Raw genomic sequence first — 72,089 nt, forward strand, 5'->3', positions numbered from 1 at the left:
TGCCTTTAAAATTATGTATTTAGACTTCTATTTTTAGAATTCTATGCATAATATTTGCCTTAGAATTACATTAGAATTTCTTGTATTGGAATGATGTCGTTAGAATTTCTAACTATATAAGACTAAGTCTGTCTATGTGAATCTAATTTAAAAATTATGCTTGTGGAATTCTACAAACATCGAACTAAACAAACTCTGTTTTTAAAATTTTTGTTGTAGAGCTAATAACCAAAATAGAGGCAGGGAGGATGTATGGCAACCACAATTCATTTAATAAACTAAATAACAAGAACAGAAATATTAAGTGCTTTCATTCCATTTAAATTACGCGACTTCATCAAAACAAATCAAATTAAATTAAACAAAACTTCCCATTTAATACCTTCTATCAAATCACATTATCACAAATAACTTTTGATTGGTTAAAACATCTAACAAATGACCTTTAAAAACATGCTAAAAACAGTAACATTCTAAAAACAAAAACTATCATGATCCATACCATCACTGATTTGATTTTAATATATTGGTAAGTGAAATGGAATCAGTTAGCCATGGAAGAAAATTTGCATTACACAACAGTTGCCATCATAAATCTTATAGTTCAATCCTTTCTTCTCAAGGACTTCCTCTAAGATTTTTGACACCTTTTCAATTATAGTAAGCAAAAATGTTTGGCTTGGAAATTCAATAATCTTTGTATAATGTATCGTCTGTGTAAACTTTTCTGATATCCAAAGTGTGTTCATAAATTCTCTTATGGAAACATCTCTTCATTTTGCCAATACAAAATGCTGTACATTTGGTTCAAAGTGTGACATAAATAACTTGCTTTGTGTTACAATAAGAATATCCCTTACTAAAAAATTATTTTGAAGTGTTTATGAAGAACTTGCAACCCTCCTTAATAAAGGGCACTGGTTAAATATATTACATTTGCAAGTATCTTTCTTTTCCCTTGTTGTCCATTCAAATCTTGCAAAGAATTAATTTTTTTAAAGGTTTTTATACCTGCTGTATGATATTTTTGGGTTCTGGCATGTAGCTTGCAAGACACTTCCCCACGAGCTACATCACTGAAACCAGAAGGCTGCAACACCACTTCACTGTAGAGCTGTACTGCTGAAAAGCACAATCACTGCTGTACTCTATGAAAAGAAACCAAGCACATCATGGCGATCTCTAATGGCAGCTACCCTGCTGTATTCTAACAGAGACAGCCACACTAGAAGGGTTATTGTGACATTTTTAATGCAGCTGTCTCTGTTAGGATACAGCCAGGTAGCTGTCATTAAGGTTAGCCGTGATGTGCCTGGTTTCTTTTCATAAAGTGCAGCTTTAGAGATTGTGCTTTTCAGCTGTACAGCTCTAGCGTGAAGCGGTGATGCAGCCTTTTGGTTTTGGCGAAGTAGCTCACGGGAAAAAGTGTGATGAGCTACATGCTGGAATCTGATATTTTTTTTCTGAAAATATGGATGGCAACAAGAACAGTGAACAACAGAAGTAGAATAAGTAGGTTACAAGCTACAATGGTTGATGGAACTTGCATTTAAGATTTTTGGATGATATTTGTATTTTTGAAGTGGATTCTATAGCTAGGCTTGATGAGTTTATCCAATATGTTAAATCAGCTACAGAACTATTTCATTTTACCTATGAATATTCATTGCAGAAGCTTGTTATCTTGATGTAGAAATAACTGAGGACAGTTTAGAACATAAGTATATTTCTAATATTTACAGGAAGCCCATTTAATTTAATTCACTTCTTCACTATACTAGTTGCCATCCATATTTTCAGAAAAAGTCCTTAGTTAAAGGACAGATGGTTAGACTAGCTCATATGGTATCAGATGATACCACCTTCCTACATGAAATTCATATTTTAAGATCTATGTTGAATAGGAAGGGTTACCCAGACCATTTATTCAGTATGGAAAGTGAGGAAGTTATCTCTAAGAGCAGATAAGGGCTATATCTTCCCCTGTTGAGACGTGGTGATGGTCAAATAACTAACAATAAAAATAAGAGTAACTTGGCAAAAGATCTGGTTTCACAAAGGGTGATTATTACAACCTACAGTTTCAATTCATACAATGTTAGAAACATCCTTAACAAGAACTGGGGCATATTTCTATGTAGTAATGAATTAAATAAAAAGCAAGGTGATGCCCCTAAAATAACATATGGGAGAGACAAAAACTCCACTTTTATTAGTTTGCTATTACATTTACTGTGTAGTTCTGTATCTAGAAATCTGTTCACTGAAGTCTGTATTTACAATGGGTCCACTAAGAATAATCACATCTTATTTAATTAACACCAGATTATTTAATTCTAAGGCATTTAAAACCTTTGGAACTTGGCAGGGACACAGCAAAGGGTGAAAACCCTTTGCATATGGGAGCAAACCCCCACAACTCAGAATTTTATACGTGTCTATATGCGTGTGTGTTTGTGTGTGTGTGTGTGTGTGTGTGTGTGTGTGTGTGTGTGTGTGTGTGTGTGTGTGTGTGTGTGTGTGTGTGTGTATGTGTGTGTGTGTGTATGTGTGTTATTTCTTCAGCATTTGCTACAGAGTGAACTACTACAAGTTTTGTTTGTACGCCTTTATGAACAATACGCACTGAAAAAGCCCTCAAGAATGAGGCTGTACATTCTGTGGACCCACTGGTGTTACATAAAGATGGATTTGGCAAATGTTACAATCTGGTGTTGGCTGGAATTGTTTTTGCTGTTTTATGTGCAACTGTAGGCCTATACCCTTCTGAATTGTGCAGCAGATTTTCTGTTTTTATATATATGTATATACACACACACACACACACCCACACACACACACACACACACACACACACACACACACACACACACACACACACACACACACACACATATGTCAGGTGATCGAGTTTTAAGAAACTCGAAATTCATACAGAAAAGACCATATGACAGAGTTTCTGAAAACTCGAACATCAAAATTAAAAACAAAAAACACAGAAATCTACTTTTTTTTACATTTTTGCAGGCAGTAAGCCCCTCTGCACTCTCCACACCCCCTGCAAATTATATATACCAACTCCGAGACTGCACTACATGGAAGAAAAGGCTAAGTTTCCCAAGCCTTGTTGTACTCCATTCAAAAGCATCAAATTTTCAAAAACTTGATCATACGGTCTTGATCATATGAATTTCAAGTTTCTGAAAAGTCACTCAACTGATAGGGATCCCACACACACATATATTTGTATGTATTGTATATGTGTGTGTGTGTATATGTATGTATGTATGTGTGTGTGTGTGTGTGTGTGTGTGTGTGTGTGTGTGTGTGTGTGTGTGTGTGTGTGTATATATATATATATATATATATATATACACACACACACACACACACACACACACACACACACACACACATATATGTATATGGTTTCATTTTCAAACCTCAAAATACTGAAAAAGTCAAATTTTGGTATCTCGAGACGGAAATATCGAAAGTGAAAATCACAAACCACAGAAATTATCTCAGGGCAAGTAAACACTTGCCCAAAACCAAAAACTACATACCATGCCATTGTAAAACCACCTAGGTTGGGGGCAATGCCCCCCCCACCCCCCTTACTATATATATATATATATATATATATATATATATATATATATATATATATATAATCAATTCCGGGATTGCACTACAGTGGAAAAAAGAGCATATCTCCCTAGTGTTTACTTGTCCTCGGATAATTCCCGTGGTTCGTGATTTTCACTTTCGATATTTCCATCTCAAGATACTGAAATTCGACATTGTCAGTATTTTGAGGTTTGAAAGTGAAACTGAATGTCTGCATTTATGTATATATATATATATATATATATTACTCCTAGTTTTAACATTTTGTATATCTTTTTGACCTACCTGTTTCTGGACTACTGGCACTTTATAAGGTCTTAGATTAGATTTTTCCCCTGTGATTGTTTCTGTGTGGTGTTTGATAAGTTATCCTTCCAAGAAACTCAGAAAACATGTCTTTGTTCCTCAAAAGGAACTTTTGGACTTCTTTCTGATGTTTAAGAGGGTGCCACTCACTACCATCTTAGCTGTGGATAACTCTTGCTTTTCTGGTCTGCATTTTCTGACCTCAGACACTGCGCTTACCTCACTTATTTCTGTCTTCCTTTGGGGTTTTAAGTAATTTATGTGGTAACTTTGTTTTGTATATCTCTTCTACATTGATTAAAAATGGTCAAAACACATTACATAAAAAAAGCTTTTCCTTGGGGTGAAGCAGGGATGTTTGGGGGGAGTTACCTTATAGTCCACTTTGTTGAATCATACTGCTACTTGGCCAGGAACTTGTTTTCAGTCATAGGGACCAAGGCCAGAACTTGGTCTCCTGTGTGAAATTCCTTATTCCCTATTCCACCTATTCCAATGGGCTAGCTTATGCTCTCTCCATGCATTCATGTAAAATTAGCATTGCCAGTTTTATCTCTCCTGTACATCAGTATAATGCCTTAAAACATTCTTAAAAGGTGTCCCTTCTTCCTACTACATTTCTTTAATTATATTTAATAGCCCAGTGGAGCATATTAATAGCCCAATGGAGCATCAGTCATACAAAGCTTGAAGGAAATAAATCTTGTGGGTGATTGGGACATTTCTGAAACTAAAAACATCAAATAAAGCAATAGCTAGTCTCAATGATTCCATCTTTTTGTGTTCCTTTTTTTCAACATTGATTTCAGGGTTTTTTTAAAACATGGCACTAGATCATCCATTTGGTTGTGATAAACTGATATTCTCAAATGTTTTACCTGAAAACTTTGGTAGAGGTGCTACATGATTTTGGACATTAATGGCTTACCTTGATTCATTATGGGATACCTATATGGAAAAATAGCAATAACAGTTCCTTAGCTATGGCTTTGGAGGAGGGATAATCTCAGGAAACCTAATACTGCTGCCTAACACTACCAAAATATATTGCTCCATGGCAGAAGGGATTGCTTCCTGACTGCATGCCAGGCAAGCAGGGTTTGACCAATGGCCCCCATCACTGAAGAAGACAGATAGAGAGAGGATGGAGTGAAGGAGTGTGGCTCATCTGCCTCCCTCAGGGGAGGGAGGGCCTGTATATGCACTCAGGGCACACTGAAAAGTGCTATCTTCCTGGAGGAGACCAGGAAGGTCACTGTTCATTCCTTAGGGTGAAGCAGGGATGTTTGGGGGGAGTGAGGGGACATCCTCTATTGTTATCCCAGTGCACGCCCCTCCTCTTTACTTCACCAGGTGAGTGCATTAGGGATGGGGGAAGCTAACGGAGAAAACCCTTGAACCGCCTCTGATGGCAGTTTTTATAATGGCCCATCCTGGCCGATCATTGTCAAGTGATGGTGAATGAACTAACCGACTGTCATAAAGGAAAGAGATGATCAAACGACAGTGGCGGCAAACAGTGTAAACAAATTTAAAGGCCCCACAATATCCATAATAATTCTCTTGAAATGAACTTCAGTTATAAGCATCAGAATTAAGGGCTTCCTGATGCCAGAGTTAGGAGCTGTCCTTTGGTAACTGGCACAAAAGTTATCTCTTTCCATTAGGATGACTATCAAATGAAATCTATCCAGGACCCTAGCCTTAGTTTTATCCATGCCCAAATGGTCCCCTAACACAGGATGCCAGCATTTGATTTGGGGGATCGCTACAGAGTTAGGACTGGGATTTTGCCCTTTCACCACTGTTTATGATTTCAGAGTTAGTAGATGTGGGTGGTGCATGGGGGCTTGCCCCCCCCCACTGCATAAAGCTTTTTTTTTTATGTAACGTGTTTTGACCATTTTTAATCAATGTAGTTTATGTCGCTGAGGTGGGTTGGTAATGTAGTGAAAGATAACACTCAATGTAGGGATAGGCCTTGGACACTTTACAGAAAGATCTTCCCTCACTACCCTACATATGTTCTTTCTAGCATGACTTGGCATTTCATTCTCTAATTTGAGCAACATAACATTTAACAAACCTATTTGGAGATTAGACAGACATGGGTTGTATTCCTCCGGTGTGCCTCAGGAGGCAGAAAATGCTGTCTTCTCTCCTATAAGGGAAATATAGGAATCTCTGTGTCCCACTTCTTGCTGAGAAAGAGTAGCTAATTCCGGTGCTCAGAAAATAATTTTTTTGTGCCCCCTCCCATCTGAAGTCTCACTCTGTCTTTGGATTTCTCCATTATGTTGTAGTCCGTATTGTAGCCTCACCCCCTTGTTTCATCTTTAGGTGCTTCTGCTCACAACCTCTTCTGGTTGTCTCTGCAGCACAGGGCAGGAGTACTCCCCTTTTATAGATATATGTATTCACACTTTGATCCTTCTAGGATCCCCTAGATCCCACAGAATCCCCAGATCTGTATCTCTGTAGACTAGTGGGTATCTTACAAATTGGTACCCAGCTTGATAAATGTAGTCTTGATCAGCCTGGTCATAACTTGTTCACATTCTGTAGCCTCTTTACACTCTCCTGACTCTCTAGTTGCTTACATTACCTTCATCACCACAATGTTTAACAATAAGATTCTACTTACCACACTTGAAACAAGAAAATATGGTCCCCTTCATTCTACCCCCAGTTTTGTCTACTACATTAGCAGCTGATTCCTTAAATACATTGTTATAACATAATATTCTTTCTACCAGAGCAACAAAGCTTTCAGCATCTTATGGGTTTACTTCACACACTCACCTGTTAATGATTGCCAGCAAAGTTCCCTTGGACCTGTCTATAACAGTATATCTTTTCTATGAAGGCCCTCTAGGTCTAACCATAACTTTGCAATGTGCTTTTGTTCAAACCATTGAGCTCTTTCTGTATTTTTCTTAGAGAAAATCCATTGTTGAAACTTAAGGGCTTGAGTTTCAGAGGTGACTCCCATTCCTGTTAACAGACCTTTTCTCACTTTATCAAAATCACCAGAATCTGAACTAGGCATGTCCATGTAAGCGTGGAGGTGCTCCCCATGAGTTGAACTGAGTTGCCAATATTCGAGTCCAGGTAGAATGATACAATATTCTCTCACACATGACCAGATAGTCCTTGAAGTCCTCCTCACTTGTTAGAGGCTTAAGCAGAGTACTGGACCTTAGTTGTGCCATTGATTTGACTATTACTACCATTTTCTCAGAAGCAGTAGCTAAAGTCAGCAGCAGCTGTTCTACTGGAGTCATTCCGTATATTGTTGACTTCTCCACTAGGACCCTTTACCAGGGCCCTGACACACCTGTGGACGATAGACTGGCTCCAAGAATACCACACAGCAGTAATAACGCAGTTTGGCAGCACAAAAGCAGGAGTAGAAAAAAAAATGTCTTTTACTCACCACAGAGAATTTCCTTACTTTTTGACTTTGGCAGGTAGAACTGGAATGCCAGGATTGCATTTGAAGTTTCAGCTGCCCACTGTATGTGCCAAATATGATCTTTTTAAGCAGTAAATATACCTTTTTTTCTTAAAAAAAGTGATTTTATTGACAAAACATAAAAATAGGCCAACTTTACCACTCAGCAAATGAAAATAGTAATGAGAAATTAAGTAAAGCAGCCATTCAGTCTGGAAATAAAGCAAACAGCTCAGTCTATTAACCATTCTAGTGGCAACACTCATTTCAGGTGCAGATGAAACATATTCCAGTGGTGTCAATCACAAACAAAGAGACCAACCCTGGGCAAAATTCTAGAGAAACTAATACGCAAACAACTTACCTCTCACCTATAAAAATATCACTTGCTGTCCAGCAAGCAGCACAAGTTTTGGACTGCGAGGAGCACCTTGGCAGCATTTTGAACTCTATCAGATGACATTCTAACTAATTTGGATGAAAGGAATCTGACCATTGCTGTATTCATTGTTTTAACCAGTACCTTCAATATTGTAGACCAATCCATCCTGCTTCTCTGTCTTAAAGAAATTGGCCTCAACCTTGAATCACCAACTAATTAAATGTCTTCCTCTCCAACAGATCCTTCTAGTTAAAGACAGGTATTGCTTTCTCTGATACTGTCTGCACCCATTCAGGCGTCCCGTAAGGCACTGCACTTGTTCCTGAATTCTTTTTTAAATATATTTATTGAATTATCACTTATAACATAGGCAAACCTACATTTATAAGAAAGTAGTCAAACCAAAACATTATACATTACATATATTGTTTTATACCATATAATCAAAGCGACATTCCATAAATTGTCCATTTCATGCCTTCTGTTAAACGTCTTTCATTCTGCTAGATATGTTTCTGTATGTATAGTTCCTATTTCCATTTTTTCTACGTAATTTACTCCTCATCTTTTCTAAAGATCACATGCCCTGCTCATTTATCTCTGTTACAATATTCACTACTTCAAGTAAAGCTGGTTTAGACTTTGACTTCCATTTTCCAGCAATTGCTTTTTAGGCAGTCACAAGACTTAAACTTAACAAGGCCTTAGTATGTTTAGGCAATTCATATCCTGTATCTCAGCTCAAAAAATAATTTCTTTAGTTACACTCATATAAACACCAACTTCCAGTGCTTGATCTATATGCTGCTGATGATAAGGTCATTTATAGGTCTATTGTACAATGACTGGTCATTAATATTCCAAAGTGAGTATACTGATTAGTCTGCCCATTGTAGATCCCAGCATATACCAATGGAAAAAGGTCCGGTCACCTGGACTTTTTTCCATTGGTATACACTAACTTTTTTTTTTACAAAAATTAAATAAATAAAAACTGAAATCCAGACTCCGGACATAGCAGAGAGACAGGACAGAGAAAATACTAGGAAAATCAGGTACGTTATTAAAAACTAAAGACACATACCTGATTTTCCTTGCATTTCCTCCATTCTGATTCTCTTCTTCCCCTAAACTGTCCAAAACATTTATTTTATTTTATTGTTTATTTAAAAAGAAGAAAAGAAAAGAAAAATGGAGCAACGGAGACCTTTTTTTCTCTGTTGCTTCCTTTCAAAAGCACTGATGTACTGGGTATGCATGGAAATGCAAGTTCCATACACATGCACAGTACATCAGAAAAGGCAACAGTATATATACCAGCCACAGAAGGACAGCACGGCGCCGTTATACAAAGACATTATTTAAGAAAAGTAAGTATTTTTTCTTAAATAATGTCATTGTTTAATAGCAATAACTAACTCCATGGTGTGGTATATTAAGATTTACCTACAGTTGGCTTTATTTAATCACTCAGGCTTCACCTTCATGATTTAACCACACCAACCGTGAGTAAATCTTAATATACCACACTGACGTCATCAATTATTGCTTAAACCCATCATACCAACTCATAGAAAATCAACAAAAAGACTTCCTGATAATTCACATTTGGGTCAGATCCAAAAAAAAAAAAAAAAAAACTGCTACTTGAAACTGAAAAAAAAATGCTGTTTTTCACCCCAAAAAGACTGGCTGAAGCACCACAATCCCTACATATCACAGACTATGACAGTAACACAATTGAAATCACACAGACCTTTAGATGCCTTGATATTTTAATAGAACAATCCCTCAACTTCTACAAAAACATCCCAAAAAGTCAGAAATAAATTCAACCTCTTAATCTTTTGGGCACACAATATTTTCATTTCCTCTCCCACCTGCCAGAGCCACTATAGGCAACAGTATACATCTTCCACAACTTGAGTACAGTATCCTCTTATTTTCCTCCATCTCCAGCAGAGATCCAACCACCCTCTAGACTCTGTCTAATAAGAAAATATCTCCATCAAACATCACTGCTTCACTTCATCCAAAGCCAAGTGGCTACCAGTACAAGCCAGAGAAAATCTTCTTAGATACCAAACTTTCAAAATTCTCCACAAAGACACCCTCCTCCCCATCCACAGTAAAACTGAGCACAACAACCCCAACCCACAACCTCAGAAGCCAAGCAAGATGTGGATCCTCTCTACAACCCCCTTCCATCAAACTAAATTCCACTAACCACTGTTTCATAGTTCTTGCTCCAAAGTTATGGCTGTCGCTTCCACTGGACTTGGTCACAATTCACATTTTAGGCTTCAGTTCAAGACGTAACTGCAAAACCATCTGAATGCAAATGTCTGAATAATTGACATGTTACATAACTATCTCCATCAGTTACTTGACGCTACTGGTTTTATTTCTTCTCTCTCTTCATTGGCCTGATGTACTGCAGAACTGAGTGCTCTGTAAACTGAGTTGATGCTGTCTTACCTTCCCTGGCATACTTCTTTACTCAAATTCTACTCTTACCTCCCTGATTTCCTCTCCTTCTACCTCACTTCCTTTCTCTCTCTCTGTCTCTCTCAATACTTATACCTCCATCTCTTATTTGCTTATTATTTTATTCCCTTATAAATATGTGCATATGTACATATGAACTCTTGTGAATATTCAGAGTTTGGATGCTGGTATTTATTAAATAATCATCTTTTGCAAACATGAATTAAAATGCTGAAAGAATAAAAGTCTTTACCAACAGTCCTTAGGTTTGGCAGATCACAGCCTCTCTTTCCAGGACATCCTCAGGGGTGCCAGAAGCTCCTGGAAGCTGGAGAAGGTGGCTGGCGGAGGTCCAGTCAGATACACCAAATAGCATTTTTTTTGCCTTTTAACTATTTGCTATGATAAAAGAAGCAGGCCCATGCTATGAACTGCTTACAAATGGAGTTGCATTAAGAACAATTCCACAGTAATTTCCTATAAAATTACAACATGAAGCTACTATCTTTATTTACTCCATTTGAAGTCTGTGTGAGACACATAATTTCACCTGAATGCACGGTCTTTGAGTATACTGTTCACTGGCAACTTGTGTATGTGGAGCTTGGATGACTATAGGAAAGGGGGAGGGAGGGATTAACAGGCAACATTAGCAAAATACCTTGTGGTTCCTGCGTAGTATTTCAGTGTGTAAAAAATGTGTAAAAAATGTATTTCAGTATGTAAATCAATGTCTTGTATGCTTATTGTGGAGCTTTTCTCCCCGGGCCTCTGCTGAAAATGGATATGTATCCAGTTGGACTAGCCCGGTAAACAAATGTAAAATAAAATAAATAAAATAGTATTTGGGCATTCAATATTCAAATGACATAGTGATGAAGAACAGTTGTGATTGCTGAATAGCAGACACTCTATGGGTTTATTCCATTTCTGGCCATAGTCCAGGCTCTCACTGTGCAGGTTATATTGTGAATCTGGAAATAGCCAAGCTATATATTTTGGATATTTCCAGATTCAGAACATAAGGTGTACAGTGATCTGTCAACACTTTAGTGAGAAAAAGACAGCATCCATGCTTCTACTTTGTAGCATATCCTACCTTGCTGGGGAAAATAAACATGGGTTCTAAGTTTGATTTTAAGGACACACACACACACATACACACACGCACAAACACACACGCACACACACACACACACACACACACACACACACACACACACACACACACACACACACACACACACGCACACACACACACACACACACACACAGTAACATAACCATAGACTTTTGCTACATTTTTACCATAGAAGGTGATAATGAAATATAATGCAAACTTGCATGTAAACATTTCCAGTTACAGAAACAAGACAAACTTTGCATAATCAAACAATGCTAATCCAAAAAAGAAAAAGAAAACTGGAAACACTCTAAAACAACAAATGTTTAATCCAAGTTCAAGTGTTTACTTGCGAACTTGAACTTGGATTAAACATTTGTTGTTTTAGCGTGTTTCCAGTTTTTTTTCTTTTGGATTTGATTTTGTGACTGAGAACTGGTTAACTGCCTCACAGCTGTTTTTTTTTTTGGATAATCAAACAATACTGCTTCAGAAGCAATGCCATTATCACAGTTTCATTTGATGTCATTTTTAAAATATGTAATGACAGCTGACCCCAGCTAAACCAGAGCAGTACTTGGAAGGGCATATAACTTATCCAAATGCACACTCAGCTGTTGAGTAATTAACTTTTCAAAGAAACTACAATATGGTGACATAACAGCAATGCATTGATAAGCAGCAGGAGAACCTTTTCCAGAGTCTTAAGTTTACTTGTTATTATCATGGAATTGTTACTTGTTCTACAGTATAGTGGTTTAGGGCTCTGTTCAGTCAAGTATATATGGCTGTCTTGCAACTTGCAGAATATGGGTTTGGGTAAACTTTCTGGCATCTGTTATGCATATCATGGCGAAGCCATGGCATGGCTACATGCTTGTATTATTCACAAGATGACATAATTAGTAAATTTATTACAGGATGTTCACACATGGACATTTGGGAGGACCATCACTGTATGCTGTGTCTTCAGAATGCAGGAGTAAACTGAAGTACTTGGCAAAAACCTCATGGAGAGAGAGAGAACACGTGCAAGCTCACCAGAAAAAGCTTCCCATCTGAGGACTGAAATAGAAAACTAAGTACTGTGAGGCAAAAATCCTAACTGCTAAGTTACAATTAAATGATTTAAGAGAAACAACTGCAGCAAGTGTTCTCCCCTACTCCAAACTCATGTATTCTAGCTCCATACATAACTGCTTATATTGCCTGATTTAACTGTTCTTTGTGGCATAAACCCATATTAAGTAGACATGTTTTTTTTTTACAAAAATTCAATATGCAATACATGATACTTAACTGCTGATCATTTTTAGCCAGGCTGTCCATGGAACATAGTCTGTCTTAAGTTGTTTTTGCTCTTTGTATTTAAAAGCATATCTTCAAAGCAGTTCAGGATTTTACTCATTAAATTTTAGGAAATGTTCCTGTAATAGTTATATATAAAACACAACTGGATTGAGCTCCTAGACAAAGGAGAATCTGTATCTTGAATTTTAAAGGAAAAAAAATAATGCTGTTTCTTATACCTTAACATATTCACAAAATTAAAAATATATATAATGAAATCACTTTAATACAGGAAAATATATTCCTTGAACTCACACCAACATTATACTTATGTTTTTATAGCTTTTATTTATTTTACAATGAAGAGAACTGAGAATTACATATTTGTTTTTAGCTTTCTATTTTGTAGGAGTTTTGTTCTGTCAGTTTGCAAAGGACATTCTGACCTGAATTCTGCCTAATATCAAATGACAGTCTTTCTACTGTATGAAGATATTCTTATGAAATTTCTGTTCAAGATCTCTTAATAACCCAACTTTCACTTTGTTTTGAAAATTTAAATACCTTTTAGAGAAAGTAGACAAAAGAATTTTAAATATGGGTATGCCCCATCCAAATGGTTAAATAAGACAATTGTGGTACTTAGCAATACTGCACCATAAGTATTATAGCAAAGTTCTCACAATAATGACTATCAGATATAAACTGCCCTTAGTGGTTCTAGCTCTGAAGATACATACATAATTTTATCCTCATATGATGCAGTTTAGTACATGCAAGTCTAATTGGGGTGGGAGCTTCACAGGACTAGTGACAAAAAACTTGGAAATAAATAACTCAGTGTACTGAACAGAAGTTCTTCGCAGAACCTGTCAATGAAAACAAAGTATAATGCAAAATGTCAGATTGAAGCAGTAAATGGACATAAACTTAAGCCTTAAGGGCCTGCCTTTAAATTGATTATGAAACTTTGTAATAATAACATGGTGGTCAGACATTAAACATATCCAAGACTGCAAATATGAACTCAGAGATTCCAGTGCCCACACCTTTGAATTTTATTCCGTAGCTTTAGACACATAACAGCACAGTGTTGTATCCTCAACATGTTACAACTGAAAAAAATGTATTTCTTCTGGTGAAATATAAACAATCTTCATTTATTATGTATTTATAAATCAATAAAGTATTTTAGGCCATTACTGTACCCAACATACTAAGTAGAAGTATACCACAGCACCCAAAAGGAAAACCAAGCATAAAATGAAAACTTTGGCAGAAAAGGTTAGTCTAGGGGTTAAACTAGCAAGACATAATGTTCACAAGATTCAGTAGACTATGACTTGTTATGATTCCTACTGCAAAATGCCAGACAGTAGCAGTAAAAGCATATGAACTAAAGCCATTATTTCCTGTTTTTTAAAAGTTTGTATCTCTGTCTTCCCATGAGACTTCATTATGAACCTTTCAAGTAATTACAGGAGATTAAGTTGTAATATAAACCTAAGACTGACTGCAATTCTACCCTCAAAGCTTCCATTATGGAACACCTCTGAAGCTGACTCCACAACCTTGAAGACATAGCACTGTAATCAGGGCATGTTAGAACTATATATATTTTTTATTTCTGGTGAAATATATATATAGTTTTTTACTTCTGATGTATTAACAACTCAGTAAAGAGGTATGTATTACATGCAGTGTGCTAAGCAGAAGTTCACCACAGTGCATAAAGTAAACAACTATATTACAAAATGTCAGACTGAGTTACTAAAATTACATGAACAAAAACCACTGAGGCCATTTCTGAAAGGCTGTATCTCTGCATCTTTGACATCTCACTGCAAAAAGTTTCATATAATAAAATTGTTTATTCAGCTACAAAACACACCTAAAACTATGATTCTTTTCTTTAAAATTCCAGAGCAGCACTCCTCTGAATTTGACTCCATAGCTTTTACCTTTTAAAAGTCTGGCATTGTATCTGTATGTTACAACTGAAGGAAAATATTTTCTAGTGGTATGCAGAGGAATTTCATAAATGATATAATAATAATTCAATAGAAAAGTACTTTAAGCCATTAATCTACTCAGTGTCCTGAGCAGAAGTTCACAATTTCACCCACAAATGAAAAACTAGTATAATGGAAAATGCCATACTGTGGCAGTAAAAGCCCTTGAACAAAAACAAAGGCCATATGCTTCTCCACCTTTGCGATTTCATTACAAAGCATTCATTCAATAGCAACAAACTATTTTCCTTATCAAAACACACATAAGACTGTAATTCTAAACTCAGTGTTTGCACTTCAACAAACCTCTGAATTTGATCCCAACACTTTAGCTGCTTACAAGCATGGCATTGTAATAATTTCATGTTACTTTGAAAAATATATTTTTTCTTGTGAAATGTACAGGATGTTTAATTCTGATATAATAACAAGTTAGTACATATGTATTCTGTACATCGGTTTTACCCAGCCTTTTCTGCAGATCTCAAATAGCCCAAGGTAGAAACCAAGCATAATGCCATTATATTAAAATATTAGCCCTCAGCCTTTTGTACAAAGGGCAAATAGCCCCCATGTGGAAAATGAGTGTAATGCCAGACTGTAAAAAGAAAATACATCTGAAATGCTGGATTTTCTAGTTATGGAGTGCCATTGTTGAGGTGACACCCGACCCCATGTGAAAAAATGGGAAACAGGTTGTGGATGGATGGATATAAGATGGATATAAGATGTTGTATGTCAGTTCCTGAAGACAGTTCACAGTAAAAAAGTTTATCTGCTAGTAATAAGATATTTAGGTACATAACATAACTTTCTGCCCAGTGAAATTTGTTCCTTCTGAGTAGGTACACTACGTCTGACTTTGAAGGAATCAGACAAATACAATGACCACAGTTGCTCTATGACACACATACACATACCTCTCCCACCCCAGAACTAACTACATCTGTTAGTATTTTGCAGGAATCATGACAGGCCATTTCCTTTCTTCCACAGACTGTACCCCCTCAAAAAGACAGCCACTTCTGTCAATCACCTCTTATGTGAGACTGGTAAAAGTGGTGAAATAATAGCCACAGTTTTCTATAAATATTTGCTGCTACAGGGCATCCTACCCTACTTGAATGCCAAAAAATAAAAAATAAAAATAATTGCATTGTGCTGTGAGCAGTCTATATATAGTGTCAACTATCAGTGTTATTTAGTACTAGTGTTCCAGAGTGACTCCTTTGTGTATTTGGGGCTATGTGAATAAGACAGATGAGCTACACCTGGTTAGAGAAATTAATGCCAAAACAAAAAAATGTTAAGTGTTTCCATGTTATGCTCTCCCTACAAAACATAACCTTTGTAATTATGTTCCCCAAACTAAAAACTATGACCCTAACCTTAACACCTGATTCTAAGCCTAAAACTGTGACACTAACTCTAAAACTCTGACTCCAAATATAAAAGCCCAACCCTAAAATTCTGACTTTAACCTTAAAACTGACCCTAATCCTAAACCTATGACCTCAATCCTAACCCTAAACACTAACACTAACCTAACTACAACCATGATCATAATCCTAAAATCTGAAGCCACCTTTAATGTCTCTATATCAGTGGAATACCTCAAACAAAGTAACTAGCAATGTTGATACTTGCATGACATGCTCCTTGCTCACTACAAATGACCATTGCTCCATTGCTGACAGAACTGTTTGATTTCATGACAGAAAAATGTGAAAGAACAAACAATTATGGAAGTGTACTTTATCTTGTAGCTTTCAGATACTGTGTTCTGTTCCATCCCCCATCGAGCCACGATAGCCGCCATTTTATTGTGTACACCATAACTGTCCCCTGCTTTCTACCAGGGACTGTGCCCTCAAACAAATAGCCATGTGTGGCTTTCCAAAAATAGCTATAGTAATTTATATGAAGTTGCCTCTGTTGCAGTGCACCCATCCCCATGTTGATCACAGGAAACATGAATAAAAATGAAAACTGTGTAGTCTGCTGTGGGCAGTATCTACTATTATCACTGCCCACAATACACAGCAATCAACCTCTTAGTTCAAGACCCAGGGACAAAGCCAAAAAGTAATTAGGTATGAAGATCCAAAATCAGGAACACATTTTAAATATTAGAGTTGCTAAAACAACAGATTTATTAAGCATGCATTTTCTGAAGGATATTAAGTCTGAAACTGAAATATTTGTCATTATTTACTGACTGCAGGTCTCAGGGATTTGCCAGAAAACCACATATGTCACAAGGTGCAGACCAAAATATGACGTAAAAATCAGGGACTGTCGAGAGCTATATCATTACAACTCTTGACTTCTTACTGCAAGAATCATAGACAAATAATCTGGGTGAAAGATTTAAGCACTGCAAAAATCAGGGGCATATTTAAAGATTGCTTTATATATTTAGAAAGTTAGTGGAAGGAACAAGATGTTTTGCATTAGAATACATTTGCTGAAGGTGATGACTGCCATTATTTAGTGACTGCAGTATTCACAACCATTTACCAGAAATCACTTCTTCTGAGGAACAGACCAAACATATGAGGTGCTTGTGTTACTTACTGCTCAATATGTTTCTTTAGCATCTGTCCAACAAGGTCCTTTCAAACAAGAAACATCCATTCTCTGTCAGACAAGCACAGGCAGTACCTTCACACTCTACCATAGCCTGAGAACAAACACTAACACCATAAAAAGTCCACTTTACATTTTTATAGTCAAACAGCCAAGAAATATACTTATTACAGAGCTCCAGTTCTAGCACTGTTCCATTTCCAAATAAAATGGATGACATTTTACTACACAAAGGTCTGTGCACTCTGGCTTAAAGAGATGCAGCTAAGCCAGCTACACCCAAGTATTTTACCATCACAGCCACATCCTTACAATGCAGTCATTTTTGGTATTTGTAATATAGTATAGCACAAGAACCAAATGTTAATGTTGCAACTATAAGATAAGCCCTTAGCTCTTGGCATGACTACAGGCAGTTAGTACAAGATATTAAGGCTATGAACGGTTGACAGGCTGATTCCTATACCTTAGTGTTTGATTCTTTCAGTTTCTATTTGCCTACTGTGCATCTTTGAACACGCCATTTAATGACAGGGTGCTTTGGGGAAGCTGAGCTAGGCTTCTTAATGGTCTTATAGATTGTATGCCTAGTAACTACCTCTGAACCTATGAGTGCAAAAAATTATCAATTTTTTTTTTTTTGCATTTTTCCTCTCACTCTTCCTTCATTTTTACCAGCCTGGCCATCATCCCTGTCTGCAGTGGGTCAGCCAGCTACTCCATGCCCTCCTGGACTTATTCCCGTAATTGCTGGGGCCAGTCACTGATCACAGGAAATGGGGCTTGGCATGTCTGAGCTTCCATATGGATAGATCTTATTTGGCCTACCCTGTTACTTTCCCCTTCCCTCCCCTCCCCTCTGTGGCGGTGTGGTACAATCCTGAGGATGTGCATTGTGGGATCTACAATTTATCACTCCACCTGCACAGCAGCTCAGCCAAGTCTCCTCTGCCCTCGCTGGCCACACCTCCTCTGGTGATTTCCCCAGTCTCCACCAGAGATCATCATCTGGAGACACCCATGTACCACTTTTCTTCCTAGAATGGGCATGTCCATCCCTCGCTGCCACTCCATCAGTCACCCAGGATTCTAATTGGAACCAGGTTGCCTGGGTTGTAGTTAGGGTTTTATCCCTCAATGCCACTGGAGCAGCTAAAATGCCAATATTTAGAGTCCATAAATTAAGACTAATGCAGTAGTTCATTTTTAAAATTGGAGGTATCTATAACTGAGAAAATCTAAACATCATCTACAGCTACAGACAAAATTAGGGCCACAACTAAAATGGTCTCTGTCAGGTTATGGAAAAAAAATGTCAGATCATGTACATACTCAAGACAGCTTTTACAGGGGTAGAATAGGAATGTTTTATTTCTACATTACTTTTCACCCATGAAACATCTTACTGCAACTGTCTTCAGCTGTCCTTACTTAAGCTGATCATCATAAGGTGTTGACAAATGATGAAGTACTCACATTACTGTTTCTAGACATTGTCCACCTTGCTGTACTTTCTCCTGTTCAACATTTAGTTGATGCTTTGTACTGGATCACAGAATACATTTTTAGATTCCTAAGACAAACATGCATTCTCTGGAGGCTAAAGACAAGTGTAAACATGTATTCTTTGTATGCTACAGCACAGTCAGCCCATATCACATCAAAAAGTATCCCATTTTTGCTCATTCATTCATTTATTTATTTACCAGGGCACAGCACTAATCCACATGTATTTAACCCATGAACATTGTCACAGTAGACAATTGGGGGCTGAGGGAATCAAACCTTGGGAAACAGGAAGCACCTTGGTGACAACTCAAAGGAAACAAGAATGGCTAATACACTTACTCATAGGTTCATATGTGTGTACTAGGCTAACAACCACAAGGGCCTTTTTAAGCTTAGCCATGTATCCAAATCTCTGACAAGTTCTGATACCCTTGATAAGTGTAAGCATGGGCCTGGGAGATGAACCATTTACAGGTTGCCTGTGTCCATTAAAGACGTAGGTGACAAACCATGGATGAATTTCTGGTTTCCCATACAATTGTTCAAGTTGCACTTGAATTGGGTTAGGGAGGAACACTTCTTCACATGGATAGGGACCCCGTTCCATAGACAGAGTAGTCTCTGCAATACATAGCTATCTCTCCAGCAGGTCCTGTTTATAGCACAGGCAAGGTTTAAGTCTTTAGAACAGGTAATTCTGGTGCTGTTTGTTTTCTGGATATGCAGGAGGTCCATCAGAGTGGGGTCTGACAATACCCTGCATGCCAGGCATAGATCTCCCCCCAAAAGCCTGTAGGAGACAGAATACAGGTATAAGGCCTTGAGATGGTCTGTATAGGACATTTTACTTATGCCTTGTATTCTTTTAGTGAGGAACCTCTGTGGATGTTCCAATTGTTGGATATGCCTGTTTAGGTACATACCAAAGGGGGCATTGTACTCAAAGATAGGTCTGATGAATGTTGAAAACAGTGGAACAATGACTTCCTTGGACTTAGATGCCATACCTTTGTTATAAGTTGCACAACATAGAATGATATCCTGACATGTGATGGTCAAAGGCTAGATTACTATCTATGTGTGTCCCTAAGTCCCTGACTACTGGGTCAACACTAAGGGGTGTGTTGTCATTATGATAGCCACTAGGGATGGATTACTGCCCAAAGGATACTATTATTCATTTCTTGGCGTTTAGTTTTAGTCCATGACTCTGGCACCAGTTGTTTGTTTGTAGCAGCCCCTCCTGGAGAACATTTGTGTCAGTGTTAGATTCAGTAACAGCTCCTAATTTGCACTCATATTTCCAAAGGGCATGGAAGACCGACAAAGTAACTGGAAATCAAAAAAAGAATTAAAAAAAAGTGTTATACAGGAGCTGTCACATTTATGTCACCCATATGTTCCAGTTAAACTGCATGGTACTAAATGGCAAACAGCAATGAAAGCTCATTGAGAAAAAAGGCAAGAAACAAAGTGTAATTTTCCAACAAAGACCTTCACCCTGCTTTAAGCTGCTATTTACCACTTTAGGAGACAATGCCTACAATGTTTAGAAGTTTCTTTCCCTTATTTTTAGGAATGTGAGATTCTGCTTTCTTGCTATACTCTGTGTTACTCCCAGAGGTAACATACAAGCAAAACCATCTTGTAGAGCAGTGTCTTAAATCCTAGACCAAGAAGCTCAAACTACTGATAACTTGTACTCAAAGGACTTAAAATGAAAATGCCTTCCATTCAAACAGGTACAACATAGCAAAGGGCAGCCGGCCCATATATATAAATATATATATATGTGTGTGTGTGTGTGTGTGTGTGTGTATATATATATATATATATATATATATATATATATATATATATATATATTTATACACACACCACACACACACACACACTCATATATATGCATATAGTAGCATCAATATTATAATATTGCTATCAAATTCTGGTAAAAGAAAATTTCCATGTTTACATTATACTGTCTATTGTACATAATATTGTACTTTACTGTTTTTAAACAACATTACACGATGTTTCTAACTATTATAGAGTGAAGCCTTCTGATGCTTAAATGATTTAATGGAAATATGTGCTGCTGGTGGGATATTTTGCCTGCTAGCTCTCTCTCTCTCTCTCTCTCTCTTTCTCTTCCCATATCACATGACTTGACATCATTTTGTTGGTTTGACTTAACATTGTAGTCTGTGTAGTCATAGAGCCTCTAAATCTCCATCTAACTGCATTCATAAACTCAAATTACAGATAGGTTACTCTAGATAAGCGTGGAGAACAATCTCCATAGATTCTTGTCTTTCTAAAAATATCAATATTTATGTTTCACAAAAAAGGAAGAAAAGAATTCCAGTCTATTTGTATTGGAATCATGGCTGCCCACTGAAACAATATTAATGGCAAAGACACCACAACCCAACATTTTGTAAAACAAAGCAGAAACTGTTCAAACTGGCAAATCATTTAGCCCCACTCCCTTATTTCTCCTGTAACATTCTACTGCTCTGTTTAAAAAAAAGTTGCTTTTGCTGACAAGCCAGAGAGTGAAAACATATACCTGAAACGGAAAACTGTCCCTAAAGATCTGCATGTGTACAGTTTGTAAGTTAGAAGTCATACTAATAAATGCAATTAACTGCTCATTTTTTAACCAAGTTGGGAGTCTAAGGCACAGTTGATTATTCTGTTTGAATTGGAGGACACTCATACCCTCATCTTATCATTCTGGCACACTTGGACATCTGCTAGCTGTTCCAAGTCTTTTCAAGTATTCCCTATTACCAAAAATTCCATTGGTTTTACACTCTTCAAGACTGCAGAGACCTGAAGAGGGAGAAAGTATAGAAGATACAGTACTCACCTTCCTGATCTTTTCTACCGTTATAGGATACTGGTGATCTTCCAGGTTCAGTTTTCTAAGCATCAGTTAAGTGGCCAGTTACAACTAGTATGGCTCCCATTTAAAGTGAATTTCTGTTTTAGAATTTTAGTTGGCGAGTCATATTTGTTAAATGCTGTGTTTAGAATTCTGACTGTAGAATTATGTTGTAATTAAGCAATAGTCCACAATTGTGCATGGGTATATTAAGATTTACCCTCGGATGATGTGGTTTGATCACAAGGGTGAAGTCAGATTGATTAAACAAAGCCAACCTTGGGTAAATCCTGATATACCCACAAACAGGAGTGGATTATTGCATTATACAATTGCATTATTTAAGACAGAAATTGTTTACCTTTTTTAAATAATGTATTTGTATAAGGATATTTCAGTCTTATTCTGTTTTTTCTTCCCTAGACTGATGTACTACACACAAGTACATAACTTATGTTGCTATGCTTGCACAGTATATCAGTGCAGTGCAAGAGAAGGGATCTCCATTTTTGTTTATTTTTTACAGTTAAAAGAAAACAGTTTTTATGAGAGACAGGGCAAAAATATAAGAAAGGTAGATTTCTGATCATTTAGTTTTGCATAATGTACCCAATGCTCTGTTCCTCAGCATATACTAGTAAAAAGCATGGCTGCTCAATGGTACTACAGGGGTCGGACTTTTTTTTCTGTTACTATATGCTTAAATTACAGTGGGTGTTTTGGTTGGCTGTCCAATCAGTGTGCTCATTTATGAATATTAATTAGCCTTTATTGTATAATTCTATGTTAATCATTCAGTATGTAGAATCCTTTCTTTAGGTCTAACTATAATCTTCTGTCTGTGTAATTCTTTATGTAGAATTTGGTGTTTAGAATTCTTTCTGTGGATTGCTATGTTTAATATTCTTTCTGTAATAATCTGTGCTTAGAATTCTGTCTGTTGAATTCTATGCTTAGAAATTCTGTAAAATTCTGTATTTAGAATTGTAAAACTAGTTTCTTTTAGAAGACACTTTGTAATGACATTTTATTAACAGGAAAAAATAATTATTGTTGCAAAATGAGTGCATTATTTAAAAAAACTAGCACAATGTTTATTTGAAATTCAGCAAAACACTACTTCCTCCTAAAAGTAGATCTTTTTATTATGAAATGAAAGGTGCAGTTCTTATAGGAATATATGATTTTTAACTGTTAATACTATTATTGAATGTTTTCTTAGCTCATTATATGCAAAATAATAATGAACTAAGGGTTCACATTTGTAATGTTCTACAATTCTTATGAACCCTAGAGCTGTCCATTTTAATGTAAATAATACCATGCCTGAGTAGTATAGTTATCTTTTTTTCCATAGGTTACGTCAATCATCAAGACTACTGTATACCTTCTGAAAACAATCTTCATCTATCTGCTCTCAAAATCTATTTTGTCTGGTTACAGTGTCTAATGATACCTAATGCCACATGCAGACTTATGGAAAAGTACAGTTTCAGAATCACAAATGTCTGCTGTTATACTTTACAATAAAACACATAATGCATCTCGTTCAAGCTTAGAAATATAACTTTCAGTTAAAAAAATAGTCATGGATTAGATCCCTTATATAACTGTGTATACAGAACTTCATTTTCACTTAGCAGTTTAAGCAAATAGCTTTAATAATTAATTGTTCATGTGGCTATAATTTTATGCAAGTTGGATCCAGTACTATAGCAATGTCATTTGCATATAGTTATGTAGTCTTAATCAGGTTTCTACATTACAAAATGATCAGCCTGTTTCCATTTAGTTGTTTTCTTCTATATGCTATCCTTAGAAAATATGATATATCACAAAGCAGGATTAATATCCACAACTGGACTAAGATTTGAACCCTTATCCCTTTTTCCTCCCAAAGAGCTCTCTCTCTCTCTCTCTCTCTATCTCTATCTCTCTCTCTTTCTCTCTCTCTCTGAGGAATTCTACCTGTAGAATTCTATAGTTAGAATTCTAGCTGTTACATTTTGTATTTAAAATTCTATCTGGGCAATACTGTTTTGCAAATGCAAATCTATCTATAGTAGTCTGCCTATAAGAATCTCCACTTAGTATTATATGTTTAGAATTCTAGCTTTGGAATTTTGTCCTTGGAATTCTTTGTTTAGAATTTTGAGTTCTTGCTGTAGAATTCTGAGTTGATATATGCATCAATAGACTATTTTGTTGATCATTTTATCTGTAGAATTCTATATTTAGAATTCTTTCTGCAGAATTATGCATTTATAATTGTATACATTTATAATTGTATCTGTATCAACTTCTGATGCACAAATGTTTTCCATTTAGGATTTGTTCATACTACTTATGTCATATAAATAACTTCTGATGCACCAGTGTTTTCCATTTTAGAATTTTGTTTATACTACTTATGTCCTCACTTTGATTACTGTACTACTTAAAGGATTAGCGTATACATTTTTTGATTGTACTAAATGTGGAGCTTTTCTCCCCCGGTCTCTGCTGAAAAAGGGCTGTTCCTCAGTTGGACTAACCCAGTCAACAAATGTCAAATAAATAAATAATAATAATAAATTTAATCCATGAGTTTGCAAGTTTAAAATACTTTCTTATGTATTCTAAAGTCTGTCATAATCGATTTGTAAAATTATTTGTAAATAATTATATCTGTATAATTCTGGGATTACACATCTGCACATAGAATTAATGGCATTCCAACTTTGTGTTTCAGGACAGTAAGTATTGACTCACAACAGTACAAATGATTGTGTGATTATGAGGGAATATATACTAACACTGAAATTGTTACATTTCAGAATATTCCATCTTGTCTTCATTACAGAGATATAAACATAGTTGGGGTGTGGTGGGTGCAGCCCTTACATTGTTTAGGGCTTGCTCCTGCAATTTGTTTAGGTGTAACAGCGAGTGGTACAGTTTCTTATTACATTCCAAGGATTACACTTATTTTTGAAAAGTTTCAGGGCTTATATGTTTAAAAATGTATCTTCTGAATTTTTATGCAGTACTCTATAGAATTGTCACATAATTTTTTGTTTAGAGTTCTGTCTGTAGAATTCTGTGTTGAAGGCTGTGTGCTTAGAATTGCATCTGTAGAACTGTGTAGATAATGCTATTTGGGAAATGCAGTGTTGAGAATTCTAGAGACTTCAGTCTGTAGAATTCTATCACAACAATTCTGACTGTATAAGGCTGTATTTATAATTCCATTGTATTCTCTATTTAGGATTCTGCCTCCAGAATTATAATTCTGCCTGAATTAGTTTGTGGATAGATTTCTAACTGTACAATTCTGTGATTAGAATTTTATCTGTAAATTCTACAGGTGGAGTTCTGTATTTAGACATCAACCTGTTAAATATTGTGCTTAGGAGTCTTCCTATAGTATTCTGTATTTCAAATTCCATTTGTAGAATTTCATTGAATATTGATTATAGAATTCTAACCTTAGGCTTCTAACATCAGAGTTCTGTATTTAGAATTCTATTTGCAGATTTATTTTTAGAATTCTATAGAATTTGTTTTCTATAATGCAATATGTAGAACTCTACCTTTTGAAGTTTGTATTTACAATTTAGTAGGCTTCACTGTGCAGAATTCTGTGTATAGAATCCTTTCTTCAGAATTCTCTATTTTTTCAAATAACTTTTCTATTGGAAGGATTTTATAGTGCAAGTAAACACAAGAAACAAAAAATATGCATGAAAAAAGAAGCATGACACACAAAAATGTATATACAATATTTAAATAAAGGGCTATATAAAAACTATGAACTTTAGAAATTAACCTCTATCAGAGCATATTTTTCCTTCTTGAAATGTTCCATAAAGAATGAAATATGTTTACCACATATTAGAATATCATTATGATGTAAATTACTAATACATACTACTGGTATCCTACATAAATTACATAATGTACCATAAATAAGGAAAATATGAGAAATAATATCTTGTTATGGAAATCAAGTAACTAAAACAAATTTAAGGCATCTAAGTGGGATACTACATAAATTGCCTAATGTACCATAAATAAGAAACATATAGGAAAGCAAAACTTGTTATGGAAATCAAGTAACTAATATAAACAAATAATCTGAGTGGGACAGTAAATAATATTCTAAGTTCCAATTATTCAAATAAGAATTTGAAGTATTTTTTCCAAAATAAGATTGGACTTTTTGATATTGTTGTGTGGGATTAATTAACAAGATTTTACATTTCAGAACACTATTTTAAAAAGTTTCTAAGTCATTGCTTTTAAATCTAATTTATACTATTTTACTTTATAAACATGAACATAATTATTAGAATTCATAACTTCTCTGTACTGACACTTGGTGGGAATTACAAGCTTCCAAGAAATAATCAATTCTTCAATATCCATGATTTTATTTTTAAAATCATTTTCTAATTGATTTGAGTGTGAACAGTTCCAAAAATGTGCAGAATGTAAGCATTATCAACACTGCAGCTAGCCAGAAATGTACAATTATGTGTTGAGAATTATATTTGCAGGATTTTGTAGACTTTTGTGTTTAGAATTCTATAGACTTCTTTCTTTTGGATTTTATCTGTAAAATTATAACTGCAAAAATGTAGTATTCTAAATGATAATTCTGTGTTTAGAACTCCATTTGGAGAATTCTATGTTAGAATGGTTTCTGTAGAAATCAGTGACAGAATTCTCTCTCTGAAAGCTAGTCTGTATTTAATTGTCTCCAGATCTCTCTGTGAGGAATTGTAAAAATTCTGTATTTAGACATCGATATTTATATTTTTATCTTTAGACTTCTAACCATAGAATTGTTTTTGACATTTTGCCTAATTCTAATTGCAGAATTCTGTCTGGAGAATTCCATGCTTAGAATTATTTCTGTAGAATCCTAAAAACTATGAATAATATAATTCTATTCAATTCGTTGAAGCCTTTCTTTAGACTTCTATCTGCATGATTCTATGTTTAGAGCTCATTATGTAGACCTCTATCTGCAGAATTCTGTGTTAGGAATTCTATGGAAGTAATTTCAAATTTAGAATTCTATTCTACAATTGTCTATTTAGAATTCTATTTGGGGAATTATTGCTATACATTTCTAAATGTCAACCTCTGTGCTTTGAAGTCAAATGATAGAAATCGGAGTTTAGTATTCTATTTGTAGAATTCTGTAACTACAGTTCCTTATTTAGTTATCTACAGTTCCTTAATTAGCTACCTCTATGTTCTTTGCTCAGGGTTCTACCTATAGAATTTTCTGTGTTTAGAATTCTATATATTTCTTTAAGATTTCTGTGTATTACATTATATTTTCAGAATTGTGTTTGTACTGCTCTAGGTTTAAAAGTGTGTGTCTAAAATTTTACATGTAGACCTCTATGTGATATTCTATATGTAGAATTCCGTCCTTAGCTTTCTGTGATTATAATTCATCTGCAGAATGTTTACAATTCTATTTCTATTACCAGACTTCCTAACTTTGAGTTAAATCTCTTCTGAGCATATTGCACTTTATCATTTAGAAACAACTGAACATTCACTACAGCAACTGTCAAAGGCAACAACTGCATGAACATCGAGAGTGAAAACTTAAGACCACAAAGTGGTGCCATAGAGCTAATTTTAAAGTAAACTAAGACTTTTGTAAGGAGAGTTGGCAGTTTTTCATTGGTATAGTGGTTACAGCTGCAAACTCCTGAACACAGTGTTTAGGATTTGGATCCAGACAAAAGTTGTATTTTTTTATTTGGATTCATGTGAACACATTTGATAATATGACTACCAGAAACCTGTAGCCAGATTGTTTCCCAACTGCTGGTTGACATTATCCTGCACAAGTCCACTACTTACCAATACTTTATATCTATATTTATTTATTTATTTATTTACCTGATCAATGTTATTTTACTTATTTGCTTGTTGTTTAATGCCATTTAATATATTTGCTTGCTCAACGTTCCTTCATTATTTAACTACTTACCTAGAGTTCCTATTTCCTGCTGTACTTACTTATCTGTAGCTCAATGTTCCTAAAGTTGCCACCCTTAATAATTGCTGTAGTGAATTTTCAATTGTTTCTGTATGATAAACTTCCATTCACTGATGAATTAATTGTGCAGAATATTTTTTCTGTAAAATTGTACTGTTACAATGCTTTCTATAGAAGGCTGTTTTTAACAGTTCTGTTTGATGATTATATTTTAAAATTATGTCTGTATAATTCTATCTATATAATTCTGTTTGTAATTTTAATGTAGAATTCTAACTGTAAAATTCTGTTAGAAGTCTATATTCAGAACTGTATTTATACAATTCTTTGTTTAGAGCTGTATAATTAGAATTTTGTGTAACATACCACTTGTTTAGAATAATTTCTGTAGACTTCTGTTTCTTATTGTTTCTATATGTTTGTGTTTAGAATTCTATCTGTAGAATTTTGTGTATAGATTTGCATAACTACATAATTTGTTTTGCAGTATGCTGTGTTTTGTTTGAATGCTATGCCTAGGATTTTGTGTTGAGAATTCTATCTATAGCATTCTATGTTTAGACATGCTTATGTAGAATTCTGTCTGTAGAAATTTTCTGCTTAACATTTTGTCTGTTGAATTCTGTTGTGCAATATGCTTATAATTAGATCTGTCTAATTCAGTGTTAGAATTATGTCTGAAAAATTCTTATTGTAGAATTCTACTTGTAGAATTTAATGTTTAGAATTATTTTACATCTATGTAGAATTCTGTGTTTAGGACTGTATCTGTAGAACTATAAGTTTAGAGTTCTATTTACAGAATTCTAGCTGCAGAAGTGGACATGTGTAGTTCTATAGCTTTACTTGTTGAATTCTTTGAATAATTCTATGTCTAGAATTCTCTCATAGGTTCATAGGTTGGTACTAGGCTATCAGCCCTAGGGCCTATACAAGCCTAGCCATAACAATTCTCTGGCTATTTCTTCCCACACTATTTACTTCCCTGGACCCCTGTCTAGCAGGGTGACTGACGTGCTCCCCAGGGTGAATTTCCTTTCTCCCATCCAACCGTCAAGGTTCCTTTTGAAGAGGGCCAAAATGCTTTGCTTAAAAATCTATTCATTAAATTATGTGTCATTAATTCTATCTGTATAATTATGTGCTCAGAATTCTATTAATAAAATTCAGCATTTCAAATTTTGTAGACTTCTCGCCATACACATCTATCTCTAACATTCTACCTGTAGTACTTTTTGTTTATAATTCTGTACACTTCTATATGTATTGTACTGTGGTTTTACTTCTTTCTTTAAAAACCTATCTGTAGAGGTCTGTGTGTAAAATCTGTCTGTAGAAGTTGGGCTAGATTTCGTAAAGTTCACAGAAGCTATTTGTGGACATAGCAACAAGCCAAAAGAAGACTTCAGCACACCTGCTGTGGACGTGTTCTCAGAAGAATGCTGAAGGCATGGGATACTTAGGGATTCTGCTCATATGCCATCCTGATTCCAAAACACATCATGCATGCACAACACAACTTAAATGTGCCAAACAGCCATGCTGACTCCATTTTTGAAATTCTCAGTGTATGTTTTTTGAACCCCAAAGAATTCAAGCTGTAGTAAAACATCAAAACATATACAAATATGCAACCTGCTATTAATGAACTTCAGCAGGCTGCAGTGATACAAGCCATAAATGATGCTGTGGCTGTGCACCCTAGAAGGCAGGCAGCTAGAGTCAGAACAAAGCTGCAACTAAACCAGTTGTCAGATCAACAAATAACTGATAGATACTGGTTAGACAGACAACTGGTTCATAGGTTCATTGGACGGTAGTAGGCTACCGCCCTAGGGCCTATACAAGCCTAGCCGAAAAGGTACCCTGGCTTTTGCCACCCAATAAAATTATTTTCCTGTGCCCCTGTCAAGCAGAGCCACAGAGGTGATTCCCCAGGGTGAATTTCCTATTTCCTATCCAATTATCAAGATTTTTCTTGAAGAGTGCTAATGAGGAGCTTTGTTTGATATAGATAGGTAGTTTGTTCCAGAGCATGGGAAGTCTCTGGGACAGCAATCTATCCCTCAACCATTTTCTGTTTATTGTGGTGACAAGGTTTAGGTCCCTAGAGCGTGTAGCTCGGAGGGATTGGGATTTCTTTAAGTGGAGCATGTCCAACAGCTCTGGGTTTGACATAGCTTTGTATGTTAGGCAGAGATCACCTCTGAGTAGGTGATATGCGATGGAGTAAAGCTGGAGTTTTTTGAGACGGTCTGCATAGGGCATCTGTTTGAGGCCAGTAATTCTCTTTGTGAGGTATTTCTGCAGCCTTTCCAGTTGTTGTAGATGTCTTGTGAGGTACATACAAAAGGGGCATTGTACTCTATAATGGGTCTAATGAGTGATGAGTAGAGGGGAGCAATGACCTCCTTTTTCCTGGATGAGAAACATTTTGTGATGAGGTGTGCCACATAGAAGGATTTCCTGACAACTGTGGCAATGTGATTATCAAAGGAGAGACTACTGTCCACCTGTGTCCCAAGGTCTCTTATCACACTTTTGGTGTTAAGTAGACTACCACCTATGTGGTAGCTCATGGGTACAGAGTTTTTACCAAGGGGGATGAAAATGCACTTTTTGGCATTGAGCTTGAGGCCATGGCTTTGACACTTGGCATCTGACTCAGTGAGGCCATTTTGTAGGATGTCCACATTGTTAGGAGTTTCAATTATGGCTCCTAGTTTGCAGTCATCTGTGAACTTCATTAGCCAAAGACATTCTGTGTTAGCCTGTACTTCAGAAAATTAGATACCAAACAGGAGAGGACCCAGGACTGAACCCTGTGGTACTCCACTTGTCACTGGTCTGAAGTCGGATTTGGAGTCTGCTACTTTCACAGTGTGGATTCTGTCAGTGAGTCAGATGGCACCCCATCTTGTGACATAGGGATTTATACCTAGTTTAGTGAGTTTATCTATAATTCTAGAGTGGGGATGGTGTCAAAAGCCTTGGTGAGATCTAGATAGGCTGCGGGAACCATCCTACCCTTGTCTACGGCTTTGGTGACTGCTTCAAAGAAGTCTATCAGGTGTAGGAGACATGATCTGCCTTTCACAAACCTGAACTGGGTGGGGTCCAGAATTTGGAGATTACTAATATCTTTGTTTATAAGTTCCATGATGATACGTTCCATGGCCTTGCAGACCAGTCTCTTTAGGCTGATGGGGTGGTAGTTCCCGGGGTCCATGGTTGATCCCACTTTGTGGAGTGGGATAACCATTGCTGTGCACCATTCTGTGGATACAAAGCTTGAGGTGAGGCTATGATTGAACATGGTGCTTAGGTGGGGTGCCAGTTCATTCTGTAGTTCATGTAGAACACAGCCTGGGATGTTGTCAGGACCCATGGATGCTGTGTTCTTGGCTTTGGAGAGTGTGGTTTTTACCTGTGCAGCTGTGATTAAAGGAACTTTGCATTCTTCCGGTATAGAGATGGGCCCTTTAGGGGTGGGGGGGGTCAAGTTAGCACTGCACCTATCTGCCAGGATGTTGGCAATATCAGTTGGTTCTGTATATTTAGTGCCAGTGTGCTGTAAATCAGAGCAGATCTGAGTGTTGCCATTGAGATTCTTGACATAGCTATGGAATGCTTTGTGGTTGCCTTTAGAATCAGTGGTGATTTTGTTTTCATAACTAGCTTTGGAGGATTTTATGAAGGATCTCAGCTTCCTACTGAGGCTGACCTGGGAGTTCTTCCAGTCATGGGATTATACTTTTTTTTGTAACAGTTTCTTTCGTCTCTTGTAGAGTTTGTTTATGGCAGGGGACCACCAGATTGGCTTCCTTTTTTTGGAGGATAGCATCTTGGTTCTGTTAGGGATAGCACGATCCATGCACTCGTGTAAGTGCTTATAAAGTGCATTTGTGTAGGATTCAGCAGTCGTACCTCTATTGTCCATCTGCATGGGTGTCGTGAAGCTTGCCACTTCTGTCTTAAGAAGCGTGAAGTTGGCTTTGGAGAAATTTTTTACAGTGGTTTCCCTAATGTGGGGTGGGGGCGGGATGTGGATGTCTAGGCTGATTAGCTTGTGGTCGGATCTGACCAATGAGGAACTGACCTCTGGTGTGGAACACTGGTCACCCATGTTGGTAATGATCAGGTCTAGGATATTGCTGCCACTGGTGGGGGTGTGAATAAGTTGATCCAAGGTGTTGGAATTTATGAATTCCAGAAAATGTTGAGCAAAAGAGTTGGTGCATGAGTAGTTTTCCCAGTTAATGGTGGGGTAGTTGAAATCACCCATTATTAGGGTGTTGTGTTGTACCCTAATTTTTCCGGTGTTTCAAGAAATGAGGAGTGGGAATCCTGGGGCATGGTGGGGGATCTGTAGCAAGTTACAATTTGGATTGCGGTCTTGCCCAGAGTTCGTTGCACTTGGATAATCTCGGATGCATTATGCTGAGCAACTAGCCTGGAGGTGTGGGTATCCTTGATGAATATGGACACGCCTCCACCTTTAGTGTTTCAGTCCAGGTTAGGTGGCCGAAAGGTGTGGTATGAATTATAGCCTCGTAATCCAGGATTGCTCTTTGGAGTCTTGAACCAGGTCTCTGTCACTGCACAGATGTCGATGTTCTCCATTTTAAGGAGTGCCTTGAGTAAGTCCATTTTGAGGTTTAGACTTCTAGCACTGAGTAGCATTACTCTCAGATTTTGCTTGCTTGTACCTGTTATGGTGGTGAATTTGTCATTTGAACCTTGCCTAAAAGGGCACTATAGGGGTGGCAAGGGCCTTAGCCAATATCCTGAATCCCAAGGGTGACCGGTGCAGGCCATCTCCGGCATAGCATTGTGGTCTGTTGATCATGTCGTTCCCAGGCAGACAGATACTGGATCCCCTTTGAATGACACCAGAAGTTTAGCCAATTGTTGAAGTCAATCATTTTGTTCTTATACTGTGGTGTCATTCTGGGAGAAGGCAGGGTGCTACTCAGGGCTAGGGCCATACCTGCCTGGGCTACAAGATCGGAGAACTCCTCCATGTCTCTTTTCATGTAGTCCAGGGAGGTATGTCTCAGGTCATTCACACCAACATGGACAATGACAGAGTCGTATTTGTACTTGTTGTGGAGTGACTTGAGTGCATGCATTATGTGGTGGATCCTGGCATCCGACAGGCAGCTGACTGTAATTTTCTTCTTGTTCAGTCTGGTAAGTGGTACATCAGTGTGCCTAACTATAGAGTCACCTATGTCTAAAGTATTTGGTACGTTGTCTTACCTTAGGGGCTGTTTTTGGGTGGCACACTGGTGTTGTGAGCTATGTGTTGCTTTGGTTGTGAATGGTGTTTGTTTGTGTTTCAGCTTTGGAGGTCCTCGTTATTTGGGTAGGTTAATGTTAAGAGCCTCCACATATGTGGGCTTCGGGCTACTATGTGTGGGTGTTGATGGTCTGGGTTTTGTAGGGCTATGTGTTGCTTGAGGTGTAGTGCAGATGTTTACCTTCTCCTCTTGACTGTCTAGCACTATCTTGGCTGGAGAGAGTTTTACTTCCAGTTTGGCTATCTAATTGCATCTCTCCCAGGTTGTAGTATTTGGTGGTAGGAGGAGAGGGTTGTCTGTGTACATGAGACAATTGCTACATTGCCCCAGTATGCCCAGATTCACCAGGTGGACAGGAGAAATCATCAGAAGCTGACCCTTGGGCATGCCTGGTTAGGTGCTTTTTAGTAAAGTACAAGAGCTGTTTTTCCTTACCTTGGCAAGGTACTTGCAACTTTAGGTTGTTTAGTGCTTATGATTGGATTTTAGTGCTTGTATTAGTCTACGGCTTCTTTAGTGCTTTCTAGAAGTTCTAGAGCAAGTGCTAGTCACAGGGATTCAGATTTTAGTGCTATTACTGAAAAACAGCAAGTTCTAAGGGAAAATGTGAAGAACAGACTTTCTGGTACTGGGAATAGTTTAACCCTAGCTAAGCAGTGCTGCACGGTGAGCAAACCTGGGCAAACATGGTTTTAAAGCAGGAAGTTGAAAGGGATAGAAGCAGCCCAAAATGGCCAATAGTACAACAAATAAGAGCTGGAAACCACTTCCCTAGTGATAGATAGGCTGTTCAGAGCTTACCACTGCCACTGATAGGCTGCAAGGCTTCCATCTATCTCTCGAAGGTCTGGTCCACTCACAACACAATACACAGTCCTAAAATCAGCAAATCTGAGATCTGGACTATACTGGTTTAAAGAAAGGTGGGAAACGAGGCAGAGAGGATTTTGTAGTAGTTTTTTTTTGTTTGTTTGTTTTTTTCAGAAGTAGGGAGGTAGCAAATGCAGGATTAAAACACACGTACAAGGCTCTAAATGGCTAGCGCACTTGAGTGTGTGGCCTGTAACAGTTAAATACAATTTCAAACAGTCAATCTGGTAATGTGCAATGTAAAAACGGGCAGAAATGCAGTAAAGTAACTTAACACAGTCACAAAACACTTACTATAAGGTGTGGCAGGTAAAATTTATTATTTATTTATTTATTTTACATTTGTTGACCGGGTGAGTCTGACTGGAACCAAGTCCATTTTCAGCGAAGGCCAGGGGAGATAAGCTCCAACAGAAAACAAGAATGATAACAGTAGAGTAAAAGACATTGATTATATATAATATTTACATTTTAGGTATTATTGTAGTTAAGAAAAGGAATACAGGTAGAAGTACATTCAGACAATCAGTGTTACAAATTTCCAGTTTTGAGGGTGGTATTACATTACAAAAAGGAAAACACAAATTAAATAAGTAAATTACATGCATTATTTAGAGTTAGTCAGGTTTGTCACAGTGGCATATCCATTTTTGTTCCAGGTATTGTTTGATTGAGGCTTTAAATTGGTCTGGGGAGGAGAGCATGGCAATGGCATCAGGAAGTTTGTTCCAGGTTCTACTTACAGAATTTGCAAATAGGGCCGTGCCAGCCGCGTTGTTAATTTTTGTTGTTTGTATTTGTAGCTTATTGGATGAGCGGAGCAGTCTTGAATTATTATGGGGGAAGATGTGGTGACTAAGGGCTGGAGTGTTATTTGGGTTCTTTAGGATTTTATTAGCCAATATTAGCAGGTTATACTTGACAAGATTGGGAAATTCCAACCATCCAAGTTGTTTGAGGTTAATGCAGTGGTGGGTTCTGAAAGGAGAACCCATAGCAAACCTGGCGATATGATTATAGCAGGCTGTAAGTTTGTTAAGTTCAGATTTACTTATGTTTTCTAGAAGTGGGGAAGCATATAGGAGGGTGGATAGTAGGTGCGAGCGTGCAATGGCTATTTTAGCTATGGGGAGAGGAAGGTTTTAACTCTGTAGAGTGAACCGAGTTTTTTGTTTATGGTTTTGATTGTCTGGCTTACATGGAGGTCAAATTTTAAGTAATTGTCTATAGTAACACATAGCAATTTGGTATTGGGGTCAGGGGAGATGACTGTCCCATCATTAGCTTGCATGGTAAAGGAGAAAGGTATGGACCTTTGGGTTGGTGGAAATATGAGCATTTTGTTTTTTTTGGGATTTAGTAGTAGGAGACGTTTAGATAGCCAGTTTTCTACAACAGTAAAAGTAGCCTGGGTATCCCTTTTTAGATCATCTGGAGATGTAGCTGAGCAGATCAGAGTGGAATCATCAGCATATTGGATACAGCTGATGTTTGGTATGATGGTAGGGAGATCGTTAATAAAGATGGAAAACAATAGTGGTCCTAGTATGGAGCCTTGTGGGACTCCGATAGTATTGGGTAATAGATCTGAGAGCTTATTCTGCCAGATGACTGCTTGTTGCCTGTCACTGAGATAGGATTTAAACCATAGAAGGGCACTGGGATGTAGTCTGAGATTTTGCAGGGTTGAAATCATAAGTTGATGGTCCACCATGTCAAAGGCCTTGGAAAGTTCTAGGAAGAGGGCAAACGAGGTGTGATTATTGTTGCGGTTATCATTAATGGTGTTAGTGAAGGATAATAGGGCAGAGGTTGTACTATGATGTGGTCGAAAGCCATGTTGGGTATCAGCCATCAGGTCATTCTGGAGTAGATGTTGCATAAGTTGTTTGTGTATGCATTTCTCCATTATCTTAGCTAGTGGGGAGAGTATGGCTATGGGTCTGTAGTTGGAATATTCAGTAGAGGGACCTCCTTTATGTAATGGAATAACATAAGATGCTTTCCAGATGTTGGGAATTTTGGCTTCGGAAATGGTTTGGTTGATTAGAATAGAGATTGGAAAGGCAATAGCGTCAGCTGTCATTTGTAGATATTCAGCTGGGAGTTGGTCTGCAGATAGGGTGGTGGGTTTTAGTTTTTTGATAAGCTTGCATATAAAGGAGGTTGGTACAGGCTGAAAGCAAAATAGGTTTTGGCTGCTAGAGTTGTTGTTATTTTCATCAGGGAAACTTTGAGGTAGTTGGCTGGCAAGAGCTTGAATAGTTTCAGTAAAGAAATGACTGAAGCTGTCTGCAACCTGTACTGGGGTCTTATTTGAGTTGGCAGCTGGGTTAGGCATTGATGTTTTACCTGGATACAGTAATTTGTTGATCCCAGCCCAGAATTTTTGAGGGTTATTCTTATTATTCATCTGTAGCCTACAGTAGTAGTGTTTTTTATCCAGTAGGACAAGTCTTTTTGTTTCATTCCGTGCATGTCTATATCTATTATGATCCTGAGGATTTTTGGTAGTTCGCCAGGTGGCCCATAGTTTATTTCTACTATAGATTTTTGTTCTTGTTTCTTTGGAAAGCCAAGGAACATTATTTCCTTTTATTCTTTTTAGGAGGACAGGAGCATGTAGGTCTAGGATTTCGATAAATTTGTTGTTAAAATAGGTTACAGCTTCCTCTAAGGTGAGATGCTTTAGTATAGTCCAGTTGCAGGATTTAAGTTCCAGTTGAAGTTTAGCAGGATCAAGGTCGCTTTTGCTTCTAACCTTCCTGAGCAAGGGTTGTTGTGGGGTGTTAGCTTTTTGCTTAATTATATAGGTTAGGAGATGATCACTTAGATCATCTGGGAGGGTACCTGCAGTGTACATTAGGGGGATACTATTTACAAGTATCCAGTCCAGTATACTCTCTTTATGGAAGCGTTTATCAATTCTGGTAGAGGTGGCTATTGTTTGAGTTAATGCATAAAGGTTAATATGAATGGAGGGGGATTTTGATGAACAGGAGCCCCAGTCTACGTTAAAGTCTCCCAGAACTAGGGTTTCTTGGGTATACTGAGAGGATAGCCAGTGAAGGGTGTCCTCGAGTGTAGCTACATTATTTCCTGGAGGAATGTACATACAGATGATATTAATGCTTTTACTTTTGTTCAGATGAAATTTGGTAGCTAATATTTCAGAGTTATTGATCTGAGGTGGTTGGATAGTTTCAATAGTTACGTTTAGTTCAGATTTATAGAGGATGGCTACACCTCCCCCCCTTTCCTCGTAGCCCGATCTAGTCTATGTAGATTATTGCCAGGTGGAAGAATTTCATTATCAGTGGTAGATGGTTTTAACCAGGTTTCAGATAGACATAATATCTCAGGGGAACAGACATCTAAAAGGGCATGAAGTTCATGTATTTTTTTGTTTATACTTCTTATATTAAGATGGCAAATCAAGAGGGATTTGGTGGGTCTACTGATTATATTTTTGTTATAGCTATCTCTATTAGATGGTGGGTTAAGGGTAATATGGCCAGGATTGTGGTGGATATCTGCACAGATTATAAGGTTTAGTCTGTACTGTATAATGGTACACATAAGTTTATTTAAAAGTTTGTCAAAAAGTCTGGCTTTAGGACTGGTGTGGTGTGGGTTGATAGTCTGTTGGATAATAAATGAGGATAAGTTTTGTCTTGTTTTAGTGTCCTGGTTTGATATATATCTCAAAAAGGCTGGTTTTTCATGTGGGGATTCGGTGTGTCCTACCTGGCAGTGATACCTGGTAAGATGTTGGGTTTCATACATAGTTAGGATATAGGTTGTGACAAGGGTGGGTAGTAGGGTATATAAGAACATTCTGGTAATATGCATGTTTGGGTTAACTATTGTGAGAAGCAAGTACAGGGGAAGGGCAGTATCAGAGTAGAGGGGAAGGGAGGTGGGCGGGGAGATAATTAGGGCTGTTTGCTGATAGGTGGGGAGGATAGAAGAGAGGGAGAGAAGATAGTGGATTCGATAGGTTGTAGTAATAGAAAATAAAAATAAGCAGAAACAGATCTTTTGATTCAATTAAAGTCTCTTGCTCTCCTTTCTGCTGCTGTAATTCTCTGCTGGGTGCCCTAAGAGGATCCGCCGAGGTAAATACAAGTGCAAACCAGGCAAACAGGGGTTTTAAAGCAGAAAGTTGAAAGGGATAGAAAAAGCCCAAAACAGCCAATAGTACTACAAACTAGAGCTGGAAACCACTCCCCTAGTGATAGATAGGCTGTTCAGAGCTTGCCACTGCCACTGATAGGCTGCAAGACTTTTTTCTATCTCTGGAAGGTCTGGTCCACTCATAACAAAATACACAGTCCTAAAATCAGCAAATCTGAGATCTGGACTATACTGGTTTAAAAAAAGGTGGGAAACAAGGAGGCAGATAGGATTTTGTAATAGTTTTTTATTTTGTTTGTTTTTTCAGAAGTAGGGAGGCAGCAAATGCAGGATTAAAACACACTTATAAGGCTCTAAATGACTAGTGCACTTCAGTGGGTAGCCTGTAACAGTTAAATACAATTTAAAACAGTCAATCTGGTAAAGTGCAATGTAAAAACTGGCAGAAATGCAGTAAAGTAACTTAGCACAGTCACAAAACACTTACGATAAGGTGCGCCAGGTAAAAATAAGTAGAAACAGATCTTTTGATTCAATTAAAGTCTCTCTCTCTCCTTTCTGCTGCTGTAATTCTCCGCTGGATGCCCCAAGAGTCTCTGCTGAGGTAAATACATGCACAAGCCATGGCAAACACGGGTTTTAAAGCAGGAAGTTGAAAGGGTAGAAGCAGCCCAAAACGTCCAATAGTGCAGCAAACTAGAGCTGGAAAACACTCCCCTAGCAATAGATAGGCTGTTCAGAGCTTACCATTAAAAAAGTTTTGACAACTTGCAGTTGTGCTTTCAGTTCCTCATCTGATGAGCTATACAGTTATAACTCATTGACAAAAAAAGATGAAAAGTCTTTATACTTTGCTGTTTTCTAAGAGCCAAATTATAGCCATGGCCTAAGCTGTTATGTAGACAGCTTAATGGGTTAAGGGCAAGGCAGAATAGCAGCAGTGACAGAGAGTCACCCTGGAATATCCCCCTTTGAATTTTTATCCTTGGGATAATAATCTGTCCTACATCATGGCTTAATTGCAAAGTAGTCTGCCACTGTTTCATGATCACCATACTGTAGTTGATCAGTGTAGGGTGTAACTTATATATTTTTAAGCACTCTTTTATCTATGAATGTGAGATACTATCAAATGCTTTTTTATAGTCAGTCCATGCCATACTTAGATTCTTCCCCTTTTTATAGTTCTCCATTATGACTTTATTTAACAACAAATGATCCTTTGTTCCATATGACTTTCTTTTATTGCCCTTTTGTTCTACTGCCATAAATAAGTTTTCTTTTAAATGACTATAAACTCTGTTGGCATCAATTCCAGTGTATAGTTTATGCATTGTCAGAAGGCAAGTTATTGGTCTATAGTTTTTACAGTAGTTTGCAGGTTCACTCTTAAGTAGTAGCATTGTTTTTCCTGTTGTTAGCCAGGTTAGTGTCTGTTCGGGGTGCGCATATAAATAGTTCTTACTCATAGCTAATTCTTCCTGCAAAGATGTTAATACTTTTAACCAAAAGTTAGGTACTGCATCTGGTCCTGGGGTTTTCCATTTAGAGGCTTTTCTTAACTGTGTTTCAATCTCTCTGGCTGTTACTTCATCCCATTTCATATCCTATACCTTTAAACTTCTTATTCTTTCTTTTACTTCTTCTGTCCATTTAGCATCTTTGTTATATTCCACAGGATCTTCATAGATACTTCTCTAAAATGTATATATTTCTTCTTTTTTTGGTAGTCTTTCATTTCCTTTTTACCTTATTTCCCAACTCTCTATAGACATTTTTGGGGTCATCAATAAATTGCTTATTTTGATCATGACTGCTGGATGATACAGATAGTTGATGTGGTACAAGATACAAAGACACAGATCAGGACAATGTACTTGCATTACATGATATCATCAAAGACATATGACATATACATTCCACTGCAATTTTACAAATAATAATGACTTTGCATGAGGTCTGTTGTATGCATGTTTCATAGAATCTACATACATGGAGTATATCATTTGGTTACAAGGCCAACATGCATGACATATGTGAGGAATCAAAAAACACACACCTGGCAACACATGATGGGAAGTTGGTGCTATTGAAAAGGGATGAACTTTAACTATTGTGGGGGGAAAAACAACATTAGTGATCACATCATTGCCAACATTAACCAGGTGAACATAGTTAAAACATACAGAAGGTGTGACATACACATGTGCACTGGATGACGTTGATGGAGAGGGTTCCTATCAGCATCTTGAACGTTGACAATATCGAATGCGATATTGTCGACATGAGAATGCCAAAAGTGCAGAACATCGAACGGGTAAATGGAAATCTCCATAAGGGGAGATTTCCATTTACTACAATGTAGTGCGGTCTTGGAGTTGGTATATTTAAGTAGCAAGGGGTGTGTGTGAGGGGGGGGGGGGACGCAGTTTTTTTTTTTTTTTTTATATCTGCATTCGAAAATGTAATAGTTTGATCATTTCAGTTCGATATTTTGTGATTCGAATTATTAAATTTTCAATATGCTGATATAGACCCTGATGGAGACTGGCCTAGGAATTGGAAGAATGACACAGTACTAATGGAAGACAACAACAGGATTAACAGCAATGACAGGTATGGAACAGAGTGGATAGCATATCACTGACAGACTCCTGCAGTGGAGAGGTTGTGGGTAGTACTGTGGATCCTGCAGTTGGAAAGTAAAGAGAAAGACAACATAGTCATGTATTTAGCAAAAACAATACTGACAGCATCACATATACAACACAGTAACATGGGCTGCAAATAATAATGTGATGGACGTAGCAAATGTACACCAGATGTACCTGTGCTAACAAATATTGACACAAGTGTCATGTATCACACATGTGCTACATATTGATGCAAGCTGTGACAATTTTGCTTTAACATCTCTGATCTGTCTGCACTTGAACCTGCACAGCTTGGGCCTCCACTGGATATATCTGTAGTGTACGATGTTAGGTAAGTAGCATTATGACAGTAAACAGCAGTGCAATGAAATGAGGCTGAGGCAATAACAGGTAATGGTCACAGTAACAGTATGGAGACACTCACCTGATGATCCCTGGTTTAGTCTTGAAGTAGATGGACGTGTGAATATTACTGCAAACAGCATTACAAAGGTTGTTTGGACTGCTCTGTCTGTACTTCAGCAGTATCAATAAATGTTATCAGAATTACATTTATCAGCCTCACCCTGTGTGGATGTATGTGCACAGCTCAACTCTGCTGCTGTAAATTAAAAACAATACATGAATATGCACACTACAGCAATATCTGGTGATTTTCTTTATACCCAGCCATGTAATTGAAAGAAGGAAATACATGTTAGGTCTGGAACGCCAGCTTCGATTTGGGATGTGTCGGTCACCTTTTGCTGTATGCAGTCAGGTCAGAAATACTGTAATATCACAGAAGGGGGCAAGGAGGTCCACCACTAGTGGTATCCCTTGATCTCTCATAATGTCTCACTCTGTTGACTGCACAAAGCATCACGTCTGAGCAACATTATCTACAGGGATCGCATTATCGGTTGTGGCCTCCAACTGCATTGAGCATGATGGTGAAGTCGGTCCAGATTTCATGTCTCTAAACCTCATAGCTTGAATGGCCTAGAAGTCTCCATCCATGTTGCCAGAGAGCATCAATTATGATGCCCTTTTCCTGGGGTGAGAAGTTGTCACTCCTAGGAAAGTTGGCCTTCTGAATGACAGTGATAATACTCCTGCTTGAGCAGATTTATGCATTTGATTCTGTGAACAGCATATGTCAACTTAAACAGCATGCATTCCCGTGCAATGAAAAGATCTGTATAACATTGTCTGGGATAAATGCTAGCATGACATATAAAAAAGAACAATGCCTTCATATGTAACATTTGTAGAATCAACATAGCTTGCAATATCTTCAGACTTTATGAGGGGGGGTTAAAACCCCTCATACTACATACATGTTGAATATAGGTCCATAGACAACAGTAACATGCCACAGGGGTCTGCATGCATTTCACATTAAGATACTACAGCAAGTAACAGTGTAACAACTTATGGAAAGCTTTAGAAAACCTCAGGATCCATAGGCAGCAGACAGCATGGATCTTTAGTATATTGAGCTAGTAGTGATAACACTTTTGTTAAGAAGCATCATTGAAGAAATATCAGTTACTGCATCAGCATACATTTTTAACAGCTTTATTAAGAAAGACAAATTAAAAAATATCTGTAATATCAGCATCACATGCTAGATATGGATAGTGACAAAATCTGTAGGTCCCATAGTTACACTGTAGAGTGCAAGGAATTACCAGTAAGAATTGGGGATGATCCTCAAATCAGCCGTTATATACTGTAAACATTTGCAATACAAATCTGTCTATACAACTGCATATGAGACTGAAATCACTTATTTAAAATAGCAGTACCTGCTAAAGTTTAAACCAACATCACTCCAGTAAATTATAACAACTTGTATTAAAGGTAACATTTTGAGTAACAATTAATATAACCATGTAACTTTGGAAATGATGGACTTGAAGAGATTTACTAATCACCAAAACAGAAATGCTACTGATTGTAAATGTACCTCTCACTCCGAATCACAGAATCAAAGTGCACTTAATGAGCACCCCCTTTAAGTACCATTTGTGCCATACATAATTAATGAGGTTCATTAAAATTCAAGTTTTATGATTCCCATTTGCACACCTCCATGTAAACTGACTTCATGCACCATAATACCTAGGTGTTCTGTGGAAACATCCAATAAGTATCGCTAAATGGTACCATGTGTGGCAGGCACCCATTATCTTCCAGTGATCTGATAACATGACATCAGCACCCCTTTCAAATACCGAGTTTCATACATTTACTGATCAGACCATTGCTAACTGTGAAATGAGTGTTACTGCAGTGAGCAGTTCTCTGTGGTTGTATTTTACAGACTTCTTTTACTTGAGGTTCATTATGGCTACTTTGAGGAGACTGCAACATGTCCATGTGCTCAACTGGACTGACCAGGAGACAACCCAGATGTTGACTGTGTATGCTAGATTGGTGCAGAAGATGAGTCAGACCTAGGAACTTCACCATGATAGATGTATGGAACCAGATCAGGAGGGAGCACCAAAGAAAGACAGGAATCTACCACACTGGAGTGCAGGTTCACCACCAATATGATGATCTGCATCGGAGTGATGATGAGGATTTAAGACAGGGTTGCTCAGGCAGCCCGTAGATCCCTACAGTAAGTGTCAATATTCGATGGATAATTGACCATTCTTATGGATTTTACAAGTATTTCTCTGCCCTATATATATATATATATATATATATATATATGTCAGATAGATGTTCTTATAACCATTTAGTACTGCTGTGACAATTATTTCATGGGGATAATTAAGTGGACTTTGTAAATGATGTCCTGGTAACTGCGGGTTTGATTCCCATGTTATTAATTTATTTAATAATGTGTATAATATTCATACTTATGATCTTTGTAGATGTACATATGTTTTAACATCTAATGACATAATTTCACATAGCCACTGCCATTGTATATCATTGATGTCTATAGTGTCTAGGCTGCGGATGACTGAGCACTTTGTAGTTTTGCATTATAGGACCACAGTATTGCCTACTGCACCATTAGACATTGGAATAAAAAACATACATAACTTCATTAATTCCTCCTAAGAAAGTACACACACACATGTTTATTTAAGCTAAAAAGAAATGCATGTCTGACTGCTTACACATGTTTTCAGTTATATGTTGATAGCTGTTATTTCTTTACAGTAAAATATCCAGTAAGTTTTTGCAGTTTCTGTATTCATCTGTTCTCTGCAGGACTTCTAATAAACACCTGCAGAAGCTGTTTTCTAAACTGAAAACCCTTTTGACTGCTGTCTAAATTTTGGCATGCTGTAGGTTTCAATCCACAAAGGGGAAACATATATTTATAATTGTTATCTTGGTTTAATTCACCCATAGCACTTCTTTGGAGAAGCATATTCCAAAACTTGGCATTAAGGTTTCTGTTGTGTATATTCACAAATAACTAAGTTACTCATAAAATTCCTACAAATATGCCCATAGTCCATAATGCTCTGATAACATCAGCTTTCTAACAGGGTTTATAGAGCTGTTTGTTTAAAAATAACCTGTGCTGGCTGTTAGCTCTGCTTGTAAAGAAACAAGCTAACATGCCTATATTTTGGCATGCTGTGTATTCAAATCCATTAAGAGGACACATATCTGGCACCATTGTCTTACTTTAATCTACCCAGACCATTTATTTAGAGAAGAATATTCCACTTATTGATGTTAACATATATTTCGAACATGGTTGCAAAGAACCTGGGTGTTCCTTGAATTCCTACTAACATATCCATCAGCTGTTTAACAGCTGGGTCAGTAAAGCTTGCTAAGACTATTATATGTCTGAGTAATTTTTTGGTTAATATTGTATACTTTATAAAAGTACTATCATGGTCTGTTTTAGCATGAAATATTATATTCAATTCATTAACAACATCATCCGCATCTTTTGAGGGAGTGGGATGGGCAGACTAACAGTTGAAATGCAGAAAAGGGAAGATGTATGCATTTTCTTAGTGATGTCCACTTTGGCAAGGAATATCACGGTCCACACACATACCTTACTGTGTCTACTTATGTACAACAACTTGTATGGTTTTGTTCACAGGTGCACTATGCTACATGACACTGTCCCACTGTCTGAGGAATGGATGCTGTCCATTACTGTTAATGTTTCTGAATACAGTGCTGACGTGAAAGAAATTTTAAAACTATTTAGCTACATGACCAGGACATGTTCATACTTAAAAATCCTAAGCCAAGATTCTTATTAGTAGACCACCCCCCCATCCAGATGATATCATAACAAGAAACCTTTTCACTGCATTCAAGACTTTTTTTTAGTCAAGAAGTGTTAGCTACATAGGTAGCTCTCAAGCTTAGGGTTTAGATATAGATTGTAACTGCAGGTTTGAATCTCATGTTCTCCTATCTGTGTTCAAAGATGTGGACACCTGTATGTAACACTAAAAATATATATTGTGATTATCTAATGCTGTTCTCAAATAAATTGTCTACAACTGTGCTGAAAAATGTATATCACTGTTATTTGATGATTAAATCATTGATACTTTCTCTTTTCTGATTTCAGGCAAAGAGGATTGCAGTAGGAACCGAGCCATGTGCATTGAGAGGATGCCCAGGCTTGAGGAGTAGTTGAAGGACATAGGTATTTTTCAGTGTTACATACATAGACTAAATGCCAAGAAATGCATAATAGTATCCTTTGGGAAGTCATCCACCCGGTAACTATCATATTGACAACAAGTTCCTATTAGATCATCGAAGATGCATAATTTCGAATGCGTCAACAGTGAAGGGACATATGAGTGATTTCTTTCCCTGGGAAAGAAATTGCTTGCCCACCTCCGGTAGTTTGCTGTTTTGTAAACTGTAGTGCGATCTTGGAGTTGGTATATTTAGTTAGAGGGTGCGGGGGGCACAGCCCTCCACTCTGGGGGTGTGGGGGCAGAGCCCCCTACTTTGTTTTGTGTGTAGTGATATATTTTATTTTTGGACAAGCGATTTCTTACGAAATCACTTATATGTAGTTTCGCTGTTTTCAGGATTCATTTTTATGGGTTCAATGAAGATGCATTTGAAGTAATGCGTCTTCAACATTGCGATATAGACACATTGACAACACACCCCTTAGAGCTGACCCAGTAGTCAAGGACTTAGGGACATACATAGATAGTAATCTAGCCTTTGACCATCATGTGTCTATAGTAGTAAGGAAATCATTCTATGTTGAACAACTTATAAACAAAGGTATGGCAATTAAGTCCATGGAAGTCATTATTCCACTGTATTCGGCATTCATCAGACCTATCATTGAGTACAATGCCCCCTTTGGTATGTACCTAGCCAGGCATATGCAACAACTGGAATGTCCACAGAGGTTCCTCACTAAAATAATACAGGGCTTATGTAAAATGTCCTATGCAGACTGCCTCAAGGCTGTATCCCTGTATTCTGTCTCCTACAGGCTTTTGAAGGAAGCCAATGCCTTGACATACAGCCATTGTCAGACCCCACTCTGATGTAACTCCTGCATATCTGCAAAACAAACAGCACTAGAATTACCCATTCTAAGGACTTGAACCTTGCCTGTGATATATATAGTACCTGCTGAAGAGATAGGTATGTATCCCAGAGATTACCCCATCTCTGGAACAGGCTCCCCACCCATGTAAAGCCGAGCTTCTCCCTAACACAATTCAAGTGCAACTTGGACAACTGGATGGGGAACAGGAAATTCATCCCTGGTCTGGCAACTATGTTTCTAATGGACACAGGCAATTTGTAACTAGATCATCTCCCATGTCCTAGCTTGTAAATATTTCATCACCCAAGCCCCTGCTTACACTTATCAAGGGTATCAGAACTTGTCAGAGCTTTGGGATGCATGGCTAGGCTTAAAAAGGGCCTTGTGGTTGTTAGCCTAGTAAACACCTATGAAACTATGAACCTAGGTATGTTGATCATTTTTTTTCTGCTTTATGAAATTAAATGCATCGTTCCCTGTTTATAGGCCTGTATTTTTCATAATAACATGTATATTAATTAGAATGCAGGAATATCCGTCATGCATCAGTGCAGTAAGTAAAATCACCACTCCATAGCTGTGCTGACAACAGTGATTGAAATCAAAATGTTGAACTTTCATGTAACATTGAGCCATTGTTTCAGCACACAGGTTTTGAATAGTACTCCACAATGGTAATAATGGTTGGGTTGGATTATCTGTCACACATATTGAGAGGTTTTCTTTTGCATATAAATCTGAGTGTTTTCACTGGTGTTGGTTTGACACACTTGTATGTATGGCTGTGTTTTGTAGTGATTAAACTGTTATGTATAGTATGCCTATTCACAGAATGAATGGGTGTCTTCTGTGTTAATGTCTGGATTGCTGATGCAGACTTTGTAGCATGCCCTGTAGATCAATTTGGGTATTGCATCTGCTTCCAACACCTTGGGTGTTTTTGGAGAAACACAGTTATAGCCTAGGTTTTCTGATAATTGCACAGATAGACATTTGATTACAGCAGTTCATATTTAGCATAGGTTTCCTGATGCTTGTGCAGATATACTTTTAATTACAGCAGTTCATATTTAGCACACCCCACAGGTCAACACTGGTATTGCATCTGCCTCCAATTCTTTGGGTGTTTTTGTAGAAACAGTCATAATCTAGGTTTACTGAGACTTGTGTACAGCAGTTCATTATCAGGAAGCATATTTACAATATTTTCATTTTTCAGACTACTGATTGCTAATATGTTTTGGTAGATAATGCATACAGTTGTACACATGCAATACTGTTAATACCAGATATATTAGATTCTCACATGCCATCAGCATTGGTGAATGAATATATAAAAATGTTTTTACCATTGTAGTCATTATATAGATGTGTGTTCAGCAAATTGTCATGTTGCCTGTCTCAGATGTTTGTCATATGGATTGTGTATTCCCCACCATATTGTCATATCAGTTTCTCCTCATTTTAACAATGACTCTTCGCGGATATTCATGTAAATCATTGAATGCAGACTGTACAATCTCTTGATTTGAGAATTCATGCATTCCTACAAAGCTAATGACCCAGGTTGGTATATCTAAGCCTATAGAATTATTCACAAAAGAATACTGATACCCCATTTATGAATAGAACATTGAGGGACAGACATCTATGAGGAAAATCTGTCCATAATGGACATGCCCCAATCCCTGTGCAAACTGTCATCCTAATCATATTCAGTCCTGCTATGATATTCATGGGACTGTTCTGCATTGTAGGTATTTGCTTTTCATTTTTGTTGTGTTTTGCAATTAATCTTGACAGAGCATGGGACCTGTGAATGTTCTGTGATCAGAAGACAATGATGACTGCTGCCAGGCCACTGCCAGAGTTTTCTGAGAATGGTGGTGATGATGACGACTATGATGAGAAAGAACTTGGACTCACCCCTGACCAAGCAGTCATGCTTGCACCCCAGAGGAAATGATGACATGACCAGAAGCAAGATGATTATTGGGAGGCTATCCAGGAGGTCATGAGCAATGTGTTCTGAACACAAATGAGGGAAATGATGGGGTCCTTCATTGAGGATATGGCATGGGCTATGCGGGATTCATTCAGGGAGATAGCTCAGGAGGTCATTCAGGAATCTGAACCACATCAACCTGGTCCTTCTGGTCTGTAAGTATTGTCTGTGTACTCCAGTTGTGTTATGCTGCCAGTATGGTGATTGACACTTCATTGAATGGACTGTATGTTCACTCTTGTGCATGCATACCATGTATCTGTCATATTTATGGGTTGTTATCACGTGACATTTGCTTCTGTTTTAATGTGCACATGACACACATGAACACATTACACTTTCCTCCTACATTCAACTGTCCATGCATTGTGGCACTGTAAACATGTGTTTTACTAAAGTGAATGACAGATAACATACATTGCTCATACTCCATTACTAACAGCGTGATATGCCTTAGAAATTTGTTTTGCCATATCAGGTATGTGCAACACAGACATATCATTCCACATGTGGTTTGGATGACAGTTGTCATGATGTCTCACTTGTATGTTGTGATGTTGTTTGTCTTGGGTTGGCAGTGCCATTGCCATGTGGGATATATACAGGTATGTCCTGTGTATGTGCAATCCTCCTTTTCTAACTACATCAAACAGCAGTGTAGCACTAATCTATACACAGTGTTACAGGCAACACATTCTTTAACAGTACATTACTTTGTGTTTGGTGTATGCAGTATTTCCACATCCATTATGTATTGACATTGGTTTACACTTTCTAAAAGTAGTTGTACACATTAACTAAATATACGCGTGTTTGCATATAGTCGGATACATACCAACACACAATTGTACCTTTGACATGTGAGCATTCACTGAGTTACTGATGCTGTACTGTAATGATGCTCACAAGAGTGTCCTCTGTTCTGTAATAAGCAGGGTGGTTGACATACACCTGCATTTCTTTATTCAACATTTGCAGACATGTATCTACTTCTGTCTGTAGTTTTCTGTTTTGTTAATTCTACCTGTAGAGTTCTGTGATTGGAATTCTATGTTTTTTGTATTGTTGTAGATTTCTGTTGTAGGATTCTGTTGTAGATTTCCACCTGTAAAATTCTGCATTTAGAATTCTGTAGACTTCTAAGTGTACAATTATGTGTTTTGAATTCTTCTTGTAGGATTTTGTTTTGAAACATGAGCTGTAAAAGTCTCTTAAGATTTTGTATTTAAAATTATTTTTCTAACATTCTGTTTAGATTTCTATCTGTATAAAAATGTCTGAATGATTCTTTGTTTAGAATGCTTCTACTATGACCTGTTGAGTTACAAATCTGTAAGGAACCAGTTTCAGAGCATAATGCATCAGGAATTCTACATGATGAAAAAAAAAAACCTTCTATACAAGCCTTTCAAATCCTCCAAACTTATATGTATATACCAACTCCAAAGTCACAAAAACATAGAAAAGGGAAGACTGAAAACAAATTAATCAGTGCTTGTACACATGTAGAAACACTGAAGGCAGTGATTTCATATGAAAAACAGGGGCAACAGAATGTAATATTAGGGAGCTGAAACTGACCATATAAAACCTTAACCAGTTTGCCCTCAGTCAGGTATAAATAAGCATTTAGAATTCAGTATATATAGAATTCTGCTAACAATTCTGTAGATATCATTCTGACTCCAAAGTTTAATCAATATAATTATTTGCTAGCTTTTGTAGAATTATGAAAAAAATGTAATAGAATTCTGAGTGAATCTACTGCATAATTCTTCCTGTAAAATTGTATGTTTAGAGTTCTCTCTCTGCAGTTCTGTATTTAGAGATCTACCTGTAGAATTGGGTCTATATTATGAGAATGAAAGACAAAAACAGTGAACGCATGTTGAGCGACACCAAATGAGCGAAAACTGGAAATATCGAATCCGGAAAAAAACAAAACTACAAAACCAAATGTCTAACTAACTGTTTTATGTAGGGGGCAAGCCCCCCTGCAGCCCCACATCCCCCACTTAAATATTCCAACTCCGAGATTGCACTACATTGAAGTGAAGGGAAGAATTTCCCTACAGTGATTTCCGTTTACACGCATGACATTTTCTGCTTTCAATCATTTGGTGTTGCCCAAATGGTGTTCGCTGTTTTCATGTTTCGATCAGATAATATAGATCCTGTAGAATTATGAGTTTAAAACTTTAGCAAATTTCCTGTTAATAATTCTTCATGTAGAATTATTTGTTTATAATTCTAATCATAGATTTCGCTTTGTGTGACTGTCTACAGAATTCATTGATTAGAACTGTGTCAGTAAAGTTCTGCATTTAGAATTCTATCCATAGAAGGTTGTGTTTAGTATTCTATGTGTAGAATTATTGTTCCACACCTTAACTGTAGAATTCTGTGCTTAGAATTGTGGAAGATAATTTTTAATAAAAGTCAGTCTGATCATGTTAAGAGAAAATTTGTAATCACATTTGTTAACAGAAAAGAATAACTATTCCCACAAGATAAGAATATTATTTAATACAATTCAGTGACCACATAAATTTCAGCCAAGCACTAATGCCCTCAAAGGATACCTTTTTTGCTGGAAAATGCAAGGGGGAAGTTTCTGTGGGTCAATATAATTAACATTATCACTGAATATTTCATTAATTCATTATGGAATTAAGTTAGTGAAACAGTAGTTCAAATGTGCTGTATTATGCAGTTCTACCGGGTCCTGCAGTTCTCCATTTCTACCTAGAAAAATTATTTTGCATTAGAATCTTCAACATTTTCTCATGTATAAGTATGTTTCTTATCAAAGCTACTGTACAATTTCTGAAAACAATGTTCATATAATTGTTTTCACAGTTTATTTTGTATTGCCCTAATGTCTTTGCATAGTCCAGTGAAGTATGTTTTGGATTGTTTATTCTCATATGGACTATGACTGAATCATAAAGGTACTTGTGGCTCAATGTCTTGTGTATGTGTGTGTGTGTGTGTGTGTGTGTGTGTGTGTGTGTGTGTGTGTGTGTGTGTGTAATTTGTGGGATGCTGGCCCCTGACAGGCAACTGAACAAAACCCTCTTGTTGCTCAGCCTGGTAGTTGGACATCTGTGTGCCTTACAATGGATTTTCCTATGAACAGAATGTTGGAGTATATGGTGGTCTGCTTTATGGGCTTAGATGTAGATGCATTTGTGAAATGAAGCTGATTTTGAGCTTTGGTAGTGTGTTGTGAGGTTGTTCAGGGTATATATTGTAACTATTGCATCTGGAAGGCCTTTGAGGTTTTGGTTTGGTTAAATTACTTGTCAAGTACTTCAGCATGTGTGGGTCAATGTGTTTGGCCTGTAGTGTGTGTGGCAGGTATTACATAGTGTTGCGTGTTTCGTATAACCTATTTAGTATTTGTAGTGACTTTATGTGAGAGCCTAGGCCCACAGGGACATTGTGTAATTATATCACTCACATACTGTATCAGATTATTTGAGAATTAGGTGGCTGTATAGTAAACATGAGACAACAATTTCTACATTGTCTTGGGATGCCCATTTCTAGAAAGCTGGGTACAGAAACAGTAGGAAAGTGTAGATCCATGTTTTGAGGTATATATATATATATATATTTATATACACACACACACATATATATATATATATATGTGTGTGTGTGTGTGTGTGTGTGTGTGTGTATTGGGTTATGAAGAGAGAGGTATCAAAGTATTCTATGCTCCTCTTCGTGTAGCCACTGTGCGGAGGAACAGAGTTGCAAGGGTGCTATTTGGGTAATGAGTACAGTCTTAGAATAATCTCAAGGAGTAATACCCACTTCATGCAAACCTGGTGCTCGTTAAACAGCTACATGCTCAGGAAGTCTTGGGGTGGTTTTATAGAACATTTGATATTCTAATCCTTGTATTTATACAGGGCACTTCTTACCACCACTGTGCAGTGAGCAGCATTGCAGAAATGTGACAATTTTATAGAGGGAGAGAATCCAGCAGCAGCACACTAAATAAGAGAAATACAAAATAATTTACAGTACTTATCTATACCATAATGGCACTGGAGAGAAACAAAACACTCAGTAGTCAGCAGCAATGCCTTTATGCAGGCAGATAAACTTAGTAACAAGACAAAATAGCCCACTGACCAATCACAAACATCATACTTGAAGAATTCCTCTGAGATTCACAAGCTCAGAACAGAGCACGTTACCTTCTACTCTCACCTGAGTGCAGACCTAACCTTTCTTAATGTAAACTCATACAACAGCGAGCTCAAAGTGCATAAACTACAGAACAATGAACAAATTCATGAACAAAGCATTGAAAATAAATGGCTACAGTGCAAAAAAAAAAACAGCACTTAAGACCAATGAAATGCAGTGACACTTCAAAATGATAAAGTGCAGAACTGCAATAAATAATTTAGCATTATAGCAGCAGCACACATAAATGATGCTGTCACCATTCCCGTTATCAGTGGGACACTCACATTTTGGAACTAATGATCCCATCACCCACATCAGGAAGCAGATGGACATAAAAAGTCCCGGATTTTCTGAATCTCTGAATTGACAAAAAAAGCTGCACTTACTTCTGCCTTTTTCTCAACAATTCAGAATTTCAGTTGGGATGTCTTCAGCCTGGAACATCAGGGTGAGTTGTTCCCTGTTAGGTACAGGTGGTGAAAATGATGCAGATATTGGCTCATATTTGTGCAGGGGGTGGGGAGCACATGAGGAAGAGCCATACAAAGCCCACAGCTGTAGAGTGTTTTCTTATCAGCACTTTAACAACTGTGGGGATCATGTATTTCACCTCCTGGTTTAAGAGCTTTGGCAGTAATGATATTTTTTGTAGTTATTTTTTTCCTCTGTCTGTGCTTATGCACCACAGTGGCTTTAAGGTTAGCCTACAATACGCAGCTGTGTGATACAATGCAAACAGAAGTGCTCAGAAAGAATGTGCTTAAATGCCACATTATAGATGACATAGAAATATTTAAACCTTCTGGATTTTAATAAGTAGTTGATTTATTTTGCATTAGAAGTATATGTTCAAATCCAGTATATGTTCAAATCCAGTATGTTATGCCTTACACTGTTTATAAATGGTTGATTGTTAGTGCATATCTGAATCTTGTATATGCTGCATTTCATATGAATGTTTTCACATAACAGTCAATCAAAAATGTCCAAAAATGCATCTATTCATAAGATTGATGAGGCTTCTACCTGGGTATCTGTTCACAAATCCTCCATGTGTTACAAGCTTGATGTTCAGTCTAAAAGGATTTACTCTGCATGTCCTCCAGGGCATGTTTTAAACCACTGCCTATAGCTGGGAGCTGAGAGCTATTGCTGCTGTCCTCTTCTAAACCCTATGGTGACCCATGCTGCAGTATCCTTATGACAAATCTATCATACTTATAAAGTAGATGTAGATGCTCAAGTAACAAAGATAATTTTTGCAAGCCATGTTACCTTCCTCCATCTCTTTAGACCTACGCATTATTGATCTGATGGCTTTTTGTATGTAGCTCTATGGAATTTAACAGGAATTTGAATGAGTGTATTGTTTTATTTTAATATTCTATTAATAAATGTAGCCATAATTGATTATTTATCATTCTTTTCTCCAGTTATATTCTGATAGGAAGCATTTAATATGGCATTAATACTATACTTTTTGGTCACAGCTTCTAACAGGTATAATCTCATTTATAATAAATATATATATATATATATATATATATATATATATATATATATATATATATATATAATATATATATCTATATGAAGGATTAAGTATAATTGCACTCATTCAGCAAAATAAAAAAAATGCCAGAAAAGATAAAACATCTGCTCACTGCATGTCACACTTGAGCAAGACAAGGCATAGGTTTTAAACACCCCAGTATACCTCGCAACTGTCTCTGCTTCTCTTTAATGTCCAGGCTGTTACATGCTTGGCCACACCACCTACCAATGACCACACCTTTGGTGATGTCATATATTGAACACACACCTCTGTGCCCCACTATGGACCGCAGAAAAAAATGGCAACCCTACACTTACATAACTTGGAAGAGTGCAAAATATCAGTTGTCAGTACTTATTTGTGGTAGCATGGAACTGGATAGAAGCTAAACGTTCAGTAGTCAGTGGAAATGCCTTTATATAGGCAGAAAAACTGACTCAGAAGAAAAAGTAGACCACTTGCCAATCACAAGTACGCACTAGAAAATTTACTCTGTGATTCTTAAATTCTTTCCAAGTTCAGAATTGACCAGGCCATCATTTACTGCCACTAGAGTGTGGACTTAACATTCCTTAATGTAAAATCACACGAGTGAGTTCAAAGTGCAAAAACTGTAGAATAAGCAACAAATGAACCTTAATGGTTAGGTATGCAATCTAGTGGCAATAGACGATATTCTGGTCTATTCTGAACTTGGGAAGAATTTAAGGAGAACGATACTTCAAACAGCAATCTTAAAATTTGTAGAAGGTATATGATTTTAATTCAATACTATTCCTTTTCTTCCTCAAAATTCTGATTCTGGAATTCTACATGCTGAATTCTCTGTTTAAATTTATACATGTTGCATTCTGTGTTTAGAATTCTACCTTTAGAATTATGTTATAAATCTATCAATAGAATTCAGACTATAGAATACTCCAATTAAAATGCTCTGTTTAGATTTCTACCTGTAGCATTTTGTGTAGTATTTTGTACTTAGAATTGTATCTGCAGAATTGTGTGCTTAGAATTGTATCACTAGAATATTATCTGTTTAGAATTCCGCATTTAGAATCTTATCTGTGGAAATATATCTGTAAAATTCCATATTAAGAATTTGATGTGTAGAATTTTGTGTTTAGAATTATAGTAAAATCTAACAATAGAATTATATGACATGAATTTTCTCTGTAGATGTGTGTGTTTAGAATTATATTTTTAGAATTCAGTGTTTAAAATTCTATTCATAGATTTGTATTATTAGAATTTTACTTGAAGCAAAGGAAAGTAAATATTGTGGGAAGAAATAGCCAGGGAATTGTTATGGCTAGGCTTGTATAGGCCCTAGGGTTGATAGCCTAGTACCAACCTATGAACCTATGAACCTATGTCTTCATAATAATCCTGTGTGTAGAATTATATCCATGGTATTGGATCTGTATAATTACGTGTTTAGATTTCTACTTGTAGAATTCTCTCTATAATTCTAGGTTTTAAATTGTACTTTTTGAATTCCTTGAGCAGAATTCTTCGGGTCTATATTAAATCATCAAACAATTAGATAATCGAACGGCATTTAATTGGAAATGCATTCATCGAACCCCCCTCATGTGGGGGCTGCACCCCACACCACCTGCTAATAAAATATACCAACTCTGTGATCGCACTACAGTGGGGAAAGGGCAAATTTCCTAATCCCTACTATAATGCAATCTTAGTCAGAACTGTTTGATGAACGCATGCTCAATTTAATGTTATTCAAAATGTCGTTCAATTATCTGATTTTTCAAGGACTTAATAGGGACCCCAATTCTTCATCTAGAATTCTCTGTTTAAAATTGGTAGAATTCTACACATGGAATTCTCTGTTCAAAATTCAAACTGTTGAATGGCATGTTTAGAATTCTCTATGGAATTCAGTATATAGAATTCTCTTTATAGAATTTAATGTGTCGGACTCTGTCTTTATAATTATATCTGCAGAATTCTGTTTTAAACTTGTGTCTAGTACTATATAAGCTGAAGTCTAATTTTAGAATCCTAATCTATAGAATTCAGACTAAGTGTTCCGTCTGTACATATATCTGTAGATTTCTTTGTTTTCAACTCTCTCTGCAGAATTCTTTGTTAGATTTCAATGTGTAAATTTATGTCTCCAGACTGTAGAATTCCATTAAAAATCTCAGTGAATTCTTTGTTTAGAATCCTGCCAGTAAAATTGAATCTGTTGCATTCGGTATATAATACAGAATTAAGCATCTGGGTGTGAGTGGGTGAGTAGTATATGTATATATATATATATATATATATATATATATATATATATATATATATATATATATATAGGTCTACTCACTTTAATCAAGTAACTCATATGTTGACCTCCACAGTTTTGACCGCAAAAGGTCAACAAATTGAACGTCAACATGGTACCATACATGTCCCAATAAATTACAATGGCACATGGAATTCTGCACAAAAAAAACACAAATAATGGTACCCCTGTGCTAATTATATATACTAATTCTTAGATCACACAGCATTTGAGAAAGAGAGTATTCCTTAACCCAGAGAATTGTGTGTGTGTGATCTGGTATAGCTGTCGACCTTCCGACTAGGTGACCAAATGTAGTTGATTAAACAAATGTCAAAGAAAGACAAATTAGATTATATGCAAGACTTGTGAATACATATAAACATATATAAAATGGATGTGTATAGAACTTTGTATTTAAAATTCTTTCTGCAGAAAATTTTGTGTAGAAGTCTATGTTTAAAACTCTTTCTATAGAATTTTGTCTGAAAGTCTGTTTAAAATACTGTCTTGTATAATTTTATCTGTTGGATTTCATGTTTAGAATTATTTTCATAGACAAGTCTTTGACGGCTTGCATAATTCTGTGTTTAGAATTCTAGTTGGAATTCTCTGTATAATTCTCTACGTAAATTTGATTTGTAGAATTCTGTGTTTAGAGCTCAAGTCATAAAAGTCTACTGGTAGAATTCCATCTGAATACTTAAGCCTGTTTTTAATCATCTCTTCATACATTGAAATGTGGAACACTGAAAGAGAAAGGTCACTGAGATTTGTGGTTGCTGTCTTCATCTTTGGAAGTGCATATTTTGCGCAGAAGGGAAGGGTGAGTTTGTATTTTTTCCTATCTTTTCACTCATTTCTAAATTTCTGTGTCTCAGAGGTGGTTTATGTAGTGATCAGGGTGAGGGAGCTTGTTTCCATGTTGGTGGTACAGAGGCATGCCCCTGGAAAAAATAATTGTTTAAGGTATTTTACAATACTTTGGGTGTTGCAATAGCAAGCCTGTGATGTTTTGTGAATTTGAAGTATTTTGGGTGTTGCAATAGCAAGCCTGTGATGTTTTATGAATTTGATGTTTGATTAGTCACTTGTCAGTTAAATAGAATGAGTTTAATCATAATAAATCAAAATATTTTTGTATTTAAAGTTCTTTGTTTAGACTTCTCTCTGCAAAACAATGTTTACATTTCTCAGTACTTAGAGTTCTATAAGTATGTTTATATATTTACTTATTTATATTTGTTTACCAGGAAAGTCCAACTGGGAATTAAAACCACTTTTCTGCAGAGGCCTGGGAACAAAAGCTGCATGGTTAAAAACACAAAGTTATTATGACAATGTGAAAAACATTAAACAAAAACTTTTATAACAGAGACATACCAAAGGGTTAATCAATGAATTAACTGTACTGTGCTATACACATACAGATACACTATAGTGAATGTTTTATAAAAATTACACAGGCAGTTTTGAGTTTGTATTCCAGTACGCATACATTAATGTGAATAATTTTGTAAAAATGAATGCAAATACAGTTTTGTTAGCTGTACTGTACAATTTTTAAAGGAAGTTTTTCACAAAGACAGTATCATAAATAGTAAGGCACTGAAGTAGTGAGGGATTAATGATTATTGGGTGCCTAGTTTTGGTTGATATGAGTATAAAAGAATGAAAAGATAGAGTAATATATCATTGTGTAGTGGAAAAGAAAGTCCTAGATAGGGATAGAGAAGAAGATTAGTGTGAGTTGAGATTGAGATCAAGTTCTGTGAGTGATAATGTAATGAGGAATATGCAGCTGTAGATATACAGGGGTAGGTATATGGTCGCCAGAGAGATATATGCTTGGGATAAGATGTGAATGAGCACCTTCAGGAGGTTAATGATATATTATGGGAGCAGACTGATACTCCAAAGCTGCTAGTGGGTACTGATGTTCCATTGGACACAGTGACTGCAAGGAGAGAGGTGAGTGGTGGTACCCAGAATGACAGTGAGTTGCAGCTGTCAGAAGTGACTAGACTTCCTGCAGAAGGGGAGCTGGGGAAGGTCATGAAGGTATAGTTGAGACAGGCTCAACTTACGGATCTTACATTACAAAGCTTGAGGGACATGTCTAGAGAGGCACCTGAAGCTCAAAGAAGAGGCCAGTATGTATATAGGAACAAAGGTTTGTTGTACAAAGTCCTGGAGGTAGGCTAGTAGATGGAATAATATGGCAGTTGGTAGTGCCTAGAGCTTACCATCTGCCACTTTTAGCCATAGTACATGATATTCCATTCTCAGATCATATGGGCATAAGACATACCAAGAGACATATTATGCAAAATTTCTATTGGCCTGGGATTGCGAGGGATGTGATAGGATATTGTAGGACTTGTGAAGAGTGCCAAAAAGTTGGTAAAGCAGGGGACAAGGTTAAGGCTCTCTTAAAGTCTTTGCCAGTTATCGAAGATCCATTTCAGGGAGTGGCCCTGGATATTGTTGGACCCTTGAGTACTCCAAGTTCTATAGGAAAAGAAATGCATCTTGGTGGTAGTAGACTGTGTTACCAGATATCCTGAGGCAGTGGCTCTGTCATCTATTAAGGCAGAGAAGGTGGCAAACGCTTTGCTAGAAATCTTCAGCAGAGTAGGTGCCAAATTCATGTCCGACCTGCTGACTTGTCTGTGGATCATTCTGGGGTGAAACATCTAAAGACCATCCATCCCCAGACTAATGGTCTTGTGGACAGGTTAAACTCTACATTGAAGACTATGCTATGGGTATTTGCAGACCAACATTTTAGGGAGGTCTTGGATAGATTAAGTAGGGCAGGATTAACCATTAAACCCAGTAAGTGTCAAGTGGCTATGGCAACGTCACTTACTTAGGGCACAGAGTGGGAAGTGGTAAAAGCATGCCAGAACTTGTCAAGGTGGAAGCTATTCAAGAGTTGTCAGTTCCTGTTATTAAGAAATAAGTGAGAGCATTTGTAGGGAAAGCAGGGTACTAAAGGAAATTTATGCTCAATTACAGTGCCACAGTTGCACCCCTTACTAACCTAACTAGGAAGAATAAACAGGACAAGGTATATGGACCACAGATTGTGAACAGGCATTCCAAAAACTAAGAGAGATTTTGGGAAGACCCCCTGTGTTATTCAGCCCAGATTACAATAAATAATTAATTGTACAGGTAGATGTTTCAAATTATGGGTGGGGGCTGTACTTAGCCAAGTTTCTTCAGAAGGATAACAGCACCCAGTGGTTTATCTGAGCCATATGCTCCAACCTAGAGAAGAGTGCTATGCAGCTGTGGAGAAAGAGCGTTTGGCCATAGTGTGGGCATTGCAAAAGCTACAGCCCTATCTTTATGGGCGAAAATTCACTGTACTTACAGATCATAGCCCTTTGACATGGCTTAATAGGGTCAGTAAGCAAAATGCCAAATTACTGAGGTGTTGTCTAGGATTGCAAGCGTATGATATGGCCATGTAACATTGCAGTGAGGTTAATAATGCCAATGCACATGGATCATCCAGGAGAGCAGTGAATTAATATTTCCAAGTAGACCTGTTTTTCTCAAATGTCGGTTTTTAAGGGTCACTTGAAAATCATGCTGGGAGCGAGAAATCTGTAGAAAATGAAAACACTGTCATCTGTATTAGTATGTCTGGCAGGAGATTTGTGTATATTCTCAGATTAATTTGTATTGTATGCCAGTATGTCTAATTGTGAAAAAGTAAATAAGTTTTTAAAATGTTGAGTATCTCTCTGTTTATACAAAATATTTAAGAAATCTGTCAGTGTTTTGATACATTTCTAATTGTACGTTTGTGAGGGAGATTCTAAAGTACAAACTGTTTGTGGAGAATCAGTTGAGTAGTAGGTGATGTCATTAGAATGTTTCTGGTTGCTAGGTGATTATTTGATCAGCTGATTGACAGGAAAAAGACCTTTTTCAAACAGCTGACATTTAGTTTTTAAGTAAGACAGTTGATACTGTTAACCTGGAATATAAAACAAATTGATGAAGTCACTGCTGAGCAGTTACTTGAGAGTTACAGTCAGTTACAGTGATGTGCAGAAGATACCCAGTAAAAGGACTCACCAGAATTGCAAGCCTTCCTTTGCCTTTGTGTTATGTTTTAGATTAGATCAGGGACAAATTTAGATTAGGAAAGTTCAGTTATATAGATAGAGTTTTTCGAAGATGATGGGCTTCTGTCCTACAGTTTAAGTTTATATTTCTGGTGATTGAATTCTGGAGTTTATTGAAGGTTATTGATTGACATTATATAAAACCCACAATTTCATTTAAAACCAACGAATCAACTTCCATGCAAGGATTCATGAATATTCATTAGTTGAATATGTAAAAAAGTGCAATAGTGCTTATATATCTTTACCTATCTGAAATACAAAGTTTTCCTAAAAATATTCATCAATATGTAAATAAATATATAAAATCTTTTTCATCTAATAAATACATTAAATACATTAAAAACACATTAGTTAAAAAAACTTCATTAAATTGGAAAATGAAAAATAAAACCATTTCATACAATGTAAATACAGAAATACATTCATATTAACAGCATTTCATTGCTTTGGTGCCTAGCCCTTATATTATGAACACAAGTGAGGTTTTTATTGATAGTAGAAAAAGGAAAATTATAAGTAAAGGTTTTTACAATTGTGACTCCAGCAGGGTGGTATACTTAGTCATATGTGAGAAATGTCAATCCTTTTATGTAGGTAAGACAGAAAGATGTTTGAAGAAGAGGATTTATGAGCACTCATATGACATTATTAGAGGTAAAGAAACTAATGCACTCTTCAAACATAGTAAGGTTTGTAGTGGGTACAAATTTCAATTTATAGTGTTAGAACAAATTAAATTGGACACTAGAGGTGGCCCTTGGGAGGATATTCTTGAAAGTAAAGAGTTATGGTGGCAGGTTAGTCTGGAAGCAGGAAGGGAACCGGGCTTATATGACTTTTTATCCATAGTGTCATTATTAAAATTGAAAGCAAACAAAATTTAATGTAATAATTACAAGTAAACACTAGAGGGAGCTAGGCACTAAAGCAATGAAATGCTGTTAATATAAATGTATTTCTGTATCTACATTGTATGAAATGGTTTTATTTTTCATTTTCCAATTTAATGAAGTTTTTTTAACTAACGTGTTTTTAATGTATTTATTAGATGAAAAAGATTTTATATATTTATTTACATATTGATGAATATTTTTAGGAAAACTTTGTATTTCAGATAGGTAAAGATATATAAGCACTATTGCACTTTTTTTACATATTCAACTAATGAATATTCATGAATCCTTGCACGGAAGTTGATTCGTTGGTTTTAAATGAAATTGAGGGTTTTCATTGGATTGGTTTGAATTAATTAACTTGGTAAAAGTATATAATTGATATATTTGACACCTGATTTTATCTGATGAAGTCCTGTTTGGACGAAAACGCAATTGAGTGGAAACAGCGTTTATGTCGATTTTCTCTGTCAATAAAACTAGTGGAACTATTCAGTTCAGAGGAGTATTTCTTGGTCAAAGGCACTCTTTTGGAGGATGCTTGTGTCCGCTGGAGATTCGATTATGGCCCCCAGTTTGCAGTCATCTGTGAACTTTGTCAGCCATAATCCCCCTGTGTTAGCCTGAACCTCAGAGAAGTATATACTGAACAAGAGAGGTCCCAGAACTGAGCCCTGTGGGACGCCGCTTGTAACTGGTTTGGATTCGGACATGGTACTTGCAATTCTGACCATGTGGGTTCTATCTCTGAGCCAGTTTGCAACCCATCTTGTGATATAGGGGTTGATATTTAAGCTGGTAAGCTTATTTATGATGCCCGAGTGGGATATTGTGTCGAAGGCTTTTGCGAGGTCCAAGTAGGCTGTGTGGACTACCTTGCCCTCATCTATGGCTTTGGTAACTCTTTCAAAGAAATCAACTAGGTTTAAGAGGCAAGATCTGCCCTTAACAAAGCCGAATTGGGTAGGGTCCATAGCTTTACAGACCAGACTAGTCAGGCTTATGGGGCGATAGTTTCCGGGGTCCGTTGTGGCACCACCTTTGTGGAGTGGGACCACTGTAGCAGTACGCCATTCTTTGGGAACATATCCTGTAGTAAGGCTAAGTTTGAACAGTGACTTAATGTGAGGGTTCAGTTCTTCTTGGAGCTCATGTAAGACACAGCCTGGGGCACCGCCCGGTCCAATAGATGCTGTATTTTTTGCTTTGGAGAGGGCAGCTTTTACCTGTGCCTCTGTGATGTCAGGGAGGTTACATTCAGTTGGGATAGACATTTGCTCCTTTGGGGGGGAAGGGGGGGAGAAGTTTGCGCTGAATCTGTCTGCCAGGATGTTGGCTATGTCTGTAGGTTCAGTATATTTTGTACCGTTATGCAACAATTCAGAGCATATCTGGGAGTTTCCACCCATGTTCCTGACATAACTAAAGAAGGCCTTGTGATTATCTTTAGTGTCTAGGTCAATTTTTCTTTCGAAACTGGCCTTTGATGGTTTTATGAGGGATCGATGTTTCTTGCTAATACTGATCAGAGATGCCTTCCCTTTTTGTGATTTTGCTCTGTCATGTAGTAGCTTCCTCCTTCTGTTGTATAGCTTATTTATGGCCGGGGTCCACCAGACTGGTCTCCTGTTTTTGGAGGAGTGAGTCTTGGTTTTATTTGGGATAGCACGATCCATGCATTCTTGCAGGTGCTCACAGAATGCATTTGTAGAGGATTCTGCGGATTGGGCTGTATTATCCTCTGGCCCAGGGGCTTTGAAGGATTCCACCTCAGTCTTGAGAAGTGCAAAGTTGGCTTTTGAGAAATTCTTTACAGTGATTTCCTTGGCTGGGGGTGGGGACGGGATATGGATGTCCAGGGAAATTTGTTTATGGTCTGATCTTACCAATGAGGGGTTTACCTCTGGTGTGGAACACAGAGTCCCCATGTTGGTGATGACCAGGTCCAATATGTTGTTCCCTCTTGTGGGAGTGGTGACCAATTGTTCAATTGAGTTAGAGTTTATAAATTCAAGGAACCATTGGGCGAGAGTGTTTGGGCTTGAGTAGTTTTCGCAGTCAATGTTTGGGTAGTTGAAGTCACCCAATAACATAGTGTTTGGAGAGATCTTCATATTCTCCAGTGTTCTCAGGAATGCCAAGTGGGGTTCCTGTAATAGGGATGGTGTTCTGTAGCAGGCTACAAACTGAAAGGCAGTTTTGCCCGCTGTTAGTTGCACATGGATGGTTTCCGATGCTTCGTGCAGTGCCACTAACCTGGAGGTGTAGGTATCTTTGATGAATATAGATACTCCCCCTCCTTTTGTGCTTTGGCCCCGAGTCATATGAAATTATAGAGTCACATTAGTCCTGAGATCATCCTAGTGATATGGCAGGAAACCACAAATTTGATAAGGAACACACCAAGCTATATAAGGCAAAGATCTGGACATCCTGTAAAAATCTGGACAGTTGAGAGGTATGATTGTAAGTATATGGTCCAAACACAGTATAGGACAGTGTATCTACAGTGCAGAGTATTGTGAAATCCCATTCCTGGCATTCTGTACTGAAGTTGTGTAAATGATCTGTAAGGGTACATGGACTGCAATGTAAAATAAACACTCAGGGGAAGTGTGTGTAGTGAATGGGGCACACAGATGAATTGTAGGAATGAACACAGAGAAAGAGGACTGGTGAAACAACCTAATGTACAGCAGATGAGGGAATGTCAATGATAGACAGCCGTAGAAGCAACACCAATCACATATCAATCTAGTACAGTAGGAACAGCACAGTGAAAATGTGTATTATGTGACTGTCACAAGGTGACATAACAAGGGAGAGGATTTCTGTGTGAGATAAGCATCCTTACATGAATAATGCAGAGGCTATCTATCAGGGATGTTACATACAGTCGGGTTAGGGTGCATATTGTGAAGCTGTGCAAACTGATTTACCTGAATATGAGTGCAGAGGTCTCCAGTAAGTGAGACACAGGTAAAGGCTCTTGGACAACATTTAAAAAAGCAAGCATAATCATGGACAATATCAGAATAATACCACCAGTAATCCTATGTCTCTGACATAACACATGTTATTTAGAGCAGTGGTCTCCAACCTTTTGTGCACCAAGGACCAGTTTCATGTAAAACAATTTTCAATGGATTGGCCATTGTACACATAATAAAACATAATAAAGTGCAAAATATTTATTTATTTATTTATTTATTTGATTTTTGTTTACCAGGGAGGTCTGACTGGACTAAGTCCATTTTCAGTGGTAGCCTGAGGAGAAAAGCTCCAAAGTACAATAAAAAAGGCACTTGTTAATAATTACCAAAAAAAAGAAGTGTATATTATGATTAACAGCATAAGATTGATCTAGTTAGTACATAACAATAGTAAGAGTACAAGTGAGATTAATTACAATTTTACAACATGAAGCGTACACTCTGCCCAACAGTATAACATTGATCTTGTTATTATATAAGGTAATTTATTCCATAGGTTTGAGACAACCTCTTTTGTTTTTCACAGAAAACTTCATCAGATAAAAAAACATTAAAAACAGGAAGACTTAGTTTACAAAAAAGTTTATATTAATATAAATTAAGACTTCCAGTTTTTAATGGTTTTAATCTGATGAAGGAAAAAGCTTATCTCAAACCTATGGAATAAATTACATTAACAATTACTTCTGGACTAGCTGCTATTTGTTATTTTACTCATTTTAGCTAGGGTTAAGTTGTGGGCTTAATTTATTAGGAGTTTAAGACTTCATATCCTCAGAAAATACTGATGGCAACCTTATTCTAGCAACTTTCTAAGTTTATAAGAGCAATATTTAAAATCTGTCTCTCTTATTTCTGGCTCTGTCCAGATTTATTGTGCGAGGGGTTGAGAGGCATGGTAGAGAGTTACATAAACCTAATGGCAACATTTTATCTAGCAACTTTCTAAGTTCAATATATAAATTCAGTCCCTATTATTTGTGGCTCTGTCCAGATTTATTATGAGAGATGCTGAGAGGTATGGAAACCTCTTAATCGTTGCTGCTACTACCACGGATCGCTCTCACTCTTCACTCTCTCTGTCTCAAGCACGCACACACACACACACACACACACACACACACACACACACACACACACACACACACACACGCACACACACGCACACACACACACACACACACACACACACACACACACACGCACACGCACACACACACACAGTCTCTTTTGCTTTCATGCACACATTCACTCTCACATGTAGACAGAAACACACACACATGCAGACATACACACACACACTCTTCTGCTTTCATGCATGCATTGACTCACACAGGATCGCTGTCATTCTTCCTTTCTCGAACTCTCACACATACAGTCTCTTCTGCTTTCATGCATGCATTTACTCGCACACGCAGACAGAAACACACACATATACACTTTTTTTCAGTTTCCTTGATTTTTATTTTACACTTGTTAAACAGCAAAAGCACTGCTTAGCAAGTGTAAAATAATGGCTCAATCAATCTCACGGTTCACTCTCTCTCTCATACACACACAGTCTCTTCTGCTTTCACACACACATATATTCTGCTTTCATTCGTGCATTCACTCATGCACTCAGACATATAAACACACTCATACACATACATACACACATTCACTTTTTCATTTCACTCCATCCCTGAAACTTTCATTTCTTTCTGTTCCAGCCCTGCACCAAATGATCCATGGCCTGGTACTGGTCCGAGGCCTGGTGTTAGGGGGCCGCTTATCTAGAGTGATCAGAGACGATTCTACACAAACACATTTGTACAATATTATATGTCCACTCTTTATGAGGGTAATCATACACACTGTGCTGGCACCATAACATCTGCTGGAGGTGTTAGGAGGAACACTGCTATACTTGTATTCGACGTTATGATCAATACAGGCTAGCTGACTGGTGTGCATGGCATATATATATATATATATATATATATATATATATATATATATATATATATATATATAAATGGCACAATCCACACTATCATGAATGTTACCCATACCAATAATGTTGTTAAACAGCTATGTATGTACTGTGTACATCACCAGAACAGGTAGCACACATGCATCTGGTGTAACAACTTGATGGGGGTTCTGCACCATCAGACAGTAATGTTTATGCCACAAAAAGAATACCTAAGATGCCAATAAGATGTGTGACAGCTCACTGTAACAAAGGTGGTACACTTCAGTTACACATCACTGGAAGATGTGTAGGGAGGTACATGAAGAAAGGTGTACTGTACTCATTTATTGGTGTGATGAAGGCTGTGAACTATGGAGGTATTATGGCCTGTGATGTGGATGTCCTTCACATACTCAGTAGTTGTGTTACATACAAGGGAGTAGTCAGCACTGTGACCACATGCTGGTGGACATTCCCCTTACCATCTACCTCAGGACACAGGTCACATACCTATTTGACTGATTATAGGGTATGATGTCTACATTATACGTGAGTTGCGTGTTTGTTTTCCTGACGTAACAAATCTCCCCGTGTTTTCTTGCCATTGCAGGTGTTGTCATGGCTGTGGCAGCAATCTTTGGTGTGTGTTGATAGTGTCTGTATTATACTAATATCATAGTTGGAGTCAATGATTGCCCACAATCTGTAGACCTTCAGGCAGCTGTTTGGACACATGTGCATTGACATCTGTGATGTCCATCACTTAAATAATGGACAGAAAAGGGCCTAGCAGATAGCCCTGATGTACAGATCTGATCACTGGACCTGAGATATAGGTCACTTTACACATGTTAACATATTTAGATGCCATGTTTCTGATACACTGGTCTACTCACTTGGTGATATAGGTGTATATGGCCACATCTGACAGTGTTCAGTGAATACCTTAGTGTAGATTTGTGTCAAAGGCCTTGGGCTTGTCAAGTTCAAAAAGCTGATATTGTTATCGTCCTGCATACCCTTGTCAACCTCTTTGACGACATCTGACAGATGTAACAGATATGATGTAGCATTAACAACTCACACAGGTCTGTTGCAGATAGACGGGATATCATTAGTGTCCATTTAGAAAAGGTCCATGATGACATGTTGGTCTGCCTCACAAAAGAGGAGAGTAAGGATGTGTCTTTACATGCATGCATTGGGTACTCCCCCCAAAACATATATGGATGCATGTTGAAAACACCCTTCTACAAAAACGTAGCCTGTGTGGAGGGTGTATTGAAGTCTGTATTCAACAGCGTCAGGAAGATGTATGTGATGCGTCATGTGATAGGTGATCTGTGATGTTATCACAGCCCATTGATTCTGTGTGATAGGCCTGGATGAAGGTAAGACAGTGCCTTCCGGCTATCCTCAACTGGCCTAGGGTTTGAACACAATTCTCCATGCAGGGATCATTGAGAAAATGTCCCAGCTGGGTATTAAAACTCATGTCACTAGATGGTTAACCAACTGGATTACTGACAGAACACATACTGTGAAAGTTGGTCACTAAACCTGTACAAGCTGAGCTGTCACCATTGGTGTGCCCCAGGGATCTGTGCTTGGCCCTTTACTGTATGGAATCTATTTCTCGACAGTTCAGGTTAAAGTATACAGCTTTTGGCTTACTGTGTTTGCTGATTCTTGCATACTGGGTGCAATCATTGAGTCCACCTATAATGATAAAATACTGTAGGAGGGGTTAACACAGACAAATGATTTGTGACAAAGCCACATGGTCTACAAATAAATGCAAAAATGTGTCTTTATTTTGGCCTTTTGCGAAGTGAATTCTCTGATAATTACAGCACTGACAACAGTCCTGCTATGCTGAAACCCAAAGATGCAAGCACTGGGAACACATGTATATAGCCATCTGAACTTTGACCGCCAAGTGTCCAAACTGGTATTGAAAGCCTATGCCATGCACATCATAAGTCACTATATCATCTTCTAATCTCAGGATTATATTACAGCACTGTACTCGAACCTCATCAGAACATTAATATAGAGTATAGTGCTCTCTTTTGCATGTACCTCACCAGGCACGTGTAGCAGCTGCAGAGACAACATGGGTTACTCACCAAGAAAACACAGTGCATACAAACCATGCCATGATGTATGTGGATAGACTGAAATTCATGTCACTGTAATCTGTATCGTATAGGATGAGGTAACTTCTACTTGGCCTCCAGGCCAGTCTCTGACCCTGCCCTAGTGGGAATAGTGCACATCCACAAGTCAGACATAGCTGATGACATCAGCAGTATCTGGTAGAGGAGAATGTGGCAAAAACAGTGTCCCCACATGCTGGTATAAAAGGCTCTCTGTAATGACACACACACACACACACACACACACACACACACACACACACACACACACACACACACACACACACCAGTTGACTGCACTGAGAATAGAACCCCTACCTTTCTAAGTACACAAACTACAGAACTCTGTATTTAAGATAAACCAAACAAATATGAGCTGTAGGAATCACAAATTCAAGGCTGACGAAATAAATTTAATAAAGTAAGCACACGCTTTCGGAGAGCTCAGTGGCACTCCTTCCTCAGACAAGGAAAAATCAGGATTCAAAAAATAAAAGCACTTATATATGCACACGTTACTCATTAAATAATTAATCTAGCAACTTGAAACAAGCAAATTAAGCAGAACTATTAACCCTTTAAAAGGGTATGTTCATGCTACTGACACCAAAGAACAAGCTAAACACATTCACCTTGTATATACAGTATGAAAATCTTAAACTTTGACCACCATATATGAAATTTTACTAAAAGATATATAAATAAATAAATAAATGAACTTTATATGATTAAATTCAAGTATACTTTGTTTTAAAACTACTTAAAAACAGTCTAACCATATTATCTTTTCAATGAAAGATTCTTTAAAATACAACTGATAGACACATAATCATTCAGTCCCGGATACATGTAGGCATCTGTGCAAATTTGCCAAAAAAGTTCACGAATTTCTAAAAGATTCTGCCAGGGGCCACCTCTGACATCACCGTCTACCTTATTTAAAACAAAAAATTTAAAATGATGGTCAGAAAACTGAGCAATATGTCTAGCAAGAGCATTGTGTTCACCTCTAGCTATGGCATATATATGCTCATAGATGCGTTGCTTAAATTTTCTTTCGGTTTTACCGATATAGAATGCACTGCATCTCTGACAGGAAGCCACATAAACGACGCCCCTGGTCTCACAATTGAATCTACCATTTACTTTGTAAACTTGGTCTCACAAACTAATCTTGTCGTCTATGCACACATGTTTACATTGCCTACATGAACCACATTTAGCCATGCCTACCTTATGGATTCCTAAAGCTTTGGGTTTGGCCTCCAAAAGTGATTTCAAATTTTGTCCTCTCCTAAAAGTAATTTTAGGGGTACCGCCAAACTTACTGAATAAGTGGGGATCTTCAATAACCAGGGACCAGTTCTTTTTTAACACATTCAAGATGGATAAATAATCCAAGCTAAAAGTACACAAAAACCTGGTTGCAAAAGGAACTGCCTGGTTCGTAGCTAAAACAGTGTTCTTAAGACTGTTGTTAGTGTGTGGGGTGTTTATTACAGTAGATAGTATTGGTTTATAGAAACCAGAACTTCTTTTGTTAATGACTTCAGATTTTATGTCAAAGACAAACCTCAAAGGGTACCCTCTATTGGTAAACATACCTGTTAAATACTCACATTCCACTAGAAAATCTTCATGATCAGAAACCATCCTAGCAGCCCTAACCATCTGGCCTTTTTATGACTGCTTTTTTCTGGTGTCTAGGGTGGCTACTAGTGTAATGCTGAAAAGCATTAGAGTAGGTGGGTTTCCTATAGATAACACTCTTAAGGCTCTGATTAACTAAGTCCTTGATCAACAAGATGTCTAAGAAGCTGATACTCCATTCCTGTAAATTGTACATAAATTCTGGAAAACTAGTCATGTTAGAAATCCTTTCTATAAAGGAAGGAACTAAGGAAGGGTCAGCCTTCCACAATAAAAACATGTCGTCCTGGTACCTAGTGTACCAGGCGACACAGTCATTAAATACAGTGTCGGGAAAAAAGAATGTCTTTTCCCAATGTGCCAGCACAGAGTTGGCAAAACTGCCCCCACACGGTGAACCCATTGCTACCCCTGATCGCTGCAAATACATATTACCTTCAAACAGCATGAAATTAGAACTCAACACAGTTTCTAATAAAGTTTCAATAAGATAAACACTGTTGTCACTAACCTTTTTATTCCTAAGAAATTCACATACCCACTGTATGCCAAGCTGTTGGGGGATAACAGTGTATAGATCTTTAATGTCGATGGTTAAAAACCACCACCCACTACAAAAAGGAGTAGTCCCTATATCATGTAAGAAACTCCAAGAGTCCCTGCAGATTTGGGGCTCAAGTTCCAACAGAGGTTTCAGAATGGTGTCAACCAGCTTGGCACAAGCGTAAGTAATGGACCCATGACCATCAACAATCGGACGGAAAGGTGGGTCACTAATCGATTTATGGATCTTAGGAATGCCAAACAAAATGGGGAGCTTAGGAGCCACCACCATTAAGTATTGGTAACAGTCCATGTCGATAACCCTCTCCAAAAATAAATCCTCGATGGTACTTCTTATCCTAGAGTAAGCTTGGTTCACTTCATTAATGGAAACCGGGGTGTAAAAATCAGTGTCCAACATTGTAGACATTTTCTCAACATATAGATAGTGGTCCATAAAAACAAGACCACCCCCCTTATCAGGTTTCATGACCCTAACATGAGAATTCTGCAGTGTTGAAATAAAATCACGCTGTAATTTAGTGATGTTCAGCCTGTGTTTGTGTGAGTTAGCATTATTCTTAGCTAGGGCCCTAAAATCGAGCTCACACATTTTCTCGAAACTGCATAAAGATTCATACAGGGGAGGGTTAAAAACACTGGAAATTTTAAGGTTACCACTCGTGCAACTCGCTGGGTGTCTCTCATGCATTAAGATGTTTAAATTGAGTTTCCTCACAAACAATTTCAAATCAACAATTGTTTTGACAACATCAAAGTGAGAATCAGGCACAAAGGATAAACCCTTAGAAAAGAAGTCAACCATGTCTTCACTGATGACAAAACTAGTGTAATTATATATCTTAAAATCCCCTCTTGAGTCCAATATAATCTCAGGGACATGTTTAGTGTTGACTATCTCCTCCTCAGGTTTCTCCTGCTCCTGGAGTTGCCAAAATTGGTCCTCGCTCGTATGTTCCTCTGCTTGGATTTGTTGTTCCTGGGAAAACCCCCCTGAGACAAGTTGTTCTGACTGTTTGCATTTGAGGAGGATGTTGACTGTTGTTCAGAAGTGGCCACATTGTGGCCATTGTTATTAGCACTGTTGATAAGGTGCTCACTACGGCGAAGAGATTGTGATTCTTCGTCCTGATTAGCAGCCTCATCCCTCTCCTGATTAATTAAATTTGGTGATAGCCTGGTCAAGTCTACAACCTGCCCAAAGTCATTAATTTGTTTAAAAATTGGAGGAGGGCTCGGATAGGCTTTTTTGTTAGCTTATTCATGAACATCTCTGTCGATCTTTTTCTTTTTAGCATTAATCAGTTTGCACATTGTAGCTTCAATACTGGTAAAAATATGAAAATATTTGTATTTATACCTTTGAAAGTCATTGTCACTTTTAATCTGATGTTCAAGGGCTTCCAACTCTTTTTGAAGGGCTTCAGCCACGTTATTATACTGTGAGATCAACATGTTAATAAACTCAAAAGCCTGCTTGTCAAATAATGTAAGGAGGTCATTATGAA

The sequence above is a fragment of the Protopterus annectens genome, chromosome 2.part1, assembly GCF_019279795.1.
Source record: "Protopterus annectens isolate FY-2018-M chromosome 2.part1, PAN1.0, whole genome shotgun sequence".
Lineage (NCBI taxonomy): Eukaryota > Metazoa > Chordata > Ceratodontiformes > Protopteridae > Protopterus > Protopterus annectens.